Genomic DNA, 67,060 nt, shown 5'->3' on the forward strand with positions numbered 1-67,060 from the left:
GTTGGTGGTGTTCAGCCTGGAGAAGAGAAGGCTCCAGGAAGACCTTATTGTGGCCTTTCAATACTTAAAGGGGGCTTATAAGAAAGATTAGGACAGACTTTTTAGGAGGGCCTGTTGTGATAGGACAAAGGGTAATGGTTTTAAACTAAAAGAAGGTAAATTCAGGCTAGATATAAGGAAGAAATTTTTTATGATGAGGGTGGTGAAACAATGGAACAGGTTGCCCAGAGAGGTGGTAGATGCCCCATCCCTGGAAACATTCAAGGTCAGGTTGGACGGGGCTCTGAGCAACCTGCTCTAGTTGAAGATGTCCCTGCTCCTTGCAGGGGGGTTGGACTAGATGACCTTTAAAGGTCCATTCCATCCCAAACCATTCTATGATTCTATGATTTGTTGGGGCCTTATTTAGGCAATGGATAAATGAATAATTATAAACATGAAACAACCAAAAAAACCTTTGTTGCCTAATTTCAGGTATTGTCGGGGTTTTATGTTTTAGGTTTTTTGCAATTGGCTGTTCTGCTGCTGCACAACCACAAAACATTTTGCTGCCCAGCATCATCTCTACTGTTTGAAATGAAGAAGGAGGCACAGTGGAGGCTGCAAGTTTCTGTTGCAGTTGGGTGCAGGCAGAAATTTTTTCCATCTACTACATCTGAGTCTGAGTACAGCCTTCTGTGCTTATAGCCCCTGCAGATGGTTCAGAGGCTTCTTTATAAGGGATATTTATCCTAATGAATTGAAGATAATAGCTCTGGAAGGCCAATTTCTAGTTCCAGAGCCTCCGCTGTTGTAAAAGGATCAATATCCAATGGAGTTTAATCAGTTTACACAAATTTGTGATCTCAGTCAATTCATAACTCTAAATGAAATGTATCTGTAGAAAAAAAATCCTCATCCCTTCTTGTTCAAATGCAATCCTGTAGTGGAGGAAAATACTATGTTAATAATAAATAAATGTGGAGATATTTTGAATTTAATGCACTTTTAGAATTTTTTTCTATTTCTTTTTCTTGGAGCTGTATGCAGTCTGATGCTCTCCTCTTTGTGTCACTCCCACAGACTTTGTGGCAGTAGTTCATTTTAATGTACACTGCTTTTTTCACCAGAACACTCTGCAGTATCAACAGTTCTTTAAGTTGTTCTCTGTTCTGCCAGAGAAACCAAACAATGCTTGGTACTTCAGGAAACATTTTGGTTTTCAGTTGTCCACACACAGAGGAGTGTAGTTTGTGTTTGGAATTGACTTTGAAATACACTTAAATGCATTTTTTACAGGGTGTTTCTTGAAAGCAATTGACACTTCAATCGCATGAAGTCTATACGCTCCTTACAGAAGGATTAGCCTTGACAAGAGCAGACCAGACTTGATATTCCTGGCCTGAAAAATTAAATGATATGAGAACGTGAGTAATGGCTACTCTACAGAGCTCAGCTGTATTGAGAAAAGGACAAATATTCTTGAAAGATGTTGTGTGTCTTTGCATGTCTTTTTCTCAACATTGGCACCATTTAGAAATCTGATGCTTGGGAGAAAGAAAGATGGAGAAAAAATGAAGTGGATGGAGGCAAAATGAAAATATTCCGCATAGGCCAGCGGACTGTCTGTCTATAAAGGGGAGGAAGGTGCATCAAGTTCTTGAGGGCTCTGAGTTAATTCCTTTGCAATCAAAAATAGTTTATCTGTTATAGCTCTCATAATCTCTATTAGATTCATAATAAAAATTGAGATTAAGGTCCATGCCTTGCCCTAGGACATTAAAGCTTTGATGATGTAATGTGACCACAGTTTGTGCAGTCTTAGCACTGGAGACAAGACCTAGGAAATGTAGACTTACCTACTATTAAAAGTTACATGGGTAAGTGCTGTGATATCTGGAGAATTTCAAATTAAAGTAATTAAATCTCAGTCTGAGGTGCTTCTTCAGGCACTTTTTTTGTTAAAGAAACTTTAAAGAAGTATTTGGAATAGATGAGGCAAAGGGCCTATGGAGCTGGTGTGTAGTTGCAGATCATAATCTACTGCATGCTTAAGGACGGAAAGGAGTGCGCACACACCCCTGACCCACCCCTTTCTGTCTAGGATATAAGGGTAATAGGAAATCTCCACATTCTAGGAGGATCAGATCATAGAATCATAGAATCGTCAAGGTTGGAAAAGACCCTTAAGATCATAGAGTCCAACCGTTAACCTATCACTGCCAAGTCCATCTATACCATGTCTTTGAGCACCGTATCCATCCGTTCTTTAAATACCTCCAGGGATGGAGACTCAACCACTTCCCTGGGCAGCCTGGTCCAATGCTTGACCACCCTCTCGGTGAAGAAGTTTTTCCTAATATCTAACCTTAACCTCCCCTGGCGCAGCTTGAGGCTGTTTCCTCTCGTCCTGTCACTTGTTACTAGGGAGAAGAGGCCGACCCCCACCTCGCTACAACCTCCTTTCAGGTAGTTGTAGAGAGCAATAAGGTCTCCCCTCAGCCTCCTCTTCTCCAGACTAAACAAACCCAGCTCCCTCAGCTGCTCCTTATAAGACTTGTGCTCTAGACCCTTCTAGATGGAGATATCCTGAACCCTGAATAAAATTTAAAGACACTTCATAGCTCATAGTAGAGACCTATTGCAAATCCTCAGTTCCTAAACATAAGAACTGATCCTATGTTGTTGAATGTACTTTACAACCTAAATGATTTTACTGGGGTTCTTTCAATACAGCAAATATATGCTCTTATAGAATCCATTTATCAGTGGTGCAGGAAACTCACTTCAAAGAAATCCTTATTTCCTAGTGCAGTAGGATATGACTTCTGGGGATGCCTGATGATCCTTTGCTGTTCTAAACAAAACACACCAAAATACTTTTGCACATGAATGGTCATAGTCAGGTACACCCTGCACGGATAAAATCTCCTTCTTACTGTGTCTGTATGTCAGGTTTTCTAGTGTTTAACTTCCTTCACCATGAGTTTAAAGGTCTGGCAGGAGCCAGCTAAGACTTACTGATTGCCAGTTGTTGCTTCCTATAGTCTCCTAATTTGTACATACACTGTACCTACATTATTCTTGATGACTCCACTAGTAGTCCAGTAGGTACCAGCTTACACTTTGTCTCTGGGTTTGACTGTTCCCTGTTCCAAGCAGGGCATTTAACTCCCCGTTCCCTGTGGGACAAGAACACAGCTGGCTATGAGGAAAGCCATCTGCCCTTCACTGAAATGATCTAGAAACTATCCATACGTGTCCTAAATAATGTGTTCCTCTTTATATAGGAAAGATTGCATCAAAGGTCTACCTGGACTTTAGTAAGGCCTTTGACATGGTTTCCCACAGCATTCTTCTGCAGAAACTGCCTGCTCATGGCTTGGATGGGTGTACTCTTCACTGTGTAAAAAACTGCCTGGGTGGCTAGGCCCAAAGAGTTGTGGTAAATGGAGTTAAATCCGGTTGGCAGCCAGTCACAAGTGGTGTTCCCCAGGGCTCAGTACTGGGACCAGTTCTGTTTAATATCCTTACCAAAGATCTGGACGAGGGGATCAAGTGCCCCCTCAGTAAGTTTGCAGATGACACCAAGTTGGGTGGGAGTGTTGATCTGCTGGAGGGTAGGAAGGCTCTACAGAGGGATCTGGACAGGCTGGATCCATGTGCCAAGGCCAATTGTATGAGGTTCAACAAGGCTAAGTGCCGGGTCCTGCACTTGGGTCACAACAACCCCATGCAACAGGCTTGGGGAAGAGTGGCTGGAGAGCTGCCCAGCAGAAAAGGACCTGGGGGTGTTGGCTGACAGCCTCCTGAATATGAGCCAGCAGTGTACCCAGGTGGCCAAGAAGGCCAATAGCCTCCTGGCTTGTATCAGAAATAGTGTGGCCAGCAGGACTAAGGGAGTGATCGTCCCCCTGTAATCAGCACTGCTGAGGCCACACCTCGAGTACTGTGTTCAGTTTTGGGCCCCTCACTACAAGAAGGACATCCAGGTGCTGGAGCGTGTCCGAAGAAGGGCAATGAAATTGGTGAAGGGTCTAGAGAACAAGTCTTATGAGGAGCAGCTGAGGGAGCTGGGGTTGTTTAGTCTGGAGAAGAGGAGGCTGAGGGGAGACCTTATTGCTCTCTACAACTACCTGAAAAGAGGTTGTAGTGAGGTCGGAGTTGGTCTCTTCTCCCAAGTAACAAGCAATAGGACTAGAGGAAATGGCCTGAAGTGGCGCCAGGGGAGGTTTAGACCGGATATTAAGAAAAACTTTTTCACTGAAAGGGTAGTCAGGCACTGGAACAGGCTGCTCAGGGAAGTGGTTGAGTCCCCATCCCTGGAGGTATTTAAAAGATGTGTAGATGTGGTGCTTAGGGACATGGTTTAGTGGTGGACTTGGCAGTGCTAGGTTAACAGTTGTACTTGATGATCTTAAAGCTCTTTTCCAACCTACACAATTCTATGATTCTATGCAGCTCATATAGCCTGAAGAGGTAATGTGTTATCTCATGGTTCACAGTGTGGTGACGTTGCCTTCAGGAGGAAAGCCAGCTTGGGAGGTTTGCAGCTTCTCTCTTTTGTCCCTGTCCTGTTCTACAGCTGTGGCTGTTGGTTATCTTTTGGTTTTCAGTTGAGTGTACAGTGTGGCCCCAGAGGCCACTGCTGAGCTACATCTTTAAAGTTACAACAGCTAACTTTGGCCTTTGGCAACTGTGGTGTGCAACTACACCCTAAGCCGAACTACTGGTGAGCCTTTATTCCTAACCATTGACTCACTGCATTAAACATGATGTAGGAATAGGAAGACAGTAATACTTCGTATCTGAATAAGTACATTTGCAGGAAAATAATTTTATTCGTGGAGATATTTCTTTAAGAAATAGTGCAAATTATTAATATCTTTTAAATACACAGGTACCAAGGAGATTTAAACAGAAAAAGTCAATGGGACTGTTTGGGGCTGAAGATGAAGAAAAGCTTCCTGCTGCAGAAAAGCTTATTGAAATCAAAATCAAGGAGCTGGGCAGAGTAGCAAATACTGCTTACTGGATATAATGATGAAACCACATGGTGTGTGGTTTTTTTCTTTTTTTGTTGGGTCCAAGTTATCAGTCTCAGAGAGTCAGGTTTTCCTGCTGAGCCCTTCATGCCTTTTCCACCTCACTGCTTTCCTATTGCTTCCCCTTCAGTGAAGTGTTCAAATAAAATACTTCCAAGATTTTTTAGTCTGTGAACCACCAACATCTGCCACTTTGTAAATTTTTTTGTTCCCTTTCCAGAGGCAAAGCCAGTCATCTGTGCTGGGGCGCAGCCAACTCTAGTCTTGGGGCTGCTGCTTAGCCTTCATCTCCCATAGTCATGATGTGTTTATCACCACGTTCAGGCCTCTAAAAGCATCCCTAGAATGAGGAACATTGTCAGCAAGCACATGCTGTTCAAATCATTATGAAGCATGAAGAACATGCTCATGTACTTCTAAGGCAATACACTGGCTATGCATGGACAGAAGAGAAAAAGCTCTTTCCCTCTCCCCTCCTTCTTTTATCAAGAAACCCAACCTCTGAGATGCTTGAAAACAGTCCAGGGATTTATTCTGTGAAAAAAGCAATGCATAGGCAGGGAAGAATGGAAAACGCTAGGAGCAAAGAGGGCTGTGAAGATAAATTATCACACACAATCTCATTTTTGTGGGGTGGGAGAGGGAGAAGGTAGACCTTGTAAGGCATATCTACTAAAAAGTCTTTTAAAGAGTGAAATAAATGAAGATGGAGCAGCTATAATTTCCACAAATGTAAAATGGGAGCATAAACAAGGAAGGAAACCATGCTGCTTTTATACGTATATAGGGGGACATATATATATAGATATAGTTGCTATTTTCTCCCTACCTTACTGCTTAGATGATGGCTACTGAAAGTTTTTTCTGTATGGAAACTGGAATACAAAGACTTACTGGCACTTTACACAGAAAACTAAAATCCTTTCTTCTAAACATTTCATGTTAAATTTGAGCTTTATGCAACACAAATAGCAAGGACAATACTTGGTGTTTCATGCTTTGCTTCTGCATGTGCTGTTTGACCTTTGTTTCCAAGACTGTTTCTGAAGTTTTGGGATACTATTATCCATTTTGTGATGAATGCCATTGACTGAAAATATTTCATTTTTTCCTGACTCCAATTGCTTCTGTTGTCTGTCTGTGGCTCCAGCCAGGCAGTTGTAAGTTCAATTGCTATAGTAAGTGACTCATACATTTGTGGCTTTAGGCCGCTCTGTAGCTAGGTCCAGGTTAGTTTTCACCTTTTTGACCAGCTCTAGGTCTATGCCAAAGCTATAAGTTTACTGTTCCTCTTCAGTTAGCCATATATTCATGAACGCTTGCATTCTCAGCTGCTGGAGGCTAGACCAATGCAGCCTTGTGTGCATGGCGCTGTCTTTAGGTAAACTGTAGTTTACATAGTATACATGATTCCAACATGCCGTTCCCACCATATGTAAACACAGAGCAATATGCTTGCTGAGGGACTAATATATCTAAATTGCCAGCTGGTCTACCCCAGCCTAGGAATGCTTCTGTCTCCTGTGTCCTGTGACATAACCTGTCCTTTCATTTTTCCTTGTGTTTCTTCTTGTGTTGTTTTAACATTTAAATGAAAGTTAATGATTCTCAAGGTAGAGGGGAGAGGCTTGCAATTAATTGTGGAAACTAAAATAAATATTAGAGAGCCAGCAGAGTAGATTTGGATCGTTAGCGCTGTCTCATAGGCAGCTTGTTCTAGACGAACTGCCTCAATGCCCCAGGAAAAAGTCAGTCAGCCTGGGTGAGACAGAAACAGGAGTCTCACAACCTGGATGTTGTCCTTTTTGCTGATAGCCTTTTTTATAGGATGAGGAAAGAGACAGTTCAAGCACTTCCATCTCTAATCATGGTAACACTAACATAGATGGAGCTTCCCAAAAGGTTTTTTTTTTTTTTTCTTTCTCAGAAAAAAAATGAGAAATTCATGACATCTTCAACTCAATCTAGGTAGCACCAGGCAGCCAGGAATTCTCCTGGAAAGAATAGCTCACTGCTAACAAGAAAAGAATTTATTTAAATCTGTTCTCAGGACCTGTAATGCTTCCAGGCAGTATAAAGAGGCAAAAAAGTCAGGCTCCTGGCCAAGATTTTGAAAAATGGGTATGTAATTAAGTATTCTGATTTGCAGCAGAACCAAGCATCCAGCCTTTTCTGCCTCATTGTGAATAGTCAGATATGCTGTGACTTTTTTCTTTTCTAAGGTTTTTATTTTTTTTTTCCACTCATTGATATCTTCAGGGTAACCAACCTTTCACCTAAAACCACATCCTGGTTGCTTTGAACTGTTGCTCTTCAGTGGACTGTTTCTTTTCAGAAGTTCTCACTCCACAGAAGGAAAGGACCGAGCCTCAGATCCTGTCAAGAAAGAAATGCTTGAAACCATACTGTGTTTTGCTGGTTTCACTCAAGGGTATGTACCTTAAGCGAACTTTACCCTGACCTTAAGGTAGAACTATGTCCCTTACAAAAGGTTTTGCTCCCTGTAAGGAGCTGGACAGTAGCAGCAGTGATGCTGTGGAGGAAACTGCAGCTGGTGGGAGAGGTGCTGACTCAGCACCAGATGTGGGCAATCTTGGCTAAGGTAGGAAGGGGCAAATAGGCAGCTATGCTCTCAAGCTCAGGGCACACTGACAGCTTCACAAGTTCTTCCTGCTTGTCGAGCTGCTGCCCTTTCTGATCCTGTCCATGAGGATTTTATGGTGGAGCTTTAGAAGGAGTTTCCAGAAAAAACCTTATGGGTCTTGGCTCCTGCATCAGATACACTTTCTATCAACCAGAACTGAAGCTTAGGGCTTTTCAACACTGCAGTCCCTTACCCTGTCCCCAAGCATTAAATGGTCACAATGAAAGTGAGGGTTCTCTAACCAGGTATCTAATTCCTACTTGCCTCACTTTTTTTTTCCCCTAAGCACTAAAATGTAACTATTTGATTTGCAAAGTACAGCAAATGGTGTGCAAACAAAACTAATTTTGGATAGGCAGAGTGTACATTCTGTGTCTGTATGAGGAAAATTAACCGTTATCTGGATTTCTTAATTACTTTTCAGACACTGAGGCCTGTAGACATGAACAGTCTGCATCCCTAGTGCTAAATCCTGCCTCCAAATCATGGTGGCTTGAGGAGTGCTGCCTACCAGGAATGGTCCCTGGCCTCTCCTGAGCAGTGCCAGGGAATTGCTTGGGACCAGTGGCTGACCCAAGTGGACATCACATCAGGGAAAGTTCACAATGAGACATCACATCAGGTAAACTTTGGAGTGAGAAAAAAACCAAATGTTACTGGTAGAACTATTTTGTCTTCCAAAAGGGATAATTAATTTTGGTAAGATTACTGTTTTCCTGGGCACTGTTTAGCTTACATGTGTGCATATGCATGGAGCCATAATGTCTGGAGTCAATGTCTGTCAGCAATGAACCCAAGTGAGAAATCTAACACTGACAATCCTGGCTCTTTGCCAGCAGAACTATTGACTTTTCCTTGCAAATACTGATGTGCCATTTATTTCAGCCACAGGAAATGGGTTTCTTGTATGCCTGGAATATATCCATGCCACATTTTAACATTGCAAAATAGGTAGCATTAAATTTTCCTTTTCTATAAGGAACAGCATAATAATTATACTACTTTAGAGGTCATTAATGGTGCATTGTTTAGACAACTGCCATAGCAAAAGTTTTGTTGAGGTTACTTGATGAGGATGCTTGGGTGAGCAGCTTGAAAATGGTATAGCAAGTAGTTAATAAGGGCAGCTTGAGCACTGAAGAACCAGGCTGGTCACAGTGTGGGAAGCAGTTGGAATTGTGGAAGACGTGGTCCGGAAGCTTCCTCATGCCAGAAGCATCTGTTTGCATTTTTTTGCTGCAAGTGAAGCAAGTTGTTGACCAGAAGGCAGGAGAACTGCCAGAGAGGCTCAGAGTGGGACGTAGGGACGTAGGGCAGGGAGGAGCATGACTGGGCAGGGAGCAGCATTTGTTCCAGGTCCTGCTCTTCAATGTGTGCATGGCTGTTTTTGGTCTCACCTTCTTAACCTTCTGTATGAAACTTAGATCTACAGTCCATGGGAACAGTAAGCTGAGTTTGCCTGTGAAGCTGAGGCTCATTGGAAATGTTCCCTTCACTCTGTCAGTCCTGGGCATCTGCTTATCTTCCTTTCCTGGTTTTCACTTTAGCACTTTTTTTCATGTGTTAAGATGTTCTGTGTTTCAAAGTGTCAAGTTTTTACATAAGTTCTAAAACTTTTCTCCAGCCCCCTCCAAGTGATCCTAGGGAGGATATTCCCTACTCCACTCCCACAGGATTGCTGTAAGAAACTCTTTCTCATTTTCTCTGGCTGCTAATTCTAACCAGTAAAATATAGTCTTTGAAAGTTCACTGGGAGCATAAGAGAACCCTAGACACTGGGCAGGCCTCTGAGATCTGTCTCACCATTGGTGAAAGGCTATGGCATACCATTACAAATATTAAAGAAACCATTACTTCATTTCTGCTACTTTTCAGCAATGTTTCCAATGAGCCAGAGCTTCCCAGGTGGGCTCAGCTTTCTGTTCTGATGGAATCTGAATTGAAGTTTCATAGAGAAGCCCTTCTTCACTGTGTAGCTTTTGTGAGGTGGAAACAACACACTGCGTAGAAGCATTTGTACATTGGCTTGGCTGGTGTCCTACACAGCGAGTATCAGTGCTCTGATACTACAGAATGTAGTTTTATGCAATTCATTATTGCACACATTACTTGTGGCTTTGCACAGGTGCTGATTACCAAGTGCCTGTCCAACAGAGCTACAGATTAAATGATATCTTATGAACTTGACGAAGTGAAGGAAGACAGAGAGGGACTTGGGTTGAAGCCTGGAGGGAAAATGGGGAATGTGTTCACTTTGGCTGAAGCTGGGGAGTTACGTTTAGAACAAATTAGCTCTTAGAAGGGGGAAATTAAGCTATGGTGGTAAATGCCAAGAGTTTTCCTCATTCCAAGATTGTGTCTTTTTCCCATGATCAGGATGCCAGTTCTCAAGGAGTCTTCAAAAAGAATTGTTACTTAACATGTCCACTGGGGCATCAAATGTATCACACAGAAGCAGATGAAAAAATCCTTTTTTTTTTTTTACTTTTTGCCAGATTCCCTATGAAAAGACATCTGTTCCATAAGCATTATCAGCTACTACACATTTCATATGTTCAAATTTACCAGCTGCAGGATGAGAATACCAGTGAATAATTATTTTATTGTCTGAGTGTGTCCACTGCATCTGTAAATTATAGCTCCTTTGGGAGTGTGTGAAGGTAGGGAGACAAAAAATTGTGGTTTAGTTTAGCTTCATGCAAAAAACCGACTAATGTCTGTGTCTTCAGTGGGGCATAGATGTGCAGGTCAAAATATTCTCCCTGAGCACCAGCAGCTGGGCAAGTACACAATTTTTGATCTATCGACTAAAGCAGAGTGTCCAACATAGGCTGGTAGTGACTTTAAGGCCAACATAGAATCTTCTAGAGCACTTTTTGATAATAAATTAGCATATATGTAAGAAGCATAAAGCCATGAACAGCTGAAAAAATGTTAATGAGCACTTGACAGTATGTCTCCACAGAAAATGAGTAATAATATGCCTTTTGAAGCTTAGTCCTAATAAACTGCAGTAATTCAAAGCTCTTTAACAAGCTTAACCTAAATCTATTCTTCCCTTTCTCAAGAATCCATTCTTATGTTTGCCAGTCTTTAGAAATAAGTACTAGAATGGATTTATACAATTCTCAGGCAAGTAAAATAAGGAAGTGGTCTTTAATACTTGTGGGATTGTTGGCTAGTGGTTAAACCTAAACCTTTTCCTATCTTATGATTTTGACGAAATAATGCTATAAAATGCAGCAAGACAGTGTCTGAGAAGTAAATCCACATAGATATATTCATCTTTGCTTATAATACAATAACATGTCATTTGAGATGGAACTGTTAATGCTGTGGTTTCTCTGGAGATGAATGACTTGGCTCCATTCTCTTCATTTGCTATAAAAGAAACTTCGGTATTGAAGGAGCTGAGGACCAAGTCAATTTGACAAAAGGGATGCAAAAATGCTTATAAGTGTAAATGGCACAGATTTGAACAGTCCTTCTTGTCCACAAAAGACTTTGCAAAACAACAAATGACAAATGGAAATAAACAATTTGTTATTTCAAGTAAAAGGAAAAAAAATAATGCTTTGTTATATCTTTTCCTAATTTTTGATGGTGATCCTTCCTGCAGCAAAACCCTCCCAAAAAAACAACCCCCTTCCCCCCCACCAAACAGTGAGGATCAAGTACTCTACTTCATCTCTCCAAAACCAAGGAACTGGCTTAGGAAAGATTCGTAGTCAGGAAAACATTTATTTAGCAATTATCAGTTTCTGATTCAGTAATGGATTTACATAGGAAAGTCATTTGAGTTTTGGCTCTTTGCCTATATCATAGGGATTTGGATGTCTTTTTCCCTGGCTTGGGTATTTTAGTAGAAAATCTTCAGAGCAGGAATTGACAGTGCACCTATGTAAAGTCTCAAAATCATGGGGTCCCAACCTGGTGAGGTAGCATCTATTATAATACTAATCCAGTATTAACTGTTATAGTCTGTGTTATGGGTGGAACATCCATATTCTACCCAGATGAAATCTAGGTTAAATTGTTCATGACTTCAAAAGATTATAGACGTGCAGTCACAACACTTGTGGAATTTAATGACCTTGCTTGGAATAAATAGATGTAAGAAATATTCTGTGCGATTACCAAGGAACTTCAAGGCGAGGCTGGATGGGGCTTTGAGTAACCTGGTCTAGTGGAAGATGTCTCTACCTGTGGCAGGGGGGTTGGAACCAGATGATCTTTAAGGTCTCTTCTAACACAAACCATTCTATGATTCTATGAACTACCATTATCTTCAAAAAGTCTTTGTATGTACTCAGTTTTTATTTTACTCTCAGTCCCTTTTTAGGAAGAAAGTAAGATCTTCAGTGTTAGATGTGAGATTTGTGTTTTTCCTTATAAGACTTCCCTGGGGTGGTGGTAGGGATTTTCTTGCTGCAGCTGCTTTGAGAACCTTGTCCTTTAAACATTCATTTGTACTTGACAGATAGAGGAAATATAGGTTTAAAATAAACATTTACAATTTAGTAATGAATGAGATGATTGTTTGATGTTAAGAGTAGGTATGTTAAGCAGTGGTTTTAGTTATCAGTTAAACATTTCATGTATTTCAGATACCTTAAAACAAGGAGAAAAAAATCCCATTTTTTCTGTTGTTTACTGCCTGCTTTAGCTCACGAAGTTCCTTAATGCAACTTGTTGGAAGCAGAATGGCCATTCCGGGGAAGTGCTGCAATACACTTGCTCCCCTTTTAAAATCTTCCCTAGAGGCCTTCTTCTGCCTGCTGTAGGACATTGGGTCTCATTTGATATGTCTGGTTTATGTTGTATAGCTTTTGGCTCAGCATTCAGTACCGACCAGCTTATTTTCTTTTATGCATTTCCTGCCTTGAATGAAAAGCAAGGCCCTTGGCTTTTTTTTTGCTTTTTTTTTTTTTTTTTAATAAAGGCAGCTGGAAGCCTGGGTCTTCTAGCATTTTCTTCAGATGAAAGCTAGCCTGTTGTATTGCTGTTCTACTTTCTTTTTTTTTAATGCAGAATGGTATCTCTTGCAGAGCAGGCGTAGGCTTCAGGCTGACTCTTCTTTTGTCTTGCCTCTGAGATTTTGGGGTGGATTTTATATATACAGTGTGTATATATATTTTTAGATATATATTTTTATATATACAGTGTGTTTTCTACTGTGAATTATTCTGAAATATAGAATAATGTAATTTTAATTTTATGAATATGATCTTAGAATATACCCAAGGGTACTGTTAACTAATGTACAATGGGAACCTTTCAATTAAAGGGTGATTTATTGGAAAATCTGAAGAAGTTTCATCTAACATGTATGCCCATGTGTAAAATTAGACCTCACTCAGCCTGACTGTAGGTTCAGGCATCCCAGCATAATCACTGTAAATTTTGTCCACAACCACAGATGCAAATACAACATATAACAAGAAAAGATGAATGGGGAAAAAAGGACTGTGGAGATAAAATTTTTCACTATGGATTTAGAGACCTCTTGAGGGCTGGGGGCAAAGGAGGAAAACTCACCTGTATTCTCTGCTAGTGCTTAGAGATGCATTTACATGTGCCAAGTTGTATTATGTGATGTCAGTGGTGGAAAAAGAGACACTATTCATCAAATTGCTAAAACTTGCCATGTAGGGCTATTAATCACTTAGTTCATTAGAACTGTTGGAGATACTCTGGGATATGAGATACTCTGGGATACATGCTGTTTGGAATATTTTGGACCAGGTTTTTTGCCACCCTCTTTACAGTAATGTTTTACATATTAGGAGGCTGGTAGCATGTCAGTCTTCTTTGGATAGATTTAACAGAACTGTTTCTTCAGCCTTGTGCAGTCCTGTTCTCCAGACCACCTTTTCTCAGTGTTTTTTTCTGAACTCTTCTGAGTTTGACTCATAGCTTTATTGAAGTGGGATGTCCGAAACTAACCATCAATGTGCAGATCTGCAGTTTAATGTCTTCTACCTGTAGAACACTCTAAGCTAGATGTTGCTTCAGTCTTGCAGCCTTAACATATGTGATAGCCAGGACCTCAAGTGCTCTCTCAAATGGCAGCTCTCTAATGCTGTGTATACACTTCATGAAATTATGAAAACACAGAAAGTGATAGTAAACTATCATGGCTGGAATGCCTTTGCATGCTTTGTAAGAATTACTAAATGGCACAAAAGGAACAGAATATAAACTTGAAAGAAACTGTCATCGTGAAGTTACCAGATGCCTTTTTGTGCAGCAATCTCTGCCAAAAACATTAGAGCATTTGATGTCGGGGAGACAGCTGAAATAAATGAAAGTGAAAAACTGAAGCATCAAAGTGAGAAGATGCTGCGTAAAGATTTTTATATTCCAGTCCATAAGTAGCCTAAAAAGTCAAAGTGCATCAAACACTACATACAGCAAGCTCCTTTAATGCTTTGTAGAAGAGGACAGCAAACTACAGCAAGAGCTAATACCCTCACAGAACAGTTTTGTTTCTCCAAACATAGGGTCCACCTGTGCCCTCATAAAAACGAAAATTTGCAGTAAAGGGACTTTACTTCAGCCTAAACCTAGGAATCAAATATCTGGGTATGGTGTATTTCTCTAAACAGTAATTTAGAGATGGACATCATTCTGCTTAATAACCAAGTAAGATAAGAATATTCTGGAGTGGTAGTCATCTCTCAAATGGCAAAAACTTTCTTGTTTATCTTGGACAATACCAGTTCCTGAGGTTAATAATAATAATAACAACAACCCTAAGTTTACTGTCTTAAAAAGGGACACTAGCTGGTAGAGCACGTCTAATTTGGATTAGAAGAGCCATCAGATTTCAGGCAGTATGGCAGCCCTGCAGAACTGTGCAGTTCTGCAGCCGTTTCTACATCGGGAAACTAGCATTCAGTGCACCACGCTAGCTCCTGCCAATAAAGTTGTGAGGGAGGACATCAGACCCCCTTAGCTTCATTAGTAAATCTACACCTCTTCTGAGGCTAGCTACTCTATTGACTAATTAGACATTTCTTAGTTATAAGGACTTGATTTTTATTTTTTAAAACAAAACAAAAAACATCTTCAAAGGAAAAACTATTTTAAAAATGCCTTGTTTAGGAATTTGCTTTATAATTTGAAACCACAAACAAATCAAAAGTCTTTCAAACCATTCCTTTTTGCACCATTCAACACAAAACAAACCCTTAACAAACAAAGCTCAAGAACTCTTTTATGGGGACAGCAATTCTATGCACCTGTAAAAATCTCCAGAGAACTTCATCAAGCTTCATATGCCCATTGAATCTCAGTGTATTGTATTCAGATTGAGACAAAAGAAAATGAATGGAATCCATTCTTTCTCCAGCTTTATATCATCCATTCCCCCTCATCCATTGACTGTGTGCACTCTGTCATTGTCCATCCTTATCACCTTGCATGTGGACTGATGAAGTGTTCCTACAGTTGCCTCCGAGTATCCAGGACAAGAACAGTCAGATGCGATGTGCCTCACGTCAAGTGATGGGTAGTGGCATTTATTTACTATAGTACCAATCACTTTTTAAAATTCTGCAATTTGATTTTCTTTGGGTTTTTTAACATCCTCTGCTCTTATTTATTAATTAATACTTTTGTTTACTTTCCTTGATGTATGTCTTCTGCAGAGAAAAATAAACAATAATGGAGACTAAGGGTTTCAGTAAGTTCTGAGGAGGGCTAACCTTAGATGTAGAATATCAGAGAGGCTTACTCTGAGGGCTTTCAGACTTACCCCATTTATGTCTCATTTACCACACACAGATGCTGCCCAAGTGCAGTCTCTTTTCTATACCAAATGTGATGGAAATGAAGTTTGCCTGTCTTTGTATGCAGTGTGATGTAAAAGGCTGTATACAGCTGGTAAAGCAGATAAGGTGGTCTGTGGAAATCTGTTTGTCTGAAGCACCTATCCATAGCATGCATGCTGGGATTGGTATTTCCAGGGTTGGAAACAGCAAGAGTCCTGGAATTAGGTAAGTGACTTTATGTAGAAGTGTATTGAAAAACTTGCCCTTGACACAAGGCAGCATGAGACCTGCCTTTTAAAAATTCACTTTACAATGTGTTGTACCCCCCTTATCTTTCACACATCTGATTTTTGCCCTTTTGTGAATAAAATAAGAAAGGATTCATGGCATTACTCATGTCCAAACACAATGCTGTTTACTCATCGTTAACAGGTTCTACTTCTTTTTCAGTTGGATAATTTATACTAAAATAAATAACCCTGATGTACTTAAAATATTACCAGGGAAACTGTCAGCTGCTAAAACCCACATTATTCTTTAGCTGGAAGCAAATGTCTATGAATACTTACTGTTGGTTGGGACAGGGTTGGGTTCTTTCTGCTTCTGGATTTTTTTTTTCCTGCTGGAAAATTTGTCATCTTTCATGTCCAACTCTTTGCCATAAACCCATCTTTTTTAACATAAAATATTATAGTTTAGGAAACTCTAGAACTCTCCTCTATTTACATGTTTCCAAATAATGCTGTATTCAAGTGAAGTGTTTCTGTTTCTAGAACATTCAGATTGACTTTTCCCAAAAGGAGCAATGCTTAGCTCTGCTAGTATGATAACTGGACAGAGCTAGCAATGAGTACAGATATTAAAAAAATGGATTATCAATATTAGGGTTAGCTTTTGACAAGTATAGAATAACCTTTATGGAGGGATCGGCTTATGAATGAATGGAGTGATTAATAAGAAAGCAATCAAAATGTAAAACTAAAATATTTGCTCAAGGTCCAATTCTTTCTGAAATATATCTGCTTCAACTCAGGGGATGTCATTCTGATACTCTAGATCCTTAGATTGAGACCCTCCTTGCACTGAAGTTAAAAAAAATTTCAGCTGGCGTCAACAGAAAGCAAAAATTCCTGTTCCCATCAGTGCAAAGACCTCAAATGTCAAGTTGTTCAGATATCAGAAAAAGAGAAACATTACTTGTACAGAATCTAAGGTCCTGTTGACATGAATGTTTCAGACTTGATTTCTCACATGTAGTTCATAGCTTATATTAAAGCTATAAACCCATATTGACCTCAAAGAGCTGAAGAGCTGGCTCAGAGAATCAAGTCTGTGAGTGTTGAATTGATAGGCTTGCCCCAGTAAGTCACACTTACGTGAGAAAGAAGAAATTTTGCATTTCTCCATTGATGTGCATTCACAAAAGCAGATCTGCTTGGTGAGGGAAAGCTATCTGGCTAAACTCTACCAAAGGGTGAACCAGATTGAACAGACACCCTACCAAAAGAGACTTTTGGTCAAAGATGAATAATGTGTTGGGCTGCGTGATTTCAAATTACTTCCATAAACTGCACTGTTAGTAGAGGAGAGCTCCACTGGGGAAGATGATGGCAGACTTTTCTCAGTGGTGTCCAGCTCGGCCCAAATTCGAGCCACAGATCTGCTACCCCTGTGTGAGATGTTCTTCAGACTCTCTTGCCTTTGGGACCTGCTGTCTTAAGCGAGTGCTGTGGTAAACATGACCCAGGATTCATGTAGTGTAGTGGGGTTGATCTGGAGCAAGGGTCGAGCCAGCTTCTTCGGCGTCCAAATGGGAGATCTGGCCACCATATATGACATTCACTATTCTGTTGTGGATCTCTCACTTTGCTTTTTTTAATGTGTTGAATACGTCTCTTTTGCCAGCCCATTTCCTCTGCAAAGGTTCAGCAGCTGGAAATCCTCAGCCTGAGGAGAAATGCTCTGGCTAGGTCAGCTGCCCAGTCATAGGCATTGTACCATTTCTGTCTTTTGCCCCTGGCTCACTTGGCTTTGTTCACTCTATTTTTCATGAGCCGTGGGCACACGTGTTCATGAATTGTGAGACAGTCTTGGACAATGCCAAACTACCTTTGAGATTTGGTTTGCATGGCCAAGTGTAGTCATATCAAAGTACTTTAGAGAATCTATACCCTTCCATTTTAGAGCCTTGCTTGTGACAAACAGAAATAATACTACCTTTCCTCTGCCTGTCATTTGTAAGCAGCACAGGACAGAAACTATGTCCACTTACATGCAGATACAGCAGCTTGAAACACAGAGCCATAGTGTCCTCTGGAGCAGAGCAGGTATCACTGGGATGTCATCAGATTCCCTGTTAATGTTACAGGTTTGCATTAGGCAGGAACCTGGTTTATGCTGAGATTTTGCAAATGCCACTGCAACAACGTGTATTTTTAGTAACCATCTGCAAAATAAGAATGATGACAGTTTTGGTAAGCAGGAATTTTTAATCTAAAAGACAATTGCCAAATGATTGAGAAAACTTGAAATTCTACACACCCACCCCATACACCTTAGAGTTTTGCCATTCACCACATTGTGAAAAATAATTTATTCTTGGTTTCTTGAGGCTAAAGGAAAGGTAAGAATTTTGGTTTTTTTCCCCAAAGAACAGTATTTTACCAGATAATTTACAGTTTTGCCTCAAAGTAAGTCTTATAGAAATACCTGTATGATGAAAGAAGCAGGTATCCATGGTGACCAGCAATTTACTGTCTTTTGTTCTCAATTCTCACTTCAGAGAAAGTAAAATAATGACTCACTATTTTGCCTAATGGCTAGTTTTTTAACAAGACAAGATAAACTGCAAAATGTCAGAACTGAGTCACAATTTAGTTGCTAAAAGTATTAGCTAAACTCATCTCTGGCAAAACACCATCTTCAATGGAATCACCTTATCGATGACATTATTTCATTCTAAATAAAAACAAGATATAGTAAGATATTATACAGGAAGAGGTAAGTGCCCCACATGTCTATTTGAAATCAATCAAGGCTGAATCCTACCATCAGCACAGGACCAAGAAATAGCTACATGAACATCTGCAGTTTCCTCACTTTTGCTGCTGAGGTGGTTGCAAACCCTATTGATGGCAGAGCTGAATTCTTCCAAGTTCATGTTAACATTGTTGTCCTATTGAAATTATATTAATGCAAAGATTATTTTATACTTCTGGTTTTCTTTGTGTAAGAACCACAAGTTCTCATATTCTTACTACAATTTTTATTTATATTTTTAACTCTCACACACAGTTTTAAAAGACAGAGAAGATGTTCAACAGCTGAAACCTGGGTGGCTTTCCTCCATGTTGCACTAACATGTACAGAGAACTCCTTAGGTATGATTAGCGAAATAAAAGGAGAAATAAGGAAAACCCTTTTTACTGAAGAAATGTAAACCCTGGAACAAATTGCCAAGGGTCAAAAGAACTTGCCAATTAAGCATTTGCACAAACACCGAAGCCTTCTGAATTACACGTTATGGTTAGATTGCAATAGATTCAGGAGTTACTCTGGGTCCTGAACTTTGAGGAAAGAAACATCTGAATAGGATATACTGAATGTATTTATATGAGTTGTTCATTTGCCCTCCTCTTGTACTAAAGAGGCTAGTCCTTTACTTTCTAGCTAGAAACTCCAGCTAGAGCTAGTTTCTACCTAGCCATTTCCCAGTGGCTAATGGCCATAATTGAAGACAGGTTACCGGGTTGAATGGACTTCTGGACTGATCCAAACTCAGTTGCTCTTAGACTCTTTGATCCTTAAATATTCAGCTATGCAAATGAACATAACTTCAGAAAACCAGTGGAGATGAGGTATTCTGCAGAATTATATAACCATATTCATAATTATTCATTAATCATAAATGAATATTTAACTATTGGTTCATAGCATTAAGATCTAAAAGAGTCGATGGTAGCTGTGAAGTTTATGTAGTGTCAAGAAAAAGAAAACTTCTACCTTTTATATTTTCTCACTCATTATGTACAAAGATGACCCTTGGACTTCTGATGTGCTGTTACCGTCAAGAGATGTAAGGTGTGCAGGAGGTTTGCTGTGCTTGACATGTGCTAGACTCGACATGGAAAAAGAAAAGATTTGGTGAGGACGTTGGTGTTGCTTCAACAACTGGAAAAAACATTTAGCTTTAAGAGATATAATGGTCTTTCGTGACATTTAAAGTATTTCATTTGCTTCCTGTCATCTGTAACATATTTTATTTCCACTCTGTATCCACAGTGTTGGTTTGAATCTCTGTGCTTGTCTTACCCTTACTTAAAGGAGCAAATTTTAATATAGTTCTTTGTATAAATTACTGCATAGTCTTAACTCCTGCATACAACTGAGAATAAGACACAGCTTAGAATTTGAATAGAAGCAAGTATTTTATGCCACAACTTTGAAGAATTCTAAAAAACTGAACTTAGAACAGGTAATTTTATTTTTATTATTTTTATTATTTTTATTTCATTATTTATTTATTTATTATTATTTATTATTTTTTATTCTATTAATTTTATTATTATTATTACAAAAAAAGAGACCAGTGTTGATAGCAGTCGATGAAAACTTGTCACTTTTGTACCAGTGGATATACAGAAAATAAACATACGGGATTGTCCTGGTTTCAGCGGGGATAGAGTTAATTTTCTTCCTAGTAGCTGGTATAGTGCTTGTTTTGGATTTAGTATGAGAAGAATGTTGATAACACACTGATGTTTTAGTTGTTGCTAAGTAGTGCTTACACTAGTCAAGGACTTTTCAGCTTCCCATGGTCTACCAGGTGCACAGTTCCTTTTCATTACTATTATTATTATTATTGTTGTTGTTATTATCATTATCATCATCACCATCGTCATTATTATTATTATTATTATTATTTTATTTTATTTTATTTTATTTTATTTTATTTTATTTTATTTTATTTAAATTATTAAACTGTTCTTATCTCAACCCACGAGTTTTCTTACTTTTGCCCTTCCAATTCCCTCCCTCATCCTGCTGGTGGGGAGGGTGAGCGAGCAGCTGTGTAGTGCTTAGCTGCTGACTGGGGATAAACCATGACAGGGATGTACCTTTTGGTATTCTATTTTTCCAACATTACAGAAGATGCTACAGTGGAATAGAACAGCTGTCAATAGCAATTAAAATGTCCTTTTATTTGATTTATCAATCTAGAATTTAAAGAAACTTTTCTGTAAACTGAAAATGAAAAAGTGAGGAACAAACACTGCTGCCCTTCACAGAGACTAGAAATAGGACTGTGTGTCTGAGTGCTATTAATCCTGCAGTCTGACCACTTCAATTCAATCAGTCTTCTAAATACAAAAGGCAGATCACAAGCAAGCAAAGATTGTTAAGTCTGTGCTGTCTGGCTAGCAACTCTGAATTCAACATCTGCTTTTAGATAAATGGGGCTATTAGAACTCGACAAATTTGTTGCCACGCATAGACATAGGTGTCTAGCAAGCTATACCTGGTAAATATAGCCCTTTCAAATTGCTTTTCAAATAAAATGAATGCTTTTCAAATCTCCAAAACCAATATAAAAAGGTACGGTATGGATCTGCAGAAATCCATACACCAGTCTTTTAGCACAGGATCTCCCTGTCTGCACTTAGCTTACTTTTTTTCAGCCTTTTGTTATGGGATACATCAATCTGGTTTTGATCACAAGTGATTTACTTCGCTGCTCATTCCATCTGCACAGCAAATGAATGGTCCTCTTAAGCTTTTCATTTGCTCAATAGCAAAGTATTTTGCAGATTTTCTCATTTTCCCCCAATAACTCTCAAATTACTTTTCATGGCGAAGATGTGATGCTGGAGATGCCCAGATAGGCAGCCTGGTAACAATGGTTTTTCAGATTTTCAACTTTTCCCTCTCAAAGAGATACTCTCTAGTATCATTACAAATTATTTTCCAAAAAATCATTTTTCACAATTGTGTTTCCTGAGCATCACTTATAGTTGGTTTTTACTTAAAGTAGGTCAAAAGCAAGCTTTGCCTGAATGCTCTTTGCAGTGCCCATAGCTGTCTCACAGGCTGTAAATAATCAATACCATTATGGAGCCACATGGGAAACTAAACCTTTCTTACCTAACCATATGCCCTCAGAGAACAACTGCTCAGCAATAAACAATGGATAGTAAAGAGTTAAAATGAAACTCTGGAGAACAAAAAGGAGTTTAAAAGTAAATTACACAAACTGATCTATGAGTAAAAATGAAGGCTGTCTTCTCCTTTCAGGGTACTGTGTTGTGATGGGGACTAAAGCCAAGAGATCTTTGTACAAGGTGTCAATACTTCAGTTTGCTGTGCTCTTTTCCAGAACTGCAATATAGCCAGAGTCCAAACAGCAGCACCCAGGGGTGGGATTGCTGGAGGAAGTTTATCTTCCACACCCTTACCTGTACACTGATGCATTGGCTTGGCATTTGAGCGATGCCAGAGCTGGCTCCAGGCTGCTTTGGTAGACACTTTAAACTGCGTACTCATCTTTCCTTTCCCTCCTCATAGCCTCAGAGGGGAATCAAACACCTGCAACATATAGGTCATAATAAAGTCCCTGGAAAACTTTTCCCCAAAGCATGTTGACAATAAAAAAAAAAAAAAAAAAGAAGCCTTTTATCTGTGAGAATGGGGAGAGTATTGGGATGCCTACAGTGAATGAATGGCATATTTTTGTCCTCAGTCCTCAGAATCAGAATAAGACAATGACTCATTTTTAGAACAACAACTTGTCAGATCTAGCCTTCCTATTGTTGAAACAAAATACTCTTTTGTTATCTGATTAAGTCCAAAAAATGAAAAATACTTGCCAGAAAGGAATATTAGTTTATCCTATTAAATGTCAGCGCTTTAGGAGTGTGCAAATACATCTCTTTCTTTAATCAAGGAGCTGTACTTGACACTGAAAAATTGCTCTGAGCCCTGTGGGAAGGCCAGTATCAGGTGTATGCTAGCAGGAAGAGGCTGAACTTTTCCTTCAGCTTCAACATATTAATTGCCTGAGTGTTCTGTCTGAAGAGCCTCATATCTGTAGCTAGGCGAGAATAGTACCCTGGTACTTGTATGGGAGTAGAAAAGGCTGGAGGTCTGGATTTTCTGCTACCAGTTGTCTTAACACATAGTGACTCCAGGTGGAATCAATAAGTGGTTGGCTTGGTAGGACTTGCAGTCAGCCTAGTGTTGGGACGCCTCATATATTAGAACCAGTCAATACCCTTTACAGCTGCTGTTTTTAAGATGAAATATTTCATTGACATCTTCCTGCAGGTCCTGAATTCTCAGCTATCTCACCGAGCACCCATCACCAGAGCAAGCTGTCCTCTAAACGTTAACAGTGCTGTTCTCTAGGGATTACCTGGTTTTCTGTATCTAAGCCTTTCATGATAAAGTAGCTGCAATTTTTTAGCTGTGGCATGAATATAACATCGTTATTTACTATAATGATCCATATTAATCTCTTACTACATTTATGTGTCTTTCTATTCTATTTATCTTTCAGTTGCCAACCTTTATAATTACACTTCTCCTTTGTATCAAAAATTATGTTTAAAGGGACTTCCTGTGAAATAAAACACCTCAGTGTGACCAGGGCTTTCACAGACTTTCTCAGACATTGGCTTTGGTGTGGAACAATTAGTATAAACAGATTTTTCAATATGACTTGCAGGAACAGCTCGTACTACATGGTTTGAGGAAAAAACTTTCTCTAAATAGAAGCCAAAGTAGTTCACAAGCTGAAATTAAAGCTTCTGGTGAAAAGCATCACCAAGGGCAGTGCTGAGATCTATCACATTTTCCTCAGCTAATGTAGAAGTGACTGTGAAGCTCTCATCTTGGCACTCAGAGTGCAGGCACCAAACCATCATCCTCATTAATTCCACCAGAGTATCCACCCACCACAGCCTACTGTAATGATGCACGGCACACTGCCACACCATCTTGTGCTCCACAGGTCAATAAAGTTACTGGCTACAGGTGGTGATTTGCCACGTCGTTATTCTTCAGTAATTCAAAAAATCCAGTCATGTTTTTACAAGTAACCAAATCTGTTGCAACTGTTTAATATTGTTTTCCAACCCCTGTGCTCCTGTGAAGCAGAAACTCAGCTCAGAGTTTAGAAGTTTACACTTCACGCCTTTCTCACCCTTCCATCTGCCTTTGGTTTAAGGCCAAAGTTACTGAATATAGTGTCCAGCTTCTGGGACTTGCATGTCACTGGAGGGAGACTTGCACAGTTTTGAAGTGGCAATATGATACAAATTGGTGTAAGCTGAGCTGGTGGCTGGACTGAATGTTTGTGAATAATGTAGCATATTTTTCACAGTTTTTGGAAAGTTCTGAAGTGTTTCTTATTCTGAAACAAGAAATAAAACTAGATATGTAATTGTCAGGAGCCTTGATTACTTTAGGGGCTTTGTTGCAGGTGCAGTGATATTAGATGATAACATCCAAAGGTGAATATGCAAGCAATGCTTGACTCTCTAAAGATGGAACTGGACAATGCTTTCCCAGGAAAATCAAATTTTTGTTCATTATATGTCAATGTTGATTAGAATACACTGCCAAGAATTACAAGCTATCTAATAGGACAAATGTTAGAATAACTTTCTCATTATTTCTATTTAAAGTTTTTGCTAATTTACTCAAAATTAAAACACAGTAAATCTGTAAAAAACATGCTAATATAATATTCACTTTCTTTACAGTATTATGTCCAACTGTGTATCTAATATAGTCATATGTAATATACTAAATAATAGTTTAAGAGTGTATGTTACTCATGATCTTTTGGTCTATGCTATGGATAAAATATAGCTGTATTGTCTACTGTGGCCTTAAAAGCTGAAGTTTTGAATGTGTGTTAGCTTACATGTTTGTGAGGCGCATATCCCACTTTTCTTGGGACTTGCTGATTTCTATGGATGGAGATCAGGAGCTGAGATCTAATTCTCACTGAGCTATGCTGTGTCATTGGTTGTACACTAGCCTGTGAAATCAGTGTCACAGCAAAAAACACTTTTACTTTTTTTTCCACCATGCTAAAAACTTAGGGGTTTTAGAGGGGCGTCTTTGTTCCACTGCTGGGCTCCACAGTCTGATGGATGTCACAAAGCATCATGGTAAATAGGTAACAAACTCTCTGGAGCTGAACAGAATGATGCACAATGATCGAAGAGCCTATTTCTACTCACACCTCTTTTGTTGGTGGCCACCCAATTGCATGTGGATAGTCCCACAAAGAAGCAAATGAGGAAACATACATTTATAATCTGTGCCCTCAAACCAGTTCTCTGATTCTTTGCCCTCTATTTTTATTAACACCTTTGTCAACTATTATGACAGGTTTAGCAGCAATAGAGCAGAGTGCCCTGAAGGATTTATGATGCTAGGACATTCAGGAATTTCAGTCTCTTCTCTTCAGTCACTATTTGCAGTAAAGGAAATTTCTGGTGTATGTAAGAAAACCATTTTGGCAATGAGAGAGGTCAATCAAGGCAGTATTAAGAATATAAGTGCAAATGGAAAACATGCTGATTTGCTAACAGCACAGTTCATGATGCTTTTGTCAGGAAAGAAGGCATTAAAAGAACTGGAGAAAGGCAAAATGGATACAAAAATGTCAAGAGGTACAGTAAATGTTAAATTCCAAAGGAAATATTTTCCTTATTAGCAATACAGCTCTTTTTGTTTTGTTGCTTACTGTTTTTATTGATCAGTTATTGTATTTCTTGAGGCCTGCATGCTGACTGAAAAAAAAAATTTAAAAAACTTATTCTGCTCTTTGCTGTTGCTTGAAATGTTCAAGTCACACAACTACTGGTAAACAAGTTTTTTCTAGGAAATGGTGAGATGATGGAGAAAACTTTCCTAAAATGATTCAATCATTTTATTACTTAGAAGGGGAAAGAGATGTCTGTGTTATTAAATAATCATAAAGCGACCACTTAATCCTGATCTTCATACCTTTTTCCACACACTTCAGATATCAAAATGTCTTTATAAGTTGCACTGCAAGACATACCCTTCCTGTCCTCTCTCTGTCCAGTGCAATGGACAGGCAGAGGAACAAACAGTTTATCTCTTCAACTGAATATTTCTTCTTCAAAACACAAACATTTGACAAATACAATGCATTAATCTGGAGACTGGGAGAACTGCAGACACACTCAGATTAAATGATAATAGCAAATAGACTTGGCCATCTCTTGTGGCTCAAATGACAATATGTGCAAGGCCTAACAGATAGTAACGAGTTGCTAATTAGCTTTCTTTAGTATTGACTGTAACTTTGAAGCAAAGCACATCCCTAGAGTCTTTACAAAGTTCTTTAACTTCCAAAAAGGCTTCTGGAGAGCCCAGAGGAAAAACTTTGTATCTGCAGTATATAAGCATTGCTGGAAACACTGAATTAAGATCCTTAACAGCAAAAATAGCATAATTCACTTTGAATAGTCTTTCTTGATACAGAGCAGTTACTTTGACTTTTCTGTGACTGCATTTTCCTTACAGATTGAAATGCCATAAACCAGAGAGGACTCAAGTATGAGAGCAAGCAGGGGTGCAGCTCTCACCTACTGTTTGGGGAACCACTGTGGAAGGGAGAAAATAATTCATTTCAATGCTTGGGGCAAAGGCTATTTAGAGTAAAACCACTTAAGAAGTGGAAAATATGTCTCCTGCATCCTCTGACTTGACACCTGTTCCCTGTACTATGGCAGGATGTGTATGTGTGTGTATTTGCGAAAACAAAATGCAATCCAGCTGTGATAGTTCCACTTCTTCTGCTATGATTTGCAATCTATATAGACAACACATGTGCAACTTCACTCACCTGGTGGCAGGGGAAACCCCCCATCCTGCCTTGAATATAAAATGTTACTTGGCTTCATGATCTTTAAGACTAATATATCACTCAGGTCCTTTTAAGTAGTGGAAAAGCATTATCTTCATGCTTAAAAGTCATGTTAGAGAAATAAAATGTATTTCTTCATTCTTTAAAAGCTGATTAATGCTACCATCACTAAACTCATTCACCAAAATGAAACAAACTGAACCCTAGACTTAATGAAACATATATAATTTCTTACATTACTTCAGTATCTAAAACCCTTTAAATAACTTTAGAAACTAAGAAAGAAATGTCCCATTCATTAATATTTCTTGACAAGTGAAAGAAACCATTAGAAGCAAGACTAAAAATTTGTTCTTGAATTGTATCTGTGTGTATCTGCTGTAATTTGTTGTGCTTAGATCAGTGACAGATCTGTGCCCACTTTGTTGAAATGTTGCATACTTTCACCATTGCAGTTTTAATGGAGATACCAAGTACTTAGTGGAAAGTAGGAGCCTAGCAATTGAGTGAATGAAATCTGGGGAGGGTTTTTGAAGAGCTGGTTCTCATCTACAATGAAACTGTACATTGAGCACTTGCAGGTAAAATATATGAGAAAGGTAACTCTTAAGTCAACTCTTAGATATCCCTGAAAGAATCAATTACAGCAAACTAAGGGCTTCTCTCAGTTACGTCAATAGTAGGACTCTCAGAAACAGGGATCAAGAGAAGACTGGATTTACTCTTTCTCACCGTACTTTATTTTTCTCCTCACACACAGAGGAGAAAAGTAAAATAAAAGGGGCAAGAAAGACAGATATTGAAGATCTGCAGAAATAAGCAGTCTGTTAGTTTTCAAGTTAGTCTAGTGTTATTCCATTATGGCTGCTTTAAGATCATTCTGGTGTTTAAATGGTGCAAAGATAGTGGGAATGAACTGGAAGCAAATCATGCTGAAGATGCTTGTAGTAACAGTTCTTGGTGTAACAGAACTTGGCAATTATTTTGTAGAAATATCTGGAATTCAGCATTTTATGCCTGAAAGTTTTTTTACTTAGCTTTAATAAGGAAAATTAATTTTGTCTTGTACTTTAGGTAAATGTCATAGCTGGGTTTAGGAGATTTGTGGCAAGATATAATTACCTTATTAATCCATATTCTTTATATCTGATACAAATAATTCAGAATTTCAGGAGGATTTTCAACCCAAAACAATTTCATCTCAGTATGGAAAGAAAACATTTTCTTGTAAAATGCTTTTTAAATTTACTTGCTTGTTTATCTATGTCAAATAGAGCATCAAGCATTAACATAATGTACTTGTACTTGAAATGCTATTTCACATAATGTAACAAAACTGGGATTTATTTTTATTCGTATTTCTTCTGGGTTTCAATACAGTTCTCATCACATAAGTCTCCTAATTGACTTAAATGTGAACTGGAATTGATCAATTTATTAAAGAAGCAATCATTAGGGCATTGGGGGATCATATTTGACACTTTCTACTTAAAGCAAAAGTATGGCTTTACACTTAAACACAAGTTTACAACTTTAACCTCCATATTCTGTTTTTATTGCTCTGTTCTTTAGTTATCACTTAGACAAACCAGGATTGTTTGTGCACAAACCAGCATTGTTTGTGAGATTCCCCTTAAGATGACAGAGCAGCTGCAAATAGCACAAACGAGATTCACTGGGAAGAATGTAGCATAAAGGTAATAAAAGGTTTTCAATTTGTTTTATTTGCAACTTTGGTTGGAATAACTTATTCAATCCTTCCTTATCAGTGAGCTTTACTCTCATCCCAGCTGCCTTTTTTTGCTTTTGAGGAGGTGTTGCAATGACAGAATCTGCCAAATCTTCTTTCTCTTGAAACCTGTGGACAATATTCTGCATTGGCTTTCAGCAAACAATGGGGGAGTTTTGGAAGTCTTTTTATATTCATTCCTATAGAAAAGCAAGCAAAACTCAGTGGGGTTAATGAGTGTCTTGGTATTTGGTTACAAAGAACTGAAATTCAGATTAAAAATCTTAAAAAACAGCTCCTATAGTGAGCTCAGCCTTTACTGGAAATGTGCCAGGGACTTGCTTTTTATAGAGTATTCTGCTAGGAGTGGCTTAAGTAAAAGTAAGATGTAAAATAGTCTTATTCAAGTACTCTTCCGAGACCAGACAGAGAAAGATTATGTGACTGAGGAAGAAAAGGTTGCTAAAAGACATTGGGTAATGACAGGTTGTTCCTATACCCAAGGCAGGAATGTTCAGTTTCATAAAATTTAATTAAGAAAAATTACTTCAGCTATGTGATGTTTCCCAGACCTCAGCCATCAGAACACAGCTTCCTTTTTCATATGTTTTTACTGTACTGGCCAATTTCAGTAACATTTTGCAAGGTCTTCAAATGTATTTGGTGCTTACCAATTTTAGGAAAATGATAGGTAGGAGAAATATAAGTGAATCACTGAAAGAGAAGTTTATTGCTTAGCTCAGGTATATATGAACCAGCTTTTTGAGTACCACTTTGAAAGCTGAAACTTAATTTTAAGTGACCCATATCCTCCATTGTGAGGTTTTGCATTTCTCCTGAATGGTTTTATTGCTGGAAACAATATCTGCTTGAGTAACATAACTACGCAGATTTTTTTTTTTTTTTTTCCATTAGGAAAATCGTACTGTGTTAAGATGCTGGGACATTGATTTCTCCCAGTGATATAACCCCCCTCCAACAATGCACTGTCTTGGCTTAGGCCTTTAAAGATTACTGTTTTTCAGAATTTGAATGGAATAGATACTTCTGCCTAGGAGCCATCACTGCTCTATGAAGTATTTTTATATGTTCATAGCGTGGATCAGGTGCATGCTACAAACTGAGGCAAGAGAAAGGGCACAGTAGACTTCACAGAACATTTTGCTTCTACATTAGCTGCTAGACAAAAAGGCAACAAAGCCAGAAACATGAAGCTAATGAACTGAGTTATTAACTTTGTGCCAAATTCAGAGTTGTTGAAATTCACTGCAAGACTGGTAGCATAAATATGGTCCTATTTCCCCAATCCCAAGGTAAACTGTGATTACAATTTTCCACCCATCTGGACTATGCTATGTGAGACTGTCTGCATGCTCTTCCCAGTTCTTGGTCTGAGTGCTCACTAAATGCAGTAAACATGTAGTGGCAGCCAGAAATACAAATTAGGACTCTATATGTGGAAAATGTCTTAAATTATTAGAAAATGGGATTAAGCAGTTGAATTCAGCTTGCCAGGTGATGTTGCAAAATATTTTCCAAGTGTTATCTGTGGGATTATGGAGAGAAATGTTAACAAGAACCACACTGTAAAACATAATAGATGGACATTGTAGTTTTAGTCATAATAACAAGTTTAAAGAAGTGAATCAAGCAAGAGTTAAGAAATGACCAAAAGAGAAAGCCATAGTCTTTATGGGTGTCTCTAAAACATTTTACAGGGCTGAACCTACAAATGTACAATTTCCCAGCAGATCTTCTCCTTGTCTCAAGATTGATTTATCCAAGGGGAGGTAGCAGGATGGCATTAAGGCCCCTTCCTGTTACACTTGTCAGTAGGCATAATCTAGGGGACTGTTTCTTCCAGATGCTGTACATATATAAAGTAAAGACAGTTGTCACCCCAGAAAGCTTGCAGAGTGATCTATAATACAGGATACAAACACAGATAAAGAGTGCCTGGCAGGGAAACATGCAATGAGTGGGACATGTTCCTGAGGCATAAGCAACTTAGCCAAAACTACCTTTTCTTCATTTCTGAGAGACAAGGAAAGGAAAGAGAGGATGGAAAAAGAACTCAAAGAATGGTATGTTTCCCATAAGGATTTACATCAGAAACGGATAGTTTAATATCTTACTAATAGAAGTTAATTTTTCTTCTTTTGGTGCTTTGTTCATTGCCATAAATTGATGTGACTGTCATCATGCATTAATTCAGATAATGGGGAAAAGGCAAACAGAATGTTTTGACAGAACTGCCTCTCTCTTGCAAGAGGTATTCTTGCTGTATGCTTACTGCTGTGCTTTTCAACTTCTATATTTATTGTTCAGGGAGGAGTAGAATTTGAAAGAAAAAAAAAATTCTGATTTAAAATAATTTCTGATCTGTGCTTCAATTCCTGAGGGTTTGTTCCAGGGTAATTTTGTCAAGATAGGGCTACCAGAGCAACTATTCACTCTACAGTACCACACAGTGACATGTATTGAGTAATATGATGGAGCAATGATGGTGCCACTGCATAGTCCCCTATCATGACATCACCAGCACTGAACCTGATGGAAGTGTTGGCAGTGTTGTGTGCAATTAGTTCCTCATTGCACTGTAGAGAAGCTTTTGACAAAAAATGTCAAGCTTTCTATAACTAACATTCTGTATGAGATATCTTGGGAGTTAACACTGGCATCATAGTTTTAAATACAGTGCTAAAACCATGCAGAACTCTTTTATAGGTGTAATGTAAATATTCTCAGTTATGGGGTCAGTAAATCACTTGAAGAAACCTTTGCCCTTATGATGCCTCTGCATTACAGCTTTAATATGCAACTAACATTTAATGATTAATCTAAAATTTAAAGGAATCCTGTGAAAACTTTTGTTTAGTATTTATTTGCATTAGCCTTGTAGCCTTATTGTTGCTCACAGCTGTTATTAACCTGCATATGTTTAATTTCAGCTGTGTGAATTAAAGTTTAATAATATCTCTGACATAAGGAGAAAAATAAGAAAATGCAGTGATTCCATGAAGGAGTAAATATTGTCTAAAAGTGTGATGTATTCATTATAAGATGAACCATGTCACAGCCTGTGGATTGTATATAAAAACTGCAGGTTTGCCTGTAGTGTTACCCTGCACTGGTTTACTTTGCTACTCATTTTCCATTCCATATTACTTATGACATAATTAAATAATCATTCATTCTTCTACCTCAGCCCTCAACTACACATTACCTGATATCTGAAGGGCCAATTCCTTCTCTTAGGCAGAGGTTCCTAGCTGCCGAAAGCAAAGGAAAGATATAATCTAGTTTTGAGTAAGTCTCAGATAAATAAGCTATTTATCACCTTTCGGTATCTCTTTGCTAGATGTCATTACCATAAAGCAAGGCTATTTTTCCTACTGGTGTACAGAACTAATATAAATTCTTGATGCTAGCAGTCATAATCACTAAATACATATTTTAACATTATTATTGTTGACTTTTCCTGTAAGTCTTTTCCTTTTCAGAGTTCTGTATCTCCTTAACCTTCCCAGCAGAGCTAGTGAGACGGTGTCAACACAATAGCCATCCTTTTTGGAAGATCACAGTTTCTCACAACAGCATCTTGTCCCATATCTCTCCAAATTATTTAAATGAGTTTGCTACAGATGTTTAGAACTACAGGTCTCCTGCCGTTTGCTCTAGTTTTTCTTCTAATGTTCTTAGTCAAAGCATCCTGGTGATGGTGGGAATGGCATAATGACAATGAGTCAATTTAAAGTTGAAAGCTACAACCCAACATTTTTATTTGTTTTCAGAAAGCAATAGCATAGATGTAAAAGGGACATAAGTGACATTAGAAATGTAATGAATTTCCAGCTGTTAAAAGGAATTTATTACTTCAGGAAGCTGAGATGAACAAATCTGCAATATGTTTACATGCTTTCTTTACTTCTAGGTGTTGGTGACACAAATGAATACTAACTAACCTTAAAAGCATTCAGATGATATGGTGTCCCAATTGCAGTGTGTTACACTTTCTGTTGAAGTATCTGATACTGGAACAAGGTTGGACTAAATGGTCAGTGGGATGAATCTAAAGTAGATTACAGCTAGGAGTGTAAATACCTCTCTAACACTTTGCTATTATAAAGCATAAATTAGTAAAGCTTTCCAGATTCTTTGATAGTTTACTCTTTTCTCAATAGGCTTTGAGACATGACTCCTCTGTCCCAGGATCCCCCACTGCCTGCTCCGGCTCAACATAAAAAATTCCCTTTCTCCTCTAACCTCTCCAGTGAGGTGATGCCCCATAACTCCCATAACAGTGATTGAAGATCCTCTGTTCTTCTTTCTGGGTGACCACAAGATGACAGAATTGCACTTCAATGCTGCTTTTATTACAGTGAGATGTTACAGACTGAGGTCTGAACATCTGTTCTAGTTTCATACAAGTGCAAAACTAGTTTGAAGTGGATCCAGCTCATCTAAAAATTATAAACTTTACTTACTACCTGGGATTCTGCTGATCAGACTATGGTAAAAGAAAATCTCTTGGAAAGGCTGTTTCTAACCACACAAACACAGAAGAAATATGAGAGGCAAGAATAAGACTTATTTGTTCATAGCTTGAATATAGGTTCAGATTCCTTAGAAATAAGTTCATCCACTCAAACTGGCTGAAAAATTGCATGTAAGAATTGCAGAAATCAATAAGCAATTTGTAGACAGGCCTATTTGGAATTATTTGTAGTTTCAGAAAAATGTCTTCTAAGGTCTGCCACTCAACCTTTATTGACACTTCTTTTTTCCTTCAATACCTGACCAGATGTCCCATAGGACTCTGTTTAAGACTGAGGTAGGCCTGGGGCTGCAAGTACTACAGAGAAACCAGTAAAAACTGAGGATTTGACTGAGCTAACACTTAACATTTATCAGAGAGGCACAGATTTTAAAGTGATTATGAAGAAATGAGAGCAGTGCATAAAATCAGCCTAAGAATATAAACTAGGTTAGTGTGTAACAACTGAAGAAATGATTGTCTCTTATATGCTTTTTGATATCTCAGACACATCCCACCTGTTCTGGGAAGACATTAGATGTCCAGACTGTGCTTATGCCAGAAGTGGCCAAATCACCAAGTTCAAGTCTGCTGCAAAAATTGTTCTGCATGGTATTCTTCTAAAATAGAAGAATCAAATCTGTAGAATCAAATTAATTTTGCCTTAATGACTTTTCTTTGCTTATTTTAAATGGTGGAAATAGACAGGATTTGTTTGTGGGAAAGTTGTTTTGTATACTTTGACATGATTGTCATAATTTCTGTTCGCTGCTCTATATGGCAAGTTGTACAGGAGTAAACACCCAATGTCACTTCTAAGTGTAATGTTCAGCTTCAAACCCCTGAAGCACTTTTCTTTTGTAAAACTGTGGCTAGTTTTTGCTTTCTTTTTCCATCACATTGCCAGTCATGAAGTTTGTGTGCTCTGAGGCCAAATAACAGTCAATGGCTCATTAGTGTTCATTTAATCAAGCTCCAATTCACAAGAAGACAATAGCTATTCAAACCTGACATATTGTCAGGTAGGAATGGGTGAACTATGTAGCTAATAAATGTAGTAATCACTGAACCTACAGGCATATTGTTGCTTTTATAGGTAGATAATTTAGAAAGAAATTAAGCTCAAGGGGAGAATATTTTCACAGTGTATGTCGGAATAGATGATATCTGGGAAGCTTTTTATTACAACGGCTCAGTGAAATCTAGTTTCTTGATTTTACAGTGTAGCTCTGAGCAATAGCTCAAAATGGTTCCTGCCTCAAAGGTTCTGTACCCCTCCTGATGCTGTTGTATATTAGAAGAAATTTCTGACACAAACTTAATGTTTCCCAATGGCAACAAACTTCTTTAAAATACCATTGTTCAAAAAACATACAGTACCTTGGTTTTCTTTTCTCATACAACTAACAATAAGTTAATATGTCCCAGGAAATGTAATTTTGCAGTACTGTAGGCAACAATAAAATTCCAAGATGTAATGTTCTGTATAATAACGGATATTAGGAAATGGTTTCTTAGCTGCCTGCTAAAAAATTTTACTTCCTTTCTCCTAAAAAATCTCTGCTTTCAGACAACAACAAAAACACACACCCCCAACAGATAAAAAAAAAAAAAAAAACAACAAAAAAAAACACCACAGAAAAATCCAGCTTTGACTTGCTTGTGGCTCTTTTTTCTTTTTCAGCTTGATCCTGCTCAATGCTGGCCTGAACTGTGACTGGCATTTTTTCCTCAAAAATGTTTTTTTTTCCAACTTTTCTGGAAGGAGATAGAAGGATTTGGGCTGATTATCTTTTCAGTAAATTTGTAATCATTTTCAGAGGGAATATTGACACACTGAAAAACGTAACATTGTTGAGTTTTGGAAATAATATTTTCACATATATTAGGTCCTCACTCTATATGTCGTTCTTTTCTCTAGTGTAATAAACTGAATAATGGTACCTAACCATTTAGTCTGCATGTTACAGAAACCCATTTGAAACCCCGATGCCTATTTGACAGGAGTGATGAGCAGTAATAGTTACAGCTGAAGTCAATGAGAACTGTACTATAGACCACCAAGTAGCTACATGAGGAGCAGTACTACGGAAAGGTTAGTTCTTAGTTGTCATTAATTTGCCACACAAGTTATAAGAGGTTTTGTGGCTTTTAATAGGTACCACCATACTTCTTCATCTCTCCTAATTTCAGTTAACCATTTCTGAATTTATATGATCTCATTGTATATAGTCATTTGAATGTACATCATATATTGGACTTAATGTCTCTCTGACTCTATGGGAGCAACTTGGGATAATGTCTGTCTTTTTTCACAGGTTGATCATATTACTGAATTGTGGTTGGAGATTACCTGCCATACTCAGGTCATTCTCTTTCTCAGTAACCTCAAACTGGTTGGCATTTACAGCAGCAACAAAAATGTAATTAAGCATCAAGTACCCTTCATATTCCTACAGAACATTTCAGTTTTCTTCTGTGTTGACAGTGCTCCTAGCACAGGATTATCAGCAAATATCACTGACATCAAATAACCTGGTGCATGTTTTGTACAAAAAATGTAGATGAAAATACTAAGACCCATCCCAACTGCCATCCCTGGTAGAGAAGTCTCTTCAGGCAAATCATAGAATCATAGAACACTTTGGGATGGAAAGGACCTTTAAAGGTCATCTAGTCCAACCCCCCTGCAATTGGCAGGGACATCTACAACTAGATCAGGTTGCTCAGAGCCCCATCCAGCCTGTCTTGAATGTTTCCAAGAATAGGGCATCCACCACATCTCTGGGCAACCCGTTCCAGTGTTTCACCACCCTCATTGTAAAAAATTTCTTCCTTATATCTAGTCTGAATCTACCCGCTTTTAGTTTAAAACCATTGTCCCTTGTCCTATCGCTACTGGCCCTGCTAAAAAGTTTGTCTCCATCTTTCTTATGAGTCCCCTTTAAGTATTGAAAGGCTGCAATAAGGTCTTCCTGGAGCCTTCTCTTCTCCAGACTGAAGAGCCCCAACTCTCTCAGCCTTTCCTCGTAAGAGAGATGCTCCATCCCTCTGATCATTTTTGTGGCCCTCCTCTGGACCCACTCCAACAGGTCTATGTCCTTCTTGTACTGAGGACCCCAGAGCTGGATGCAGTACTCCAGGTGGGGTCTCGCTAGAGCAGAGTAGAGGGGCAGAATCACCTCCCTTGACCTGCTGGCCCCTTTCAGCATTCTCTTTCATCCCACCAAATAATTCACTTTTCATCACCAGCCACTGTCAATCCATAGTTTTGCTGGTTGCCTACATATTTTACATTTATTCCATATATCATCATCTTCCTTTTTCTTTGTGAAATCTGTCCTTCATGCAAAATATGGGTTTTCCATCAGAAAACAAATAAAATAAACATTTTCCATTGAAAAGAAATTGTCTCCTGTTCTTACTATTAAGTCACTGCATCTTGTTGGAACTCTGAAAATGCACATAATCCTTTTAAAAAGCTTAAATGAGAGAAGTCTTGCATCCATTTTGGCACAATAGGGAAATATTACTGTTTAATTTTTTAACATATATTTTTATTTTTTTGTCACTAACCTATACTAGAGATTTTGAGCTAGTGAACATTCTTTCTCTGTTCCCTGAAAAGTTAAGATTTTGAAGTACTGGAAAACTTGAATGGTGACACAGGTAAATATTGACAAAGCAAAAAAACCCAATTACTTGTGAAACAGTGGCATAACACTGTCATCAATAGAAACTGGAGAGGTGGTGAAGAGGCCTGCTTGACGGGAGACAGAATGTTGTTCAGAAATTATGATGGGAAGATTCATCTGTTCATAGATTAATTGCCCTCTCAATATCTGAATAATTCTGAAGGGACAAAATTTATTTTATACTTCAAAGCACTGAATCAAGTTTGAGTTTAAAGGATGTGTAACATAGTCAGATTAAACCTGAAGGAAATAATTTTCAGACACTATTGTGTGGGAGATGATATAGATGTCTATGAGACAGAGGAGAGAGATATCGCAGTTTGTCATTCTTAGATGCAAGAATGTGTTCAAATATTTTATCTTAATTGTATTTTTATGCTTGCTACTGTAGATCACTTTTAAAGGCACTATCCTTAGTATGACAGTCTAGCACAGCTTGCTTTTACTGAGGAAAGTTGAGAAGGTATGAAAAAAGCTGTGATATTCTTTAATATTTGTTGAATAAAGTGCCAGAAGGAAGATTCAACATTTTTCCATGTGTCTGCTTTGAAATGCAAATTCATTTCTATAGACATTGATTTCCAGAGGAATTAAGAAGTTTGATTAAAGACTATACAGTCAGGTTGGCTACCGAAAATAGTATGAGATATGAAAATAAGGACATAGTAAGATAAAGATTTGCATGATTTGAAGTTTTAAATGGAAAGTCTGTGCCACGTTCTCTTTGACTATGTGATAACAAAACTCTTTGGAGATGTTTCATAACCCTAGGTACATTCCTAATGTCTTCATTCAGCTGTAGTTGTTAACTTCAACCCACCTCTTTTCTCACAGTCTGACTCTCTCAGTTGCATATATATATATTTTTTTTTGTCTTCTAAACCTGTTGTGAAGGTATCAAATTCCTATTGTAGCTATGGCATACTAAAGTGATTCTATATTGGTCTTGAACTTACTTATAAACATGAATCAAGCTTCTGAATGTACTTGATTCCAAATATTGATCACTTGGACCTTTTTTTTTTTGAAAGAGGTGGTGAGGCAGCATCTATTACAACAGCTGTCAATTTGAAAGCTGAATTTCAGCACTGGGTTTTGAAGTAAACTTAGAGAAATCTTTTTTTATATGCAATATTTTTGTAAGACATCATCTAGAACATGATTCTCTTAGCAAGTCCTAACACCTCCAGCTTCTCTGATTTTTAATTTAAAGGCAAGTAAGGAGTTCTTGAGTTTCCTCCATAAAGGCTACTCTTTAGCTTCACTTTTTTATGTTGATGGCACAAGTTGACAGGGCTGACAAACTTGCAAGGTTACTGGTATGGCATCTGTAAACATGTCTTTGGAGCTTATAAAAATATGCCTTCCTTGCAGAGTGTAGTGCAGTTAAATAAGTGCTGAGGAGACTGGTTGTTATAGGTTTTTTAATAAAGACTAGGTAACAGGGTCTGAGAAGTGTGTAGAGGGAGAAAGGGGAAAGATGGCATTTTTCCCCCTCTTATACAAAAGATAATGGCCTTTATAAATAGGGAAGCAATGGCTGGGGCCAGGGCCACCACCCAGCCATCCAGCCTGAATTCTATTACTTGAAGTATTCTGCAAGATGGATGGGATTTCTTCATCAGAGTTGTGTCTTTCACTTCAAGTGGAAAGCTGTGACATGAGTGTACTCATACCAGGTCATACATATCTAATTGTTCACTTCCTTGAATAATGTAAAAAGTTATTGGGATACCTGCTTCTGAAGGCTAATTACATCTATTGTGTTCTGCTGCCTTAGTAGCATGGTTGTTCCTTAGCTACTGACTAGAAATGATTTGTTTGGAAACTCAATTTGACTTTGGCCTCAGCTCAGAAAAGCTTTCTGAGCTTACAGCTCAGAAAAAAAAAAAAAAAAAAAAAGCAGTGTTCATTAAGGTTGCTAATGATGAAGTTTTTACTTTGAGAATTTCTCAATACCTCTCTTATTAGATGAAAGTGTCATTTCTCTGGTGCAGAAAACACCACACTTGATATAATCTTGTAGGTAATTTCAGCCCACAGGCTTACTGCTTCCCTGATTCAAATACCATCATCCCAGACAGATGAAATTTATTACTCTATGAGGCTTTTCTCAGGAAACAGGGATAAAAAATAATTTATCATGCTGCCTTTCAGTGATGCCTTTTAGATGCATTGTTAAATTCCAGCTTTCTCTCTGTGCATGGTGAATCTTAGTAGTTTCTCATAATTCTATCCATAGGGTATAAGGAATGGCCTTTTTATTTGATTTTTTTGTCCTCTATTTTTCTTTGTAAGTGATCAACCACCCTGCGATATTCAATGGCTTTCCTTTATTGCTTTTAATGTGAATATTTCAACAAACAAAATGGTTATTGTTGTATTTTACTATTACACTTCATGTAATAGTTTTTTACTTCAATTGGGCATACCAACTAAAAATAACAAAGATTTCATGAGTTTGAAGTACATGATATAAATACAATCCATTCTATTCAGAACAGAATTACAGACGTACACCACAGATCTGAAGCCTTATTAAACTTATGTTGTATCTTCAATTGTTTAGATTTTAATATTTAGACTGTCAATTGAATTACTTTGATTGCAAAAGAGCCTGACTCTGTCCTCTATGCATTCATATGCATAAACAGTTCCACATATAAGCTCTGATTATCATTCATAACAAATAAAAGAACTTTACAATAAGTCAAATACAGAATAATACAGAATAATTTTTTTCAATATCAGTGGCAGATGATTTTTAGCTTATGGTGATATAAAATATTGAAACATGACTTTGATCTCTTGTACCTAACATATAGTTGCAAAGATTTAATGTTGCCGAACAGCTTGCTTGGATGCCTTTCCAATGATTTGCAAAGCCTTAAGGATTTCACAGTGATTAACTCTACCATATGCTTTTTTGAAAGGCCAATTTTGCCAGGCCATCAGTTTATATGCAGATTAAACAGGCAAGTGTGAGCAAACTTTCAGAATCAAGCAAAGTAAATGTCAATTGCTTGTTACTACTTTTGGTTATCTTCTTGTAATAGGAAAGTTACAAAATAAGGAGGAGAGATGGGTAATAAATGAAATTCCCATTAGGAATGACAGTTGGAGTAGCAGAAAATTCTCCTGTTGTCATGGGTTGTTGCTACCAGTTATTTTACATGTAAATCGTTTCACTCATCTCTGGTTGGCAAGTTTTCTTGGCACTGCCAATATTTATGGTGGCTAATTCTCTAAGCGAATGCTGAGAAATATTTTCCTCTCTAACTGTTTATGAATGACTTGCATTTGGCACCAGAAAAAAAGGCAGATTTCTAAATACAAATTAGAGATTTGGGGCCCTGGAAACGGACAGAAGCAGGCAGGAATGAATAAATATGCCAACACTCAGCTAGTAAGGAAGATGGTTAGAGAAACCCTCCTTCTGCAGCAGCTGATTATCCAACAAGACAATAATAAAAGTCCTGCTGCTCTGACCGTAGACAATGGAGTGAAGCAGAATAGGTACTGGTTTGTAGGAAAATGTGAGGCGTCTGTCATAGTAGACTTCAAACCAGGGCTGGGAAGTCATGAATCCAAAAATGTGCTGTATTACAATTGTGCCTAGCTCAATTAAAAACAGCACACATAATCTCATACATGTATTTGTATATAGCATAGATTTACCATTTATAAATAGGTTGGTCCATAATCTCCTGTCTTTGCCTTGAGATCTCAATCTCTCTCTGCCAGGAGAGAAAGAACACTTTGCTCTCAGAAGGTTGATGAACTGCTTATATCTGGTTATAGATGGCCTTACTTAGCCAATAACGTTTGCTAAATTTATGGGTATGTGAGGAAGTTTCCCTCAGGAAAAAGCTAAGCTCAAAGTCCTGACTGATTTTTGTTCTCAGAAATCTTGAAGTAGACGTTGGGAAAAGGGACAGATCCGAAAAAAAAAAAAAACAAAACAGGGAGAGATGCAGGCTTAGAATCTACCCATGTCCTGCAATTGCAGTACCCTTCTAGTGTATCAGACCTAAGGTTTATGTAAGAGCAGACACACAGCTCAACTTGTAGTTAGATGACAAGAAGGGAGAAATCTTACACTGAGATTGATGAGAGCTTGCAGCTTTTTTTATTTCTGTGAACTTATTCATAAACCTTTCTAACTCTATTGTCTACTTCTGGGCTGTGAAAATGAATTGCTAATACTTACTTATCCTGAGTTCTTGGCAAACACTAAAGCGTGTGGATAACTCTACTCAGTACAACTTCTAAGGTACTTATGGGAGAAAAGGAGATGCTTTTGCCTAGAGGAGCTGAAATAGATCTTGTAATACAACTTCTCTGCGGTGGGAATATCTTCATGTGATGAGACTCAGCGTTGACTCCCTGATGATGGGAGACACTGCCTGAAATTCAAGGGTTTACAGCAAGTTTGTAGTAGGTTTGCTGCACTTTCATAACTGAAGAGATCTAGGACACCTACTGAAATCTAAAATTAGTCCTGGTAGATCCTGGCATTAATTGCTATGTTTCAGGAAAAGGTTTGCATGCTGAACAGGCAATGCATGCTCAGAAATTAGGGGAATAAGAATTTTATTCCCCTTAAATGAAGCTTGTTTAACCACATTAGTAGCCAGAATGGTCAAAGAAGTTAGCAGGATCCTAAAAAACCACAATGGGTATTTAGTAGGATGAAGTTTTGTCTGGAGGGGTGAGGTGTGAAGTTTGAAGAATAAAATCGTTATTCTAGCTTAGAGGTGGTCAAAATTTTAAATTAGGGCAGCAAATTAACACAGAACAAGAAAGAGGAAAAGAAGACTATGAAATGGTTAGCAAGGAAATGGAAGAATTAGCCATAGTTAAACACTCATCAGGGAGAGACAAGAAACTTAAGAACGGATGAAGTGAGGAAATAAGTGATTTCAGGGTGATACATCCTAGAAAGAAGAAACTGCACCGCCATGAATATAAATGACTCAATAATAATAAGCAACAAGACAGTGAATAAATGCTGAGAGTCTAAATAAACAGGCGGTGAGTTATATCTCATTAAAGAGCAGGTGTAAGAGTACTTGGAAACATTGTGAACGTGCTCATATTGACCATCTGAGACAGTGCACACTTCCCATGATACTGGTAAACCAAATTCATTAGCACTGAAAAGTCATTGAACATAGGGAAAGTAGCAAATGACCAAGATTTTTTTTGACCATGGATAGATACTTACAGCATTTCTTTTGTATGTGCTTGTTCACCAAAAGGACAAAGTGTGGCTGTGGCAGCTTTTTATTCTTTTGCATTTCTGTTACTTTTTCTTCATCATGACATGAGTGAGAGAAAGTTCTGTAAGAAAGGCAAGTAAAGACCACCAAAATAAAATTTTGTTCTGTGTCGTTGCTCATTCCCATGTTCCAGGAAAAAAGAGAAGTCTTTTTAATTTTATAAATACTGTAGGTGCTTTTTATAGAACTTTATGAATATTGGCATATTGAGCTATTAAAGGGATGGATGACTCCTACTGCTAAAGTTTCTTTAGATGTTTAATGTTTATGCATGCGGAAAGAACAAATAAAATGAACTATAAAGGTTTCCCAAATTTAAATACCAGTATGAATACTGAAATTAGAATGAGATAGATGTCAGGCCATGTTTAGAGCTACATATCTTAAGGATGTAGTAAACTTAATTAAAAGTTGAAAACTTTGTTTTGCCTTAGCAAAATATTTTGCCAAATGTAAGGAATTTGCCACATCTCAAGAACTTTTACAGGGCTGGCTTTTTTATTTTTATAGGAATTTGTTCTGTGCATATAAAAGTGGAGAATTTTAAGAGACCAGTTATAGAAAAAAAAATAGGTTTAGCAGACTAAAGGAGAGTCCTTTCTTAGATGATGCTAATGAATAAAATATGACAGAAATTCTTTCCCTGTTGGAGCACAGGAGCTTTCCTGGGATAACCAGAAGGTGAAGAGGACAGGTCACTAACTCTGTAGAAACATTTGTTGTGTGGAAGAATCAACCAACAGAGGAAGATTTCCTGAAGCTCTTCCTTGGACACAATACGGAAGAAAGCATGAGGGATGTGGGAAATTGAATTGCTGACCTTAAGGATTTCCATGCTACCTATGCTAACTATCAAGGAAGATGGAAGATTTCTAAATCCTTTGGCAAGTTTGTTCCTTTTGCACTATGTGTACACATATATGCAGAGACAGAAAATATGACACTTGGAAATACAGTAGCAAGGAGTAAAGGAGGAAATAGAATGAAAATGGCAATAAAGAAGATAAATATATGCAACAAAAAGATAGGATGCCAAGGCTAGTGGACATAGTAAGGAAATAACTGATGTGTGTATTTTAGTAATTTCATAATGTTAGCCCCTGTGTTAGAAGACTATCTTTTAAGGGTGTAACAGACTTAAATACTGCCTTTTTTCTTTCTTTGTCATCTTCAGAATAAGGGTTAGCAGACTCTCAGTCTCTTAGACTGACTTTGTGCAGTCTGTTTGATCTCTCCTGAACACTTTTTTATGTGTCCTAACAAATATAAGGACATCAGGAGACTGTAAATAACAAGCTTCCGTATGAAATGCCCAGAGAAGTCCTACCAGACCTAAAATATGTGAGGGGAAAAATCTGAATCAGTTGGCTTACTCCTTCATGATGGTAAGGCTTACAAGAGCACAAGCTAATGTTTACTATGTGCTTTTACAGGGATACACAGGAGCAAATCTTCCATTCACACTGGGACCCAGCCTTGGTGGAAAGCGAGTGATGCATATAGAGTCTAGTGTAGCCCAGATTTAATTTAGCATCTGCTTGATGTTGCAAATTAATCTTAAACTAATCAGTCTGCATCTTGAAAAAGCAGATGTGTCTGAAATAAAATTCATATAATACATTGATTGCAGACTAAATAACAGGAAATCATTTAGACAGGCAAACATAAATGGTTAGATGAAAGGTATCTATTTCCATGCAACCACTATGAAGACAATTAAAGATAGGTGTGACTGATATGAAACAGAAGAAAACTTTTGATTCAGTTTACCATTGACCCTAAAAAGACCGTTAGTCTTGTCTGAAAAAACTCTGTTGTGCTTTAATTTGAGGGAAAGGTGGGCAAGAGAATCAACATCCAGGTTTATATCAGCTAGTCCCAAGTTCATTATAAATGCCAATTCCTAAAAGATAATCAGATAGCATTCATTCAAAATTCATTTTTTCACTAGTATTAATGCTCTCCTCCCTTTTTTACCTCCACTACTATTAGTTCTTTATTTTGACTGCACTACTAATTGCATTTGATTCTCGTTAACAGATTTTTTTCTTTTAAAGACTGGTACTATTTCTGTTTTTTTCATTGCAATGCAAACTGCTTTATCTGTTTTCCTCCTACTGTTTTTCAATCTGTTTTTTTAATTTTCGAGCCCTTAAAAAATTTCCAGTAGAGCTGTGGACCTTCAGTAGTGAACTGAAGGCTATTAGCAGCAGGCTTGATATTTGTAATAGTCTTTCACAGATTCTTTGAAAGATTTTTGCTTGAAATCATGGGATCTGATCAATCACCTTGCCTAGTCTTAAACAATGGGACATGTTGAGCAAATGCGTATTTTGCTTAATCTCCTTAATTAGCAAGCTGTACTTTGACATGCTCATCTAGTATTGAAAGGGTATACAGACACAAGAATAGCCACTGGGTATAGTTTTAATGTGACTTGTTGGTTAGACACCTCCTCTTCTGAGGATGGAGATAAACATCTCCAGCTTCACTACCTCCTTTTCCAAGGATGGACATAACCACCTCCAGCCTCACTGTCTCCTTTTCAGAGGATGGCGATTACCTCCTGCAGCCTCACTGCCTGCTACAAGGGCTTCTGCACCAAGGCAATTTGTTCTTGCAAGCTTCCCAGTTGCATTCTGCCAAAATAACCTGAGTCGCTTGGCCAAGAGGGAGGACTTCTATGGTAAGTCCAGGAAGCGGTACCAGGAAGGAAATGATGGCACATAGCTGGAGCAATAACCTCCTTGGGAACACAGCAGATGCATGTCTGAATGTGAACCTGAACAGAACCATATTTAACTAAGGGGGTAGAAGAGCTTAATCTAATTAATGTATACCTGTCATTATTTTAGAAGCGAGTATCACACACAATGACAAATGTAGAATAGGTTTTCTTCTGTTGGAACTCCTCTGAGAAATGGAAGATACATTTGCTTGCCTGTGTTGGCTGAGCTGATATAGGTGATACCTGATATAGCAGTAATAGGAGCTATTTATTAGTTTTCAACCATTGTTTCCATACTGCCTTTCTCAGTTCGGGCCACTTGCTTAGCACCACATCCATTTCATTAGGTCTTCATTATTAAGCTATGCATTTGGAGGTAATTGGGAAGTTGGAATCTGGTACCTTTACTCATATGTTTATGGTAGAAATGCTATGCACAGCCACAAAATAATGTAAATGGATTTTTTAAAATCTTATGATTTACAATACATTTTTTCCCCCAGGAGAAGTTGGGTCTTGATGTAGAAGTTAAAAACATGTCTTTCTATTGCAAAACATAGTCTTCAAACCAGAGGCCTGAATCTAGATCTTTCCTATTCTGGGATCACAGAAGCACAGAATGGCTGAGGTTGGAAGGCACCTCTGGAGGCTGTCCAGTCCAGCCCCTGGCTCAAAACCGCGTCAGCCAGAGCAGGATGCTCAGTACTGTGGGTGCGTACCTAAACCCATAGGTTACAATGAATTTTGAATGTCTTTCTCCAAAGTCCCACAGCTGGAGAAAGAGTAGTGATGTGTTGTTTTTCTAACAACACATCATATAACCACTGTGTTTAGGTATGTGCTGGGAATCTGGGAGCTGTAACAATAAATCAGGCAGAGGAGGTAAAAAGACATATTCTGGATTAGTGCTCCAAGAAACATGTTATAGTTTGAGGTAGGCTCTTTCTCCTGCTGTATTTTGTAAGAAAGCAGCTGCTATAAATGCTTTCTGTTTGAACTGTCAGGATCGGACTCCAATTTAGGCACTGTATTTACACATAGTCTGAGGAAGTCTACCAGACTGATCCCTTCTGGGAGAGAAAAGCTCACTCAGTGGCTCTCCAACTTGTTTACATATGCTAGTTATTTGTTCAGCAATGTTAAAGCTGGGTAATTCTGCACATATGCCAGAGAGGTGTCTGGTGAACTTTAGAGTCAGAAAACCCTCCAAGCTTATTTCTATGGAATCAGAGATTCCCGAGGGTGAGATAACAGCTGGATTGAGGTTTCTGAGGTTATTTTGGATTTAGGGAGAAAGTCACTCGCTCTCCCTTTAAGTGCATTTTTTATTTGAGCTGGCTGCTTGAATAAAGTTAGATAGATGAGAACATAATCAACTGTAAAGTTGTTCTTTTCTGCCCTTTAAAAGGAAATTGAAAATAGCAAATCAATTTAGTTCGTAAGTAATTACAATGACTTCTTAACTGCCTCAGTGCAGGTTGCCACTCCAGCTGATTTGCTGATGGGGTATTGAGAGATAATATTCTGACATTTTCTAAGGGCCCTGAGAGACACCTGACATAACCAGTGGCAGCGGCTGAGCATCCAGCTGACCTCCCTGTGTAAACTTCAGGTTGCCCAAGTGGCTTGTGAACCCGCGTCTCACCACACTATTTAACGGCCTGCTCAATTACATTCGCTGCTGGTGAAGGTGGGTGAAATGAAACTGCTGAACCATCAACTAGGGAAGCAAGGTAGAAGCATATATTCCCATTTCTTGTCTCACTACAAGGATGGTCTGTTAGTAATAGGACAGAGAAGACTGTCATCATTTATGTGAGTTGCTGAAGGATATCTTGAATCACATATATTTGTGCAGAATAAGAACAAGAATCAACTGGTGCATAATACATAAAAGATGGCAAAAATTCCACCTGTTTCTCTTACAGGTAAAGGGATATTAGTACCGAAGACAAATTGTCAGGAAGGAACGGAGTCTTCCTGTTAGCGTCTCAGGTCTGAAACACTACAGGAAAAAGATTCATAAGTGTGAGTCCTTCCCTGCTTTTTTCCAGACAGGGCTGTCAGAAGAGACTCAGTTAGGGAAGAGCATTTGATGGCCTGCAGACTCCTGTGGACAAACAGTGAATGGTGATGGTCACACTGAGGGGGAAAGAACTGAAGGGTCAGGATGAGATTTGGTCAAAGATATGTCAGAGGATGGTTTTTCCTTCCTTCAACTCCCCAGATAAAGCATGCTTATTTTGTCTGTTCTCTGCGTACTCCACTTTCATCTCTTGCACCCCAGGAACTTCTAAACTCCCCGGAACTGGTTTCAGATTGAGCACTGCACAGTGCTGGGCTCTCCCACTTCACATCTTATAATAAGTTCTCTAGGACTGCCTCTAATGCTTCTCTCGGGTCCTTCACCTGGAGGACAGTCCAAACATAGTATTTTGCAGAGCATCTATGGAGAGAAATGACAGTGGTGAAGGATGACTCCTGCCAAAAGAGAGCTAGATGGGTGAAACATAAGCTTTTTTACTAATTGTATATCCACTGTGTTGTCTTGCCACTTCTGAAACAGGGAAAGCAGGACTTTTGTCATTTGGACTGAGAGTTGACTTCATTCAGGCTAAGTATATTCTGCTTTGCCTGAAGAATAATATTGCAAATGTATTCTAAGGGCAAATCCTGCCCTGCTGAAAGCAAGTGGTGAAACTTCATCAAACATCAGAAAAGTTATGACATTGCTTACTCTTAGATATTGTGTGTATTTCAAGTGAAATAAGGAAACATTTGTTTTTTAACTTCAGGGTTAACTTTTAATATTATCAGTACCATACTGATGTGGCTTGTGTGATATTTGGAAGTAGAAGATGAGAGGCTTAATGCAGATGATGTATTCTCTTCAGCCTTTTCCTCACCCTTTGTCACTATGTTTCCCCCTGCATCCAATAAAGGATGGAGATTCTCCTTAGCTCTCCTTTTGTTGCTCATGTATTTATAGAAACATTTTTTATTGTCTTTTACAGCAGTAGCCAGATTAAGTTTTATTGGGCTTTGGCCCTTCTAATTTTCTCCTTGCATAACCTCATGACATCTTTGTAGTCCTCCTGTTGCCTGTCCCTTCTTCCAAAGGTCATAAACTCTCCTTTTTTCCCTGAGTTCCAGCCAAAGCTCTCTGTTCAGCCAGGCTGGTCTTCTTTCCCGTCGGCTCGTCTTTCGGCTCATGGGGATGGCCTTCTCCTGCGCCTTTAAGGTTTCCTTCTTGAAGAATGTCCAGCCTTCCTGGACTCCTTGGCCCTTCAGGACTGCCTCCCAAGGGACTCTGTCAATCAGGCTCCTGAACAGGCCAACGTCTGCCCTCCGAAAGTCCAAGGTGGCAGTTCTGCTGACCGCCCTCCTTACTTCTCCAAGAATCGAAAACTGTCATTTCATGGTTGTTGTGCCCAAGACAGCCTCCAACTGTCACATCACCCACAAGTCCTTCTCTGTTCGCAAACAACAGGTCCAGTGGGGCACCTCCCTAGTTGGCTCACTCACCAGCTGTGTCAGGAAATTATCTTCCACAAATCCCAGGAACACCCTAGACTGTTTCCTCTCTGCTGTATTCTATTTCCAGCAGACATCTGGTAACTTGAAGTCCCCCACGAGAACAATGGCTAGTGATCATGAGACTTCTCCCAGCTGTTTATAGAATAGTTCATCTGCCTTGTCATCCTGGTTGGGTCGTCTATAACAGTCCCACCATATCTGTCTTGTTGGCTTTCCCCCTGATTCTTACGCATAAACACTCATCACCATCATCAAGCTCTAGACAGTCAAAACACTTCCTAACATACAGGGCTACCCCACCGCCTCTCCTTCCTTGCTTATCTATTCTGAAGAATTTATAGCCATCCACTGCAGCACTCCAGTTGTGTGAGTCATCCCACCATGTTTCCGTGATGGCAGCTATATCGTAGTTTTCCTGCTGCACAATGGCTTCTAGCTCCTCCTGTTTGTTGCCCATGCTGCGTGCATTAAATGAGATAGGAGGAGGAAGGAGGGAAACGAAAAGCATTAATTCTGGATAGATTTTATTTTACCCAAAATGAAGGGGTTTGTTTTGTTTTAAATATATTTGATTGAACCTACTCTCTTTTTAACCTGATAATTTGAAATTAAATTTTGAAAAGACTTTCTAATTTGGAAAGCAATTTCCAAAAACACTTCCAAGTAGCCTTTTCAGAAAAACAGAATTCTGGTGTAATGAAGAAGTGATGTGGTTTTCTTCCACAGTTGAATTAAAATGAAAATTAATTTTCAAAATGAAAAAAATTAAAGTAAGAATAAACATTATTCAAAAATAGCCAAAAGCCTGTTACTTAGATACAGGTTCAAATCCCAAGCTCTCAGACACTTGCATTCTGAGCCTGAGGAAACTTCTGCTTTCACTGCTGTTATTATTTTAATGATAGACTTCCACAATAAGTCTTTTTAGAAATTTGAATTTCTTAAGTCCTTATATATCCATTTGTCAAATAAGTGCCACTAAAATATGCTTTTTTGAAATCATAATTATGCCGGACATTTATGGAAATTCCATTCTCTGTTTTATTGAGCTTTTCCTTCCAGATATACATACCATATTTCAGAGCACAGCAGGACTGCATAAAATAAAAGGGCTGGGTACTGGTTAATATTGAAGGCTATGATTAGTGAAAATGAAATTAATTGGATTATGCATTATGTGCTGTTGGTTCTTACGGAAATAGCAGAACAAAACAGCAGGCTTTCTTGAGAAGGGAAAAATCATGTAAACAAAGCATCAAAAACCTCACCAGGAAGCATTAAACTTCTTAAAACTCAAAAGAAAGAAACCATAATTGCTTGCCTACTGGGGAGGTTACAAGCACAGCATCTTAAATATTGTCTGCACTTTTGCAAGAAAACACACTTTTTTTTCTATAGAGGTGAGATCTACTGATGCAGCTGCCAATGCCCATTTAATGGCAGAGAATTCCTGTAGCCAGGTATTACACACAGGGAGAATTTGTGCTATTTATTTGATTTACCTCAGTGTAAAATGGGCATTTGTCCTTGCATAAGGCTGCTGACGCTTGCTGGGAGTTGTGAGGCAAGTGGCAAGCTGCATTCCTATGGCCGGCGGCACCACCACAGCTGTAAATGCTATGCTATCCTGCTGAATGTTAACTAGCATTTAATTGCCTAAACCTGCTGCGATGAGGCGCTCTCTTTTGCACATAAAGACTTGCACACAAAGAGAAAGACAACAGATTACTGGGGGTCTTTCACTCTCCACCCCTCTCCCACCATGCCCACTCAGCCCCACATCAGCCCCATTCGCAGCCGTAAGCTTTGAGCTTTCCTGCTCCAAGACCTCCTGTCCCAGCAGCGAGACTGCTTGATTTGCAATGTGATCACCAGCAGCTTTTGGCACAAGGAGCGTGGGACAGGGACGTGGTGTTGTATTAAGCTGAGGGCTCACTGCCTTGACCCCATGTGTGTGTGCCTGCTGCTGGATACAAGCATGCTTTAGCTGTGGTTTAGGGGCTCCTGCCCCTTCTCAGTTACTGGATCAGCCTGTTGCTTGTTACATGGCTCTATCAGCCCTTGGGAACAAAGGACATAGGACAGATTGGGGGATTCTTAACTATGGGGTTTGTTAAAATTTTCTACCCTAGCAGTTCTCTTTTCAGGACTTCAGAGAAATTTCTAAAGCTTAAAGACTTCAAGTGTGTTTTCATTACATATATGGTTACTGGAAGTTTTCTGGTTGGCTTATCTAGCTCCATTAGACATTCTCTGCAGTGACCACAGCACAGAACTAGCGTGGATACTCAGTCACTGTTACTGGGCACCTGAGAGCTGCCTCCACTGAACCTGCGATATTCCTTTTGGTGATTGTGTCTTTTCCACAGTTAAATCTTCACACCTTTTACTGTGTGGAGTATAAACCCACTCTTAGTGCTCATCTTATTAATCTCACATAAATGAATTTGCTTCGTTTTTTTAGCCTATTGCTGGTAAATTCAGGTAGTCTTCAGAGTAACTTATTACCACCACAGAAATGTTCTTCAAACTCTGCCTAACGGGATAGGACTACAGATCATATTTAAACACAGTGCTTAGATTGTTTGTCATTTACTTCATCCTGCTTGAGAAATTCCTGAAAGTTTTTAAAAACAGTTTTTTTCTTCAAATGATAGAAAAATCTAGCAAGACTAGATTGCAAAAATCTAGCAGAAGGAATTGTTCCTCTCCATCCAATTGAACTTTTAAAATTTTCCTTTTTTTGTGTGTAATTTTGTAGTGATTACATGTATATCAAATTGATCCATGAATTTTTAGTGTGCTAATTGCTTTGGTATCTAGAATGTGCATAGACTAATGAGACATTAGCCAAGCTTGCTGTTATTCAGCAAAACTATCCTTAGCCTATCCCAGCTGAGTTTTCCAGTTTAAAGGCATATAGATTTAGTGAGTTACATTTGTGCAGTGCCAAATGTAGCTGATAAAAGGCTTTTTAATGCATCACAAGGTCTTGCAGCCTGTTCTACTCTGGAGCCTGCAAGCTACATAGGCCATAAATACCTTCTGAGTATTTACAAGTTTACTTCTATTTGGAAAAGTCACCAGAAGGGAACATATCCCCTCTGATGATTTGTCCAAATAGAAGTAAGCCTGAAGCTTCTATTAACATTTATCAATTTTTGTGAAACCTTTAATATAATATTGATACGTAATATTCACTAAAATGTGAAAGTTCAAATACTTAGGCTGTATACAATGAGATATTTAATTCAAATGAACATTAAGAAAATGAAAATACTACATTACTGTAGTAACCTGTCAGTGTTGTTTCCTCGCTTATCTGTTTTCCTCTTTCTTTACAGATGAGAATCAATGTAAACCAGATAGAAAAATGTAAGTATTTCTATTTTTTTATCATTTTCGCCCAGGTATTTAATTGCGTCATTCACTTCATTAGCTCTTCAGCTGCAAATTGCACTGCAGATCAGTATGAAAATGCATACTAATTTGCTTTCTCTTCTCTGCTCAAATCTTGCAAAATATGCTGAAGGCTGTCCAAATGGGAAGATACCTTTACGCCCTTGAAGACTGTGCAGAACTGCTGACTGTGCCCTAGCTGATATGAATTTCATTTGGAGGAAGGCTGGCAACAGTCTTCCTTTCCAGAGAAAAGTCAGTCAGTCTAGAAGGAATCAGCCTGGATCTTAAAGACTGCCCAACTCTGGAAGGAAACTTAAACAAAGGATTACAGCATTTGATTTTGACTTATTCAAATATGTATATAGTGCTGGGAAGTGGTATTTAGGATGTGGCTTCTCTGTATGCTTTTATAATACAAAATAATTTACCAAATTATATGGTGCTTCCTGAAATGGCTGAAAACCAACCTGTTTACCTCACTGGAATTTCTGAAACTTTAGAGCTTTCTTGCAAACTGGATTGAAAAGTGTCTGTTTCATAATTAACAAAGGAATAGAAGTCTTGGATGTTTGAACTGGGGAACAGTACATATCTAGTGATACATTTTAAATGATTCCAGGACATTAGAATGTAAAAGGTGGAAATGTTTATAAATTTAATTTAAATGTTTATAACAAAATGCTCTTTTTTAATTGTTTCAAAATGTTTACATTAAAGATTCCACTTAATTCTCTTCTTGGTTTATTTCATATCTTTTTTTTTTTTTTTTGAGATGTGAGGGATGCAAAACTCATTAAAACCCCCTTTTCAACAATGTGGAAAAAAAAAATCTGTGTCTCTAGTATTTGTGCCAAGAATAAATTTATTAGTGACAGTTCACTGACAATAAATATTTACTCATGAGAATGTTCTAATTACAAACAATGTGTGGTATATTATGTGATATGTTAATTTGCAAAGCCATTTGTCTGGCTAAAACTAGTCTCAGTTTTCAGCACAGTTTTAGGCTGTACATCAGATGTCTTCCCAGGCAAAATACGATAATATTAACTTCGATAACATGGAATGAATGCTGGCCTGTTTCAAGAGCCCCTAGCTTATCCCAAGTGCTGGACTGTGAGGTGATACAACTCTTTAGTACATTAATTGCAGCTGTATGAAAAAGGGGGCTTTTCTTAAGACTAATGGCATGGGTTTTATATGCCATGGGATAAATAATTTTTCATCTTTAGAATGAAAAAAGAAGTCTAATACCTCTTCTTAATTGTTCTTTGAACTAGGAAATTAGTATTTCAATCTAATGCCACTGCATATTTTTATGAAAAACCCCTGCACTGCTGTATGTTTGTACTAATACATACTTAGTGGATGTGTAGCACAGATACTAATACAAACTGATACACTGTGTTATAATTGCAAAGTATGACTCCTGGGATTTACATATTGGATTTGGTGTATTAGTGCTTTTAAGATCCAAATAAAATTCTTTCCCCTTTACCACAAGATCACGTATCATATATTTTTTATCAACAGAGTATATCTGGAAATGAAGTTTAGTTATATTCATGGATAGCTTGTTCCAAAACCTTTGATTTTATGGCGTATTTTGCATTAGATACACTAAAGTAAGTAAATAATATTGCAGTCTTAACCCACTGGTTAAGTCAGCGTCATTATCTATAGGAGGTGGAATTGATCTTCAAAAGCAATCTCCTGAAATGTACATTTCAGATTTCAGCTGATTTGAATAGACAAATGAGACACATAATATAGCACATAAAAAGTTATAAAGGTGAGAATGTATGTGGTGGAAACTGAGCTATGAAGCGAAGTTGGAAGGCAGGTTTTAGTCCAGTGAAATACAGTAAGATAACTGGGAGATGAGGGCAAAATTTTGAACGACCTTAAAGCAGCACCTTGGATCAGCTTGAAAAGCAAGGACTTTGCTGAGACATTTCAAAAGAAGCAAAATGACACATTTTAATGGAATGTGAAGGTAACCAAGAGTTGGTTAAGTGGAACAGCCGGAAATGAGTTAGAGCAGAAAAAGACAAGGACTCTAAAGAGTGTCAGTGGTGTAGATGGAAAACAGTTATCTGTGAAAAAAAACCCTGACTTGCCGCTACGGAGTGAGCTTGGAGTAAGAGATGCTACCCAGCATGCCCTGCATAACTTGATGAAAGGTAGGACAGCCATACCTGGAACATGGGGTTGGTCTTCACATGGGGACTGATATTTCAAAGACAGGAAAAAAAAAATTAAAAAAGGAGCAAAACAAAACTTACAGAAGCAAAACGAAAAATCTTTCTTTTCTGAAATTGATGATCACTAAAAGAGGTGTTACAAAAAATACTTTTAAAGTTTTTGAAGATAATTAGGTCTCTGGTGTTTGTGGGACTGCTTTGTGTATTCAACTGTTTTGAGGCTGATCAGTGACTAACACAGAAAAGTGGAGGTGGATGCTGTGCCACCTGGTTTTCAGCAATACCACAGCTAACAAAGGGGGAAAAAAACCAACAACGAATCTTATCTCTGGGGCTTTTTGAGGGAAAAATTTGTTCAAATTAAGTAATATGATTTCTGCAATATTTGTTTCCTTCTGTTTTCCTTAGATTGAATTCCTTAGGATCAAGTGATTTTTTACATTTGGGTCACTGTTAATAGCAACTTAGATGATTTGAGATATGCAGGTTTAGATCAGGCTTAAAAAGGTACACATATGCATTTACTATTACTTCCAGTACTGTGCATCATAAGGTAATCAACCTTTAAAGACGTGTTAGGCAGTGGTATGCACAGCTTAAAAGGATTGGTTTAAACAACCATCCAAATCGTCAGACTTACCTGAAGATGTCAGAACTTGTGACTTTTCCTTTGGCTTTAGTAGATGTTAAAGAAGGGTTAGTTAAGAGACATTTATTGCATCCTCATATAATGACTTATTTCTAAATGATAAGGAATGCTGTAATGTCTCAGGTCTGTAAACATGTATTTAAGTGGTGGCATTGACTTTGTCATTGGCGGGCAACACACACAGTGTTGTGCCTGAACACTTTCTTTGTATTAACAGCCATCTTGCCTAAAGTTGGCATCTGAGTGCAGCAGATGAATAATAAATATCCCTCGCAGGCTTTGTAAGATTCAGAATTAAAACTGGCCTGTGTTAAGGGGACTGTTGGAGCATTTTAATTTTCATAGGAACAGCAGGATATTGCAACACTAGTTCAGTAAGATTAATTCAGAACCAGTGAGGCCATTCTTTACAGCAGACAGTAAGACACTGACTGTCGCGCACAGAAGCATGTACTCCTCAGATGTTTTTGATATCTTTCTCTTCAGTCCCTCCTATCGTAACTCTAGATACTTTTTCAGCATCTCCTATCCTATTTGGAATATTGTTAAGCTTTCTGCTTCACTGCTATTTGTGACAGTGAAGTCCAGCATGTAGGACATTTCCTTACTCTGTGACAATTACTGTTTTTGCTGTGAAATGTAAATTTGCTGCTTTCTGTTTCATGCACTGGCTAGGGCCTCTCACCTTGGCTTTTTAGACTCATCTAGCTTTCCTTGGGTGTGTTCAAAAACTCTGTGTATATGGTACTACAACTGCCCCAAACACAGACTAAGATTTCATTGTTTCAGTTGCTTACCTATACTGCCTTTGACAATTAACTTGATGTGCATCCTTAATTTGCTTCCTCTAGAGTGGTTTAGTTTATACAGTCTCTGCAAGAAAGAGGCAAAATTCAGTCCTGAAACACTGCATGTAAAATCATAGAATCATTTAGGTTGGAAAGGACCTTTAAGATCATCGAGTCCAGCCATAAACCTAACACTGCCAAGTCCACCACTAAACCATGTCCGTAGGTGCCACATCTACATGTATTTTAAATACCTCCAGGGATGGGGACTCAACCGCTTCCCTGGGCAGCCTGTTCCAGTGCCTGACTACCCTTTCAGTGAAGAAATTTTTCCTAATATTCAATCTAAACCTCCCCTGGCACAACTTGAGGCCATTTCCTCTCGTCCTATCACTTGTTACTTGGGAATAGAGACCAACCCCCACCTCGCTGTAACCTCCTTTCAGGTAGTTGTAGAGAGCAATAAGGTCTCCCCTCAGTCTCCTCTTCTCCAAACTAAACAATCCCAATTCCCTCAGCTGCTCCTCACAAGACTTGTTCTCTAGACCATTCACCAGCTTCATTGCCCTTCTTTGGACACGCTCCAGCACCTCCATGTCCTTCTTGTAGTGAGGGGCCCAAAACTGAATACAGTACTCAAGGTGTGGCCTCACCAGTGCTGAGTACAGGGACGATCACCTCCCTAGTCCTGCTGGCCACACTATTTCTGATACAAGCCAGGAGGCTATTGGCCTTCTTGGCCATCTAGGCACACTGCTGGCTCATATTCAGCTGCCTGTTGACCGACACCCCCAAGTCCTTTTCCACCGGGGAGCTCCAGCCACTCTTCCCCAAGCCTGTAGCATTGCATGGGGTTGTGGTGACCCAAGTGCAGGACTTGGCACTGAGCCTTGTTGAACCTCATAGAGTTGGCCTCAGCCCATCGATCCAGCCTGTCCAGATCCCTCTGTAGAGCCTTCCTACCCTCCAGCAGATCAACACTCCCACCCAACTTGGTGTCATCTGCAAACTTACTGAGGGGGCACTTGATCCCCTCATCCAGATCATTGGTAAGGATATTAAACAGAACCGGCCCCAGTACTGAGCCCTGGGGAACACCACTTGTGACCGGCCGCCAACTGGATTGAACCCCATTCACCGCCACTCTTTGGGCCCAGACATCCAGCCAGTTTTCTACCAAGAGAAGACTACACCCATCCAAGCTGTGAGCAGCCAGTTCCTCCAGGAAAATGCTGTGGGAAACCATGTCAAAGGCTTTACCGAGGTCCAGGTAGACAACATCCACAGCCTTTCCCTCATCCCCTAAGCAGGTCACCTTGTCATAGGAGATCAGGTTAGTCAAGCAGGACCTGCCTTTCATAAACCCGCGCTGACTGTGCCTGATCCCCTGGTTCTCCTGTACGTGCCGCATGATGGCACTCAAGATGATCTGCTCCATAACCTTCCCCGGCACCGAGGTCAGACTGACAGGCCTGTAGTTCCCTGGATCCTCCTTCCGGCCCTTCTTGTAGATGGGCATCTTATTTGCTAACCTCCAGTCAACTTGGACCTCCCTGGTTAGCCAGGGCTGCTGATAAACGATGGAAAGTGGCTTGGTGAGCACCTCCACCAGCTCCCTTAGTACCCTTGGGTGGATCCCATCCTGTCTCATAGACTTGTGTGTGTCTAAGTGTAGAAGATCACTAATCATTTCCCCTTGGATTATGGGCCTTCATCCTGTCTTCCAGGTCATGGGGCTGCGTATCCAGAGAAAAACTGGTCTGACTGTGTGCTTAAGTGCATTGGATCTATGCTTAACTCAAATAATAAGCTTGCATAAAAGGCTTGGGCATTGGCTTTGAAAATGCTAATGGACAAGGATCATTAAACAAGGCAATAGTCACACAAAGGTAATTGTCACAATACTTTTCTGTTGCATTTCCATGGCTACATAAAGGTAATTCTATAACAATTTCAGTTACACTGAAATGTAATTTCATTTTGAAATTTTCATTTCATTTCAATTCATGAAAATTCAAATGCAGTTCCATTCATTTTCCTTTTTTCTCTCTTGTGTAGATCTGAAAAGCTGACTTGCCATTCCCCATTTCTTGATGTTAACTCTCTGCTCATGCTCACGGTGCTATCACTACACTTGTTCACAGATTTAATAGTACTTTACCAGATGGATTAAAGCAGATGGGCTTGCTTTACCTCTTCTTTTTTTTTTTCCCATCTTAGTTTCTAAATAAGGGTAAATTTCTTGCACCTAGTAAATTGCCCAAACTTTTGTATGGGAAAAAATAAAGACCTTTCATAAAGTAATTTTTTAGCTATAATTAGTAATTTGTGCCTGAAAATTTATGAACATTCAGAAGAATGTTCATAGGAATTAAATTGTGAAATCCATAATTCAAGACAAGATGTATTTTCCTCGACTGAACTCTAGAAAACAATTCAAATGCAAAAACATAGTTTTCTTCAGAAACTTTTTATTTAGATTTCTAGCTTATAGTATTGCCAACACATTTCAGAAATTCAAATGAATATTTATTGCTCTTAACAATACTGTTAAAAAGGTTTATTGTACAGAACTGTGTGAAACCTAACACTTCTGTTGCCGGTAAATTCAGGTTTGTGACTATGAAAAACTTCCTAGGTGCTCATTCTACTCTGTAGAGAGAAAAAAAAATAAAATCAATAACTTCTTTGTCAAAGGCATTATTTCATGCATAGTGAAAAGCTAACCACGTAGGTACAGTTTCAAATACCTCAGCTGACTGTTTCATAGGAAGCACCATCTTCTAAACAGAAACAGATTTGACTGATCATTGTCTCCAGCCAGTCCAGCCAACTGATGTGTTTTGTACAGGGAAGATGCGGGCAGAGCTGCAGGGAGGCTGCTCATTGACACAGGCTGCCTCTGCCACCAGCTCTCTGTGTGAAAACACAGTTCAGCTTCTTGTGGAACAAGATAGCTGAGCCTGGAAAAGCCACTACCTCAAGTAAGGTCTGCTAAAGAAAACAGCTATGTGAGCAAAAGAATGTTTTAGTAAAGAGGTTGAAGGTAAACGCAAATTGTTTTTTGTATCAGCATGTCTGCAACAAGCAGCAAAGTGTTGCAAAAGAAAATGTAGAAATGATTTATAGCTAGAGAAACATTCCCCCTGCAATACCCCATAGCAAGTGATAAAAGACAAAGCCTTTTGGGAAAAGTCCTGGCTAGAAAAGCTTGAAATGAAACAGACGCTTCTCAGTCCTTTCTGAACAAGGTGTTCACTTTTTAATAATTAAAAAAAAAACAAACCTTCATTAATTTTTTGTGTTCTTTTTCCTTTTGGAGAAACTCACAAGGCCTCAAAGCTGTCTTAATGATGGGATTTGGTAGGGTGACACTATGAATGAGACTAAGTTATAAATGAACGTTCTTAAAAAATGTGTATCTACCCATCAAAAATGGAATAATGACCTTTGCTCATCCTTCCAGTTGCCAATGGTGTAATTAAAGTCCGATTTAAAAAAGCATGGAGTTTTTTGGCAGAGGCAACATGCACAGTCTGTGACTCCTCTTGGAGCATCGAATGATGCATCAACACTATCATGAATTCAGCTTTCACTGAGCCTTGTAAAACATGCCCACGTAAAAGCTGTCCAAAGCTCATAGCAGATCTCTTAAAAAGATGTGGTACCATCAACATGTGTAGTAATAAGACTTTATAAGTAATAGTAATTAAGAGAGAAAAATGTTATGTTCTTCCAATTTTAGGTGGAAAGCAGCATGAACTGTAGGAAGGTTTCTCCCATAAAAGCACATGCTATAACCTAAAATTGTGCATAGGCATAAGGAAAGAGGGAATAAATACAGGAATTTCATTTTAAGGCAGAAAAGAAATTGAAACCTCAGAGCAGTTTAAGTCTTTAACACCAAGAACCTTTATAGGACATGACAGCACTGGGTTAAGCTGCAGAAGATGAGAGCCTGCTTTACAAATGAATGCGATGATAGAAGTGCTATGAAAAATCCTTCTGGTTAAGTGGAATTTTAATAGTGTTGGGATATTTTTTGCAATTTTATTGCACGATTGCAAGCCTGTGTTTTCAAAAATAGTCAGTTTTATCTTTCAAAAAGGTCTCTAAGGATAAAATTGATCCCAATTTCTCTAACATATCAAGCCATTCTATTCTTACCAATATTAAAATCCCTAAAAACATGCTATAGGGAAAGCTCTTGCAGTCAGGGGCATTACAGGAAGAGTTCTCAAGGGTAACCAAACGTACAGTTGTGCCTTCAGCTGTTTTCTCAAGTACATTTAAGAGCTACTACAACAGCCCTGCATAAAGCTCCTGCTTGAAATGTAGTTATGATGCTGGTAACTGGATTGAACCTGTGCTATAGTTGGACTCTAGTGTTTCTAATATATTAAAAAACACCTTATCCTTAGCCTTCCTGGGCATAATTTTCATGTATTTCTCTTTGTAACTATCAACTTTATTTGCATTTCACTGTTGTCAATTTGAATTTCTTGCCTATATTTCCCATGTATTGGAGGGATGGGGAGTTTTGTTTTCTCACAGTTTTCACTTCAGCTCAACAAGTACAGAGTTTAAATTAAAAGGGCTCTCTTTCTTTTGCACATGTTAAAATACTTTTTAAAAATTCCCCTTTATCATTCACATTTATATATTTGTATTTTCCTCCTCTTCAGTCTTGTGTATATATACTTCCATGGTAAAGTTTTTTCCCCTTTTTTAAATTTTATTTACCTCGAGTTGCATCTTATCTTTCTAAATTTAAAATTAACCATCTTCTTTACTTTTTACTGACCATATTAGAAGCCAGTTTTCAGCCTCCAGATTCAGCAGCAATATGTCAACATTTGGACACTGGAGTAATTATTTAACAACCAGTGGTTATTAATTTTGTCATGAACATATGCAGGGAAATGAAATATAAATAATTTGTTAGAAATGCAAAATATATTTAAGAGGGAAAACTAAAGGTTCAACCCACCTGTCTACAAATGTTAATAAAATTGCTAATCTGCTGCTTGCTCAGAAAACAAAAATCGGAGCTGATTGCAGTCATTTTCATCCCCACAATTTTCAGGGACAGAAAAAAATTACAGGGAAACAAAGCCTACAACAATCCAAATTTGGTTTAGTACATATAATTTATCTCTCTACCCACACTCAATTAAACAGTATGGTATGAAGCTTGTCTAATTTCCTTGTTCCAACACACAGACACCCACCATCGAAGTTAATGGTTTTTATTCTATTTCACAGGCCTATTCCAGCTAAACTAAATTAGTAGGAACATTTTAATCAAAGCTTGCAGTGGAAAGTCCCTTGCCAGTCTCAGGGGGATTACAGCTTGGTGCATGCAGAGGGTGTGTTTGGTTAAACACATCTATGCACTGATGTATGGTTGACTCATCTCATCAACACAGACAGACTGGCTAAACTGTATTATTCGATCATAGCTCTAACAAGCTTAAATTAATGTCAACATTACATTTCTTACCTTTGTGCAGTCTGCAGAATGAAATTGCAACCTGAGTATTTGGAAAACTGTGCAGATTATTGACCTTTGGAGAATTATGGAGAGAGCACAGGTAAGGCTAAGCTTGAAATCATGGCAGCTTCTTGCCTCGCTGTAGTTCCTGCAGCAGAGAAGTGTAGTTTAGTTCTCATTGAGTTGGACTTGTACATTATAAAACATTTGATGTTTACTTTATGGTAATGTTTAGGAATAGGTTACCTCAATAAAACTTCTCATTTTAATGAGTTCTCATTCACTGGTTCAGTAGGAGTGTTCTTGTGAGACCTATTATATTTTCCAGTATCACTTCTCCTCAAAGATGAAGTAGAAAAGATACAACAGCATTGCTCACTGAAAATAAATATTGACTTAAGCGAGCTTAGGTTGAGGTCCCAAGTCATTAACCAAATAGCACCATATATCTAACAGTATATGAGTCTGTTTTGGTTCTCTGGAAATGTTAGAAATACTATTTGCTATGTATTCCTAGTTTTCTTCAAAAGTAGTATATCCAATTGGAAATGTGATTGCATTAACCATATTAAAAGGGTATATTTTTACACTAACAACAAACAGAAAAGAGTTTTTTACTTTCATACATAATACCTAAGATATCATATCAAGAAGACAGAGACATGCTTTTCATAGTGGAGCAGTGGGAGTAGGAGAGACCATGGGCACAACTTGAAACAAGAGAGGTGCTGACTAGATTTAAGGAAATCCTTTTTCCCCATGATGACATTGTCAGTCACTTATGTGGATCTGGTAATGCATATCCTGTCAGCTCCACCACGTGGAATAAAAATCCATACTCTTGGCCTTACATATGTTTATAGACATAAAATCAGGATAGATAAATTTGCTGCAGTCCTTTGGAGGGTCTCAGATCTTCCTCAAGAACTCTTTGAGAATGTTTCCTATTGTACCTCTTTTCTAGAGGTAAAGCTAGTAAGAGCTAGTCTGATTTTTTAAAAATCTTGAAGAGTATTTGAATTATTTGTCCTTAAAATTTTTTTCCCATAAATATTATTTTTCTTGTGTTTTAAAATTTCAGTAATTAAAACATATTAAAATTTTTAAAGTAAAATGAAATTCTGTATTCTGTACTGCACACTACATTAAAATGAATTGTATTAGAGTTGAAGAATAATTCTCCAGATGAAAATAAATCACTAACATAAAAATGCCTTTATTTTAACCTGTTGTCTGAAAAAAATTAGTTCATGCTGTTGATCACATTTCATATTCACTGCTGTCTTTGTTCACTGTAAAAAGGATTGCTTGTTGTATTTTCAGTAACATCTTCTTTGTAAGAAAGCATTTCTGTTGGGTGAGATGAGGTGCTCTGAGCAAAGAGGCAGCAAAATATATTCTACTCAGGGACTATAGTGTCTTGCTCTTTCCCTGACCTGTCTCTTGATTTCTGCATAAACTGAAACCATTGAGGGCCAGAAGCTGTCTATTTGTTCCTTGTGCGGGTCTGGGTGCTCAGCCCAGACTCAATCCATGATAGAGACTACTTGTTGCTACAGGCAGCAAATAATCCTTAAAAAGAAAAAAGAGCTCCTGTAGCAGATGGATCTGATGCCATATAAGCAGAAGCCTTTCCTGACCTCGCAGCAGATTTGTATGCTGCAGAGCTAATGACAGCAAATTTTGCTGTGTAGGAGGAGTGGAATAGGGTGTACAGTCTTTAAGGTCAAAAGTGTAGGGCTCTTCAGTGTGAGGCCCTGAGCTGTCAGTAAGAGCTGATTCTTCTTCATTGTCATCTTTTTCTTCTCTTCAGCAACACTGCCAAAGAGGAGCTGTCAAAGGCTGTCATCATTACACACACACACTGAGAAGTTCCCATACTGGTTCTGGCTGGGATGAAGTTAACTTTCTTCATAGCAGCCCATATGGTACTGTGTTGTGATTTGTGGCTAGAACACAAATATTTCAGCTGTTGCTGGGCAGTACTTGCACAGCATCAAGGCTTTCTCTTTTTCCCACTCTGCCCCTCCAGAGAGCAGATTGGGGGAGAGCAAAAAGCTGGGGGGGGCACATCCAGGACAACTGACCCCAACTGGCCAAAGGGACAGTCCGTACCATATATCATGATGCTCAGCAATAAAAACTGGGGTAGAGGAAAAAGGGGGTGGGTATTTGGGGCCATTGCTCAAATATTATCTGGGCCTCTGTCTGCTTGAGGGGGTGACTACCTTTGCATCACTTGCTTTTTTCTCTTTCCTTCACTTATTAAGCTGTCTTCATCTCAATCCAGCAGTTTTCTCACTTTTTCTCTTCCTATTCTCTCCCCTGTCCTGCTGGGGGAGAGGGGGAGTGAGCAAGCAGCTGTGTGGGTGCTTGGCTGCTAGCTGGGGTCAACCCATGACAATGTCTTTTTACATATTTCTTTACTACTGTCAGGAGACATTGGCAGACTCCAGAATATATATCTTTAGAAGGGTTTTAAATGAAAAAGGAGTTAGTATTAAAATGTTGAAGAAAATTGCTAAGATAAGTTAAGGAATTTCGAATGTATGATTTCTGACTTCTCATTAACTAACCAGATAAGAAAGCAACAATTACTAACCATGGCAAGGTTAGGTTATAATTGGACTAATTTTTAAGAAACAGATTCTGAAAGAAAGTTACTTGGAGCTAGTTACCATCACAGATCTAACCACTCACATTTCAATGGCAAGATGTGTTTCTTTGACTTTGCCTTCTCTAATATAATGAATAGTATCACATATGTTTTCTTTCTTTCTATAATGTAAAGGAGAACAAAATATTTTCTCCTGCAAAACAAGATATATTTGACACCTGATACCCATGGCGCCTGAGGACAGAATGAGGCAACAATCAGTAAATGATATATGCTAGCCACAGTGTGATTTTGAGGCAGCTGCCTGAAATATTGTGAGGTGTTCCCTGCGAGATATACACTTTTCTCTGACTTTGGTCTTTGGAACTGGTATAGGACTTGAACTCAGGTCTGTAGTTCAAAAGGCATATTGAAAATTGGATATTCTGTGGGCTAATGTACAGGGGGGAAAGTGTGAGTCCTTTCCCTTACCACTGTACTCTTCTGTAAGAGGAATTGAGCCTTAACTCGATGCTTACCAGAAATGTTACTTAAGACAACTTATGCAAAACAAAACATTTAGCATGGGTGTCTGCCATATGATATCACACAGTTTCTACTAACATAAGATAGCTATGAAGAAAACTAATGTATGCTGATTAATTTTTCGTTTTCTAACATCATTCTCCAAACACCAGTTTTGGCACCTCAAGCAAGTAATAACAGCCGTTAGCCTGTCTGGGATCACATTTGGCTTTGACAGGACTGTTGGATGCCAAAGTAGAGAATATGTTTTGTCCCCAGTGATATCTGGGTTTTGCTTTGCTCTTTGTCAGACGCTAAAGGGGAAAATGCTTAAAATGTTGAATGATTTTTGGATTGAATGTAACACGATGTTTCTTTCTTCTAGAATTTCTAAGCAAAGTAGTTTAAAAACAAAAACACCTTAGTGATGCTTTAGATACCTAAAGCAGATGGAAGAGACTATATGTGAACATGTTATTTATGCATTTTGAAAGGCGTTAAAAACACCCTAAGGTATTGCTCTATATTGATCTTCTAACAAGAAGAGAGAGAATTTCACTTCTGTAACATAAGACCTCTGTTAATTTCTTCTCTTACTAGTCTCTTCCTTAATAATAGCGATAAAGTTTCATTTGAAAAAAATTTCATGGGAAAAGAAGTATTTCAATGGAATTTCTCTGAAGAAATTACATGAATGTTGCATTGTATCGACTCAAAGTGTGCTCTGAATTTTATATTTTATCAATATTAATCAATACGTCCAGGTCAATTGCTGTCGTATTTCATGAAAATTGTTGTTCATTCACAGTTTTGGTCTCCCAAGAGATCAACTTATCTCAGCTTGCCAAGTACCTAAGTGTACCATGACCTTTCCCTCTCGTTGAGCTGGGGGAGGACTTGATGTGGCATGAAAGTAAAGGTAATTAATTTTGAATTTTCTGTGGAATGGGATTTCCTTCTTCCAGTCACCTACAAACCCAGTGACTGTCTCCTCCACATTTCTCCCTAGTCACATTCTGAGAGGGTAAATAATTTGATCAAGTTGCATAGCCAGGTCTCAAGTGGTGAAAAATGCTAGTGGAGAACATTAGCAGATTGAAAACACTGTAACTAGATTCCCAAGTACAAAAATTGGAGCTATGTTTGAATCCAGGGATTCCCATGCCTTGCACATTCCAGATGCCAAACTGTGCTCTAACCTTGAAGTACAGCATGTTTCTTTCAATGAAAGAGTTAGCTGCTTCCAGCCCTGATCCTTGCTCCTGGCCTACTGTCTTATTTATATATGTGATCAACTGGAAGGGGAAAATCATGGCTGAAAATTAAACCGGCAGTGAAAAAAGACTATTTTTAACTCATCCCTATTCCTTGTCTATCACACAGCTCCACAAACAAAAACAGCTGACGTGGCTGTTCAAAGAAATATAAGTATAAACAAATGATTTTCCTTTGCTATGATGAGCTGGGTACAAATGCATGTAAGTCTTCTTTACCTTTCTGAAATAATCTTTCTGAGAGCTGTGAACTGTCAATTAATTTTAATGAAACACCAACGCTGAAATCTAAAGATGTGAGAGTGAAGGTTCATACTGCACATTGCTTCATCACTTATCACCCTAGCAGAAGCAGCCAGCTCACATGATCCTCTCACAATCCTGCATTTCTATTCCAAGCATTTGGGAACAAAATGCACATAAAACATTCAACAAAATTACCAAAAATTTCTCAGGTCCCTGTTTCATAGAATCATAGAATCATAGAATCGTCAAGGTTGGAAAAGACCCTTAAGATCATTGAGTCCAACCGTTAACCTAGCACTGCCAAGTCCATCACTATACCATGTCCTCGAGCACCACATCTATCTGTTCTTTAAATACCTCCAGGGATGGAGACTCAACCACTTCCCCGGGCAGCCTGTTCCAATGCTTGACCACCCTTTCAGTGAAGAAGTTTTTCCTAATGTCTAACCTAAACCTCCCCTGACGCAGCTTGAGGCCGTATCTTCTCATCCTATCACTTGTTACTTGGGAGAAGAGACTGACCCCCACCTCGCTACAACCTCCTTCCAGGTAGTTGTAGAGAGCAATAAGGTCTCCCCTCAGCCTCCTCTTCTCCAGACTAAACAACTGCTCCTCATAAGACTTGTGCTCCAGACCCTTCACCAATTTCATTGCCCTTCTTTGGACATGCTCCAGCACCTCGATGTCCCTCTTGTAGTGAGGGGCCCAAAACTGAACACAGTACTCAAGGTACAGCCTCACCAGTGCCCACTACAGGGGCACTATCACCTTCCTAGTCCTGCTGGCCACACTATTCCTGATACAGGCCAGGATGCCATTGGCCCTCTTGGCCACCTTAGCACACTGCTGGCTCATGTTCAGGCGGCTGTCAACCAACACCCCCGGGTCCTTTTCTGCCAGACAGCTCTCCACCACTGCTCCCCCAGCCTGTAGCGTTGCATGGGGTTGTTGCGACCCAAGTGCAGGACTCGGCACTGAGCCTTGTTGAATCTCATGCAGTTGGCCCCGGCCCATCGGTCCAGCCTGTCCAGGTCCCTCTGCAGGGCCTTCCTACCCTCCAGCAGATCAACACTCCCACCCAACTTGGTGTCATCTGCAAACTTACTGAGGGTGCACTCAATCCCCTCATCCAGATCATCAATGAAGATGTTGAACAGGACCGGCCCCAGTACTGAGCCCTGGGGAACACCACTCGTGACCGGCCGCCAACTGGATTTGACTCCATTTACCACCACTCTCTGGGCTCGGCTGTCCAGACAGTTTTTAATCCAGTGCAGAGTGCACCCGTCCAAGCCATGACCAGCCAGCTTCTCCAGGAGAATGCTGTGGGAGACAGTGTCAAAGGCCTTCCTCACTCTATTTCTTCCCACACTTCATGTATCTGTTACTGAACAACTGAAAATACAAGTTTCCTAAATATACATATAGTAAAATGGATGTTAATAGTGGTTCATGCTGGCTTTTCTCCTAAACATATTTTTGTGCAAAGATTACGTTTGAGTAGATATTGTGCCATCTTGTCTTTCCAGAAATATGTACTAATCTTATGAGTAACTCTTAATACCATCGTTTTCTCTTGCTTAAAACCATAGTTTTCCTTTGTTTTAGTTTCCTCAGCTTTTCTCCAAGTTCCATTTTTTCTTCTGTTTGATATGGTTATTGAAACGTCGCGAAGACTGCGTATTTCAAAATTCCAGCAAACTCCTGGCACTAAGTAAAAAATGGATAAAGAAGCCAAGACTTTTTTTTTTCTGCTCACACTAACTGGCAGCTGTAAGATCCTCTCAAGCCTGCATAAACCACTCATGAGACATATTCACCAGATGCTAAGAAAACATGTGAATGCCTCACTAATATCACGTAGTATATCTTATTGTAATGAAGACATATTTCTTATTAAAAAACGTAAAAGCTGTTACACAAAGAAACCCTTAAATACTTCCACTGTGAAAATTAGTTCCACTTGGAAATGGATAAGATAAGGTCCTCTTTTCAGTGTTCTTTTGTAACTCAAAAAAGTCATTC

The 67,060-nt window shown here is 38.6% G+C and overlaps 1 long non-coding RNA gene across 1 annotated transcript; it reads right to left on the reverse strand.

Moving 5' to 3' along the window:
- Nucleotides 1–19,510: 19,510 nt before the first annotated feature.
- Nucleotides 19,511–60,505, reverse strand: LOC148057350 (uncharacterized). Its single transcript, XR_015702973.1, has 3 exons — nucleotides 60,404–60,505; nucleotides 21,896–22,025; nucleotides 19,511–19,555 (listed from the first exon to the last, which is right to left on the reverse strand). It is a non-coding gene; the product is annotated as an uncharacterized LOC148057350 (long non-coding RNA).
- Between the last annotated feature and the right edge of the window lie 6,555 nt (nucleotides 60,506–67,060).

This window comes from Nipponia nippon, unplaced genomic scaffold (assembly GCF_047370975.1).
Source record: "Nipponia nippon isolate SJK-2023a ecotype South Korea unplaced genomic scaffold, ASM4737097v1 scaffold_1, whole genome shotgun sequence".
Classification (NCBI taxonomy): Eukaryota; Metazoa; Chordata; class Aves; order Pelecaniformes; family Threskiornithidae; genus Nipponia; species Nipponia nippon.